This window comes from Atractosteus spatula, chromosome 1 (genome assembly GCF_055471065.1).
Source record: "Atractosteus spatula isolate fAtrSpa1 chromosome 1, fAtrSpa1.hap1, whole genome shotgun sequence".
Lineage (NCBI taxonomy): Eukaryota > Metazoa > Chordata > Actinopteri > Semionotiformes > Lepisosteidae > Atractosteus > Atractosteus spatula.
This window is the reverse complement of record NC_142706.1, coordinates 49,891,078-49,961,843: the sequence shown is the minus strand read 5'-3', so window position 1 is coordinate 49,961,843 and position 70,766 is coordinate 49,891,078. Positions and strand designations below refer to the sequence as shown.

Sequence of the window (70,766 nt, the reverse complement as noted above, 5' to 3'; positions counted from 1 at the left end):
TGCTGAGTTCACACAGGACTTGAAAGCACTTTGGTCTGTGTTGCTGCAGAAGTGCTCTAATTTTCAATGATGTTTCCTAACTGTGGTTTCACTTTGCAGTGGTACAGTACCTATCGTTCTTCCCACCTAACTATCAAGAAAAGGAAGTGCAGAGAAGAAGAGCAGGATAAGCAATCTCCAAACAGAGCTACACCAGATCAAGTCACTGTACTAATTCATTTGGTTTTCAGTCTATCTGATCCATGTAACTAGCAAATGGTAGACAAGTCATTTTTTGTAGCTAGACACATAGACTACTTGAGGTGTTTTACTAGAGGTTAACAGATTCACATTTCATGTTATTACTTTCAATGTTAAAATAAGTTTGGGGTGAGCCTAGGGGCCCCAGAAAATAAGGGCCAGCCCTGCCCTTACAACAGGAGTCCCATATTTCCATAGTTTCCAGTGTCTCTATTCAGCTCCTTAGCATAGAATGTATTGCTCCTGTATGGCTGGAGAAAATGTGATCTCAGAATGGGACCAGTTATTTGTATGTTATGTTTCGATGTTCAATCTGGGGTGCTGTCTGCATGGAATTTGCATGTTCTCCCTTTGCTCATAAGGGTTTCCTCCATGTGCCCCAGTTTCCTCCCATGGTCAAAAAATACTGGTAAACTCATTTGCTACTGGGAACATTGGCCCTAACTGTGAGTGTTTTTATGCCTCTGTGTGCCTTGCAATGGACTGGCATCCAGTCCAGGGTGTACCCTGCCTTGTGTGCGTTGTTTGCTGGGATAGACTCCGGCTCCCCTGCAACTCTGAATTAGAAGAAGTGGTTAGACGATGGATGGATACAACAGTCTACTCTCGAGAGCAGGCCATTCTGTCATTCTAGCTCATTTGGTAACTAATTGAATCAATGATCTCATCCAGCTGTTTCTTCAAAGAAGCCAGGGCCTCTGCTTCAACAACATGGCTGGGTAACTTGTTCCACACTCCCACAATCCAGGATGGCAATTCCAGTACTTCAAAGTAGATCCCAGTAGGTAAAGCTACTGTACCATCCATGGATTCTTTCACATGCTGCCGGTGGAGATTTCGGATTCAGTCAAACCAGAGGTCGACTGTATACCATTCTCTGGATTCTAGTCTTTCTAACATTCTGATACTCAGGCTGGTGATCTAAAAGTCAGCACTTCATGTTATATTTTCAGCCCAAATATACAGCTTATTCCTGCCCATTCTGTCAGTTTCAGACAGCACTATGGCACAGACAGAGCAACAGCACTCCATTTCCAGATCACCTGTCACTCAGGACAATACTGGGACATCCAGTGTGAGAATATGAGTCTATAACCAAGGTAAATATCCAGGAAACAGTTTTCATTGTGTCAGAGCTGTTATTCCCTGGCAGTTCTGAGAAGTATTAGAGTGATCCCATAAATCCACCCACATGTTTACTGAGTGTCTTTGCTATTAGCATATAGATGTGCTCAGCCCTTATAAGCCCCCATTTCACTGGCACTGTAAATAATGCAGTACTTGATAAGCAATTCCGTTGGGAGCATCTCTGCTTCAATCAGAGTCAACATTTCCAGTTTCCACTAATTTCAGGAAAAAGCAGCAGTTTTATGGCAATTAATTACCTTTGCCTGGACATGCACAGAATGCTAATGTCTCTGCTATTGTTAATGATTCATAATAATTCATCCCCACCTACAGGCAGAACTAGGAATCTCCACAGTAAGTTTATAGAGCAGGTGCAATCAAAATCTGATATTCTACAGACTAGCCCCTCACAGCACCTCCCTCTCCTGTCCTGAAGGGGGCAGTGCTCAGACAGGGAGGGGTGAAGTCATGCTCTCCATCGGGGATATCCAGCCCTAGTCACGGGGTGGAGATAATCAATCAAATTCATCTTATAGATCACATGCTTTTAAAGATCAGGCATACTTGCAAGCTCAAGTTCAAGATAGACACATATCCATTTTGCCAATTGCTCTTTCAGCAGTTCAGTTAGAACCTAATAAATGCAAGAATTAAGACATGCAGAATATATTTGGCGTAGTTCGTCTGGTTGAGGGAATTTGGCAGCCTCAATGAATGGATGTGACTACCCAGACCCCCCCTCGGTAGTGCCAGGATTGAGCCAGCGGGTTGGCTGCAGGGGTGTTGATGGAGGAGGAGAGGGGACGAGAGACAGCATGAGGCTGCCCAGACCCCTGAAAAGAATCCTGAAAAACACTAATGCAGAGTTAAAAACATTGAGCTAAGAGCAAGTCAGTTCAGCTGTGGAGTTTTTGGAACTGAGATGATTTTTAACTGAAATAAGTGTGTATGACAAATGGCCAAACCAGTAAGACACACAGTAGGTGAGTTTGGATGCGGAGAAGCACCAGAACATGTGTCAGTGAACAGGTGGAATAGGAATCACTGGCTGATGTGTGCCGGTGAGCAGGATGTTATTTTCTTGGTTTTTCAGTTTCCAGCTGTGCTGTATGAGTAAGTGACGACAATGTCATAATAGAGTTTGTTCCGGTTGCCATGGGGACTAGGTGAAGAGGAAGTGGTGAGCAGCAGAAGGCACTGGGTATCAGAAGAGTAGCTAGATGGGCAGAAGGAGGTTAGCCGGTTACAGGTTAGCAGGTAGCTGTTTGAGCTACTATAGTTTGAGATTGGAAATCTGTTTTGGCAGCAGAAGGTGCTGTCAACAGTGTGGCACTACACAGGGGAGCGTGTTCAGATGGAGGCTGAGCCCCGGATGAAGGCCAACGCATTGCCTTTGTAACAGCTGTACTGACTGTATAAGGAAGAGCTACAGCCATGAGGGCTCTTTAAAGACACACTGAACACCACCCCAGAGGGACACGCAGGGCACCCCTGGAAGGGGAGAAACTTCTACCGGTAGTCCCAGAGGGGAGTATAAGGCCGTTCTTCTTATTATTATTTTCTTTTTGCCTATCCCATCGTGCATCTCTACTGGGAAAGAAAGACTGACCCTGTTTAACTTGTTGAGTTTTTTTTAGTTTGGCCTTGCGCTCCCTGCCTGCTCTCCCAGACCGGACCCTATTAAATAGGGTTAATCCTCTCTAGTCCCCGCGTTACACAGCAGCTCATTTTTCTATTCTTCTTTTTGTTTGATTTTGGGGGGGGGGGGTTTCGCTAACTTCACACTGGTGCCCTCACAGATGGGACATCGACTTTTACCGGTGCTCAACACGGCTCCTCCCACTCCCACACTGCCACAACAGAAAGAGATACTGGAAGTGTAGTCTGACACTGAAGATGGAAGAGAACTGCTGCTTGTAGAATTTATCTGAATTACAGCAAATTGTGAGCTGTATCCTACAAAAGGCTACATACATTATGAGGCTGGAGGCTTGGGAGGGGAAGAGGCGAAGGCCTGTATCAACCACCAGTTGGACACCAGAGAAGGAAAGGTGAATGATGGAGGGAAGCCATTTCTGTAGGTGCCTAGGCCCAGGTGCTGGGTGTGAGGCGAGAGGGACTCTGCTCCTGGATGAATGTGATAAAAGTATGGTCCTGAGAATGTCGAATGCAAGACAGGCCTGTGTTCAACAAAGCGAGATGCAGAATTCTGAGCAGAGGTGCTCCATATGAGAGAGCTGGACTACAGGAAGTCCCAGGTGCGAGATACATACTGTATACTGTACACAGGTGGGCAGAAGTGTGCAGGTTTAGGATCTACCCAATCTTGCACACTTCCGACCATCTCCTCCCAATCTTCCTCCCAAATTTCTATTATAATTTTGATAGAATTCCATTACGGAAACAAGTGATGTTATCTGCTCAACCTGTTTAGGTTGTTTACAAAATACAGTTATAACAGACTCTCAAGAGAGGGTTTAACAGCCAATGACTGGAGAATAATGTAGCTCCACCAGTACAGTTGCATGGCACTAAGCACTGCTGACAATCCCTTATAGACAGGATTTTATTCCTTCCGTAACAGGCAGGTTAAGCCAATATAGCAACTAATCTGTATCACACCTGGACAGATCCTTATCGTTCATTTATGTCACAGGATGTGGGCCATTGAGGCAGTCGCAGGCGGGGATTGATTGGGTTATGTTCATTAGTGTTGCAGGATGTGGGCCATTGAGGCAGTAAAAGGCTGGGAGTGATTAGGTTATGTTGATTTCCAGGGTGGTGTCAATGTTGCCTCTCACTCAAGGGGGGCGACTGCAGTTGTCCCAATGAATACCGTCTAGTAGGAACTGTTAGGTATCGAGACTTGGAGGTGTGAGGAGTCGCTGAGCCAGTTTTAGCCAGACCAGGGAGGGAGGAGGGGAGGAAGAGGGAGAGCCGGAGAGTGAACAATGAACTGATAAGGTCCCATGACACCTAGCTCGGCACCCCCACAGTCCTCAAACAACACAAGTTTCCTCCTGGAAAAATACTGGGCAAGCCCAATTCTGACAGGGATAGTGGAAAATCCCCTGAAAGGGATTGGCAAAGGAGTGGGATAAAAAGACCTGAGACAGAACAGAGGGGGCTCCCGATTCCCACTGGACCCTGGAGACGACACAGGCAGCACAAGGGAAGCTGCAGAGTGCGAGACCACAGAGGAACTGTGCAGAGACTTCTAATACCTGGAGACAAGGAACTACAGTACTAGTTCAGTAACTGACGACAACGGGAGACATTAGCATTGGAACAGAGGTTCTGCACCGAGACTTTTAACACCTGAAGGCGAGGAACAAGAAAACTGGCACAGCTAGCCGATTCAAACTGAGGGGAATGTAATACAGCCCACAGAGGAATTCTATTGTTACCTGAATGGAGACTGGGGAAATAGGACTGGGTGATACCCCTCTCCTTCAAGTGGGCCATCAGAGACTACAGTTACTAAATAAAAACGCTCGAGTGGCCCTCTTCAGTATTTTACAGGGAAGACTGCTGCCCCTCTGTATTCATTATGACCCTGGGAAGGACCTTTTGCTGCTGCGAATGCTGTTTTTTGTTGTGCTTTTGGGTGATAGTGAATGTAAACGTAGTTGGAAAATAAAAAGGGCAATTATACAATACAAATGCTTGTCGCTGGCCTGTGTGTGCATTGGTGATTCTGGGAGATAAACAGAACCTGTGGTAATTTAGAGGGGCCCTAGCACCCCGTTTGTATTGCTAGGTGGCGTAGACGTACACAAGGCAGGAACATTCCTCGCCCATAAGGTTCACCTTATGTGACATTTACAAACTCTGTTTAAAGGGGAACTGCAAAGCTATTTTAAAGTTTTAGGGTTAGAAGGAATCAGCACTGATGAGTGCATTTCAAACCACAATAAAAGTAAAATACTGTATACACAGTTACTTGTAAAACCTCCAATTTACATCACAAAATAGAAGAAATTTCCAGCTATGCACAGCACCATATTCTGCAATTCAGAACAAGGTAACAAAACTTACAATGACATGAGCTGTGACATTGTAAACAAACAGGCTTTTGGATACATTTCCTTTAATCCAATCGAAATATTGCTCTCGATTTCAAGATGGTTTTGACAACAAATGCTGCTCACTTGTTAACTCTGCATGCAGGTCACATTAGAATATTTCTGGGGTGAAACGCATAACCTGCATTTATTCGCTCGTACTGTACATCACATTACATTACTCATTACAGTGACTAGTGAGCAGGAAGGGCCGCTTCACGTCACAATCCGTGGGAACTCTCTCTCGCCCGTGGCGAGACCAGGGGTTTATAATAATAATAATAATAATAAACTTTATTTTATATAGCACCTTTAAAGGTGGCTTCTCAAAGCGTTTGCGACAACACGGCAACCATACAGTACAGTACTTTCACAAGTAACTTTTTTCTATAACATTAATAAATGTATTTTGTTACTGAGATTTAATAACCAGTCTGAGAAATTGGGACTGCAGTTACCCTTTAATTAACACCTTCATCTTCTGTGAGCTCCTTTTTGCCTAGTATTAATGCTCTGCAGTTTAATTATTGCAAGGTCTAGACAGTCTTTGTCTTTCAAAGTCTTTTCACAAAATGATAATGTAAAAATGTGTAAAGAATCAACCCAATGACCTGAATAATTACTGTAGATTAATTAAATACTCCAGCTGGAATTAAAAAAAATATACTGTTAACACTCCCACAGCCCAGACTTTGAATAGTAGCTTTGAATCTGGAGCAAAGATCTGGCAATCTCTCTTCGGATTTTGAACACTCGACTCAATTATCTTAGAACAAAAAGATGAGCTGTGCTTTACATTCTCGATTTGTGTTACATTTGTGTTGAATTCTAATCTACCTAAAGATTGATCTATTTATTGTGCTACATGAGCAGCACCTGCGCTATCTCAGGCAAGGGAGGAAATGCAGTACAACCATTTATCCACAAGAGGTCACTGTTGTTTAGATTTAGTTTCTGCTCCAAGCAGAAGAGAGCAGGGACTTGTCCAGACACTCCTGTTCTCTCTCATCTCATGTCTGCCTTCACTCCTGAATGCAGCAATTGTTCGCCATCAGGATGAGCTTCCTTGTTTTTAATTCTTTGTCTATTCAAAGAGCTTTTCAAAGTAGTGACACTGATTAGGTTCCTAAGGAAGTCCTTGAATGTCTATGTACCCCATGGTTCAACTACAGACATGGTTCTGGGGCATAAACCAGTGTTGCTTTTGAATGTTAACCTCTGGCCTCAATCAGGCTGCAGTGCACACAGGCTTCTGTCATTCAGTACCCTAGCACCTGGAACTGGGAAACAGAACTCCATTTTTGTAAGACCTAAGATCTCTACAACCAAAGAATGACAATAGACCAGTAGTTGACCTATTTAACTCCTTCAGGAGCGCATGGATATGCACTTCATACACAGACTGCAGCTCTGAGTTAGGGTTAGGTGTGTTTTTGAAAGCAGTATTTTCAAGAGTTTCATTCAGCTAGTCTGCAGTCTTACTGATATGTTCTAGTCTTCGTCACAGTATTAACTATTTTCCAGTGTGTACTGCCTACAGTGGACCATGAAGCTCATCAGAAATAAGCAGCCTTCTGATCTTGGACCTGAGTATATTACCATTTGATGTAAAGCGCTTTGAGTGGAGTGTCCAGAAAAGCGCTATATAAGTGTAAGCAATTATTATTATTATTATTTCTCACCAGCAGAGTGCACTGTGGGCTCTCCCTCAGGAGGGTGAAAACATAACATGACTCATAATCCTAATTTTAATTTTACATAACATTTCAAATAAAAATCCTATATTTCAAATATCTGAGCCTTTAAAGAGTGTAAAACCACATAGGTCGCATCTTCACCAGTCTGAGAGCTTGAAATAATTCTAGCCCAAGACATCTGATTTGAAACTATGAAATGCACCATATATTTTAATAGATATCAATATGTTTTAAAAGGCACCAAGAGAGCATGAAATTGGCTGCAAGAAACTGCTCTTTGAAGAGTCATTGAAAATGGCCAATGTGCAGAGTGACTCACTAATGGCCTTTAATCGCTCTTGCCTGAGGGAGGCAAATGGATATTGAAGAGGGAAAATAGGCAGAGAAAGAAGGGAAACTGGGACAATTTCAGAACAGATGAGTGAGCTGGACCATCTCAAATGTTTTTTTACTTGTTTCCCAATACAGAACAAGAATCCTGAGGCATACGGAGCGTGGGGTGACGAGCTGCCTGGACCCAGCTGCTGCTCCAGTGCCCCAGCCCACACTGGTTGTGGTTCTTTACAGCGCTTCATCTGCACCCTCGAATATAGCCCATCAAATGTGTACCATGTGGGAATAAGAACACTAAAATAGTTACTAATGAGATTAGGCCATTTGGTCCATCTTCTGTAGCCCATTAGGTAGTTCAAAGTTAATTGAACCAGGAATCTCATTCAGCTGTTTCTTGAAAGAAGCCAGTACATCAGTTTCAATAACATGGCTGGGCAGCTTGTCCCACACTCCCACAACCCTTAGTGTAAAGCTACACCTTCCATTCTCAGTTTGGAAGGTACTTCCACAAGTTGTTTCTACTGGTGTCCTCTGGATCATGTTCTGCATTCAGAAGAAATTTGTAGAGCTGACTTTGTGAGTGCTGTTAATGATTTTAAATACTTGTATCACGTCCTCTTGTTATCTTTTCTGTTCCTGAATAAAAAGCTGCAGGTCCTCCAGCCTGTCAATGTGGGACATTCCTTTAAAATAAGAATGTATCTGGATGCTGTTCTCTGGTCTCATGCCAGAAATTATGTCCAGAAGTCTATGTGTATGGTTTAGTACCTCTGTTGACTGATGTCTCATGTCGGGACTCTAAACAGCTTCGATTAAAGGCACACCCACAAGAGGCCTGCTTTCAAAGGAATACATGTTCACACAGCTGACTGTACACACAGTGTACTGAACAGTTTACTGCACAGCTGAAGTAAAGTTACCTTCACAGTTTACTGTATAGGTATAGTATTACTGTATAAAACTGCACAGTTGAAGATTAAGCTACATTATAGTTTACTGCACAATTTCCTACACAGCTACAGTACAGTTTACTGCACAGCTACATTAGAGTTTACTACACTGATTACTAACAGCTAGAGTTTACTTCACAATACACAACAGTTAATTTATAATTTACTGCACAGCTACAGTAGATTTTACTGCTCTTTACTTCACAACTATGATATAGTTTACTCCACAGTTAACTACGCAGCTACAGTACAGTTTGCTGCCCATTTTTTCTGCACAGTTATAGTACAATTTAATAATTTCAATAATTTCAATATACTGTAGTTCGGATATACTGTAGTTATTATTATGAGGAACAGTAGGAGAAAAACACCGTCGGTAACGCTTTTTTGATAACGATGGTCGTGTTTTGACAGCGAAACCTTTATTTGAAGCGTTTCCGAACTATCAGATCTGATTCTCATTTAAACAGCCTCTCGCACGCACGTTTCTCCCTCCCTCACTTTTATCTTTTTCTCCGGCTCTGCTTGACTTTCTCCATTCGCCCTCATTTCCTCTCTTTTCCCAAATGTTCTTTGTTCCTGTGTGTCTCATGGAGAGCAAGCTGGGGTATGCGAAAAGACAAATTCCAAATGCAAGAAATGGTATATGGCCAATAAAGTGATCTTATCTTATCTTAAATCTTTCTGTCCTTTTTTCCTGTTCCTTTTGCAGTGGACACACTGGGCGCTGTCTGCCGGGGCTTGGTGCTGAAACACGCCAGAAGGACTCCCCAAAGAACAGGCAGCGATCTGCATAACACAGTGTATTAGTAAATACGGCACACATATAAAGTTTTTATATTCCTCGCTATCAACTAACTTTTCAAAAAGGAAAAAGCGCGTAGACGAGTCGAGCTGTGGCTAATTTTATAACACTCGGTGCAGAGAATCCGCAGGCAGCCCGCAGTTCCCGCCTGTGGCAGTGATGTCACTCCCTCGGGGCGGCTCTGGCCCCGGGGGCTCGCTATAAGAATCCCAGGAAGCCCCTCTGCCGCAGACGGAGAGAGCAGCTCAGCATGCTGTCCGCCAGCTCCAGCCTCTCTCTGCGCACCGCGCTCGACAATGTGCTCACCTGGACCAACCTCAAGCCCAGCAAGAGCTCCACCCAGGACAGACCGCTGGCCCGCAATAGAGACATCTTCAGCGTCATGGTCACGCCGGACCGCATCCCCCAGTTCTTCATCCCTTCGCTGGAGGTGGATCACATCTTTGTACACGTTAATCCCGGGGATGGAGGGCAGCCCGGGTGCGCGCAGGAACTGCAGGTCACCTGTGGCGCTAAACCCAGCTGTGCCTCGCCTGAGCCCTGCAGCAGCCGGAGAGAGGCAGTGGCCCGCAGAGAAGCTCTGTGCAAGAAAGCCTTCCTCCCGTCTACTGACGGGTCTCTCTTCACACAGGATCTGGAAAGAGCTGCCGACCACTCCGACCCGGCCACCCGCGCCGCCCTCTCTCTACCGCACCTCGCCAAGATCACCACCCCCTACGGCTTCCTAGCTCTGGGTGAGAGCCCGAACATCCGCAGAAAGGAGTCCCTCTTCTTCGAACAAGATCCCCAGGACATCCGCTCGCTGCTGTCCCACCGAAAAAAGAGCAACTCGCTTTCCCGGAGCCGCTCCTCTCCTGTTGGCGTCTCTGAGCAGCCTCCAACCGGGCAGCAGGAACCCACTTTACAACCCATTCGGTCCAGCCGCTCGGTGTCCTGGGACGCCATCTGCAAAGCCACTTCTTCCCCCCCTCCAGATCCCTCTAACTCTCTTTCGCTCACTCCTTGTAACAAGCCGGAGAAAACACGATTCCAAAGCCTGATAAAGAAGCACCTCGCCAGTATCAAGCGCATGCGGTCGGGTAGTTCCACTGGCGAAAAAGCGCCCGCTTCGTTTCGACGGACACGGAGCCAGACTGTGCTGTGAGGCGCTTCCTGCCGCACGGACTGAGACGCACAAAGGGACAAGAACATCACCGACACAGAGAGCAACGAACGCTGCAGTGAAATAGGCCAGAGACTATACTTCAGCACCGGTCTTTCCCTCCCTGAGGCGGTAAGGGATTTAACCGCGCGCGGCGTGCCCCTCTCACTCACTCACAACATTTCTACCGCTGCTATTTTAAATTATGTACAGTGAAAATATCTTTCTAAGCTATTTGTTCCAGTGAAACTGTTCTCCACACTTTTTTAAAATTATTGTAAAAGTTTAAAGCAGAAATTGGGCTTAGTGTAGTCTCTAATGTTGCTGGTGTGGTAGGTGTAACATATTGCTCCATTAAAAAAGCAACCACACACTTTTTTCACATCTGTGATATCTCTTACTGGATTCATACCTTCAGACTTTTAGAATTACTTTCACAAAAAAGCAACTTGTGCTATGAAAGAAAAGCTTTAAAAGTCTCCATAGGACTAACACTAACTCTAATACGTATTAATGAATCAAAAATGTTTTGCATTCAAATGCTTAGTAATTTAAGCCACCCATTCTAAGCCATTTTAGACCAAGAATGTTGGGACATTATGAAGCATGATGACAAAGCTGGTGAAGACTGTCATGGAAACAGAAGAAGACCTTCCCTCTGCCCATGTGTCAGTGTGTGCTGTGTTCTGTTACTGCGCAGGTGCTGCAGGAATCCCAGATTCTCCACGGTCGGGCAGGGCTGGCCCAGGGACTCCACCTTTCCTCTGCTCCAGGAGAGCCTTTGACTGCTTCCCAGACACCTGCTGCACCTGTTTGTCTTGTGATAAACACTTTATTAAAGAAACGCCAACATCCTGCCCCCTTGTCGGTTTCTGTGACAATGTGGTGCGAGGACGTGTTTGCTTGGTTGCGGAGAGCGAGTGTGAGTGCCACAGGTTCCTCAGAAACAGGCGAGCAGCCGCAGACGTTTACAGGGCTGCGCTTCTCAGTAAGAGTACACAGGCTGTGTTTCATTGTAAGCATTGTAACCAGGAGAACAGCAATGCAATACAATTCAGTCTGATTCTGATAGTAAACATTCCCCTGGCAAAGCCTGTTCAGTTAAAAACACTCCATATTCAGTCATTACAAAGCTTTCCAACGTGAACGTGTTTTGCATTCAACTTTCCAGGCTTTCAAATACAGTATAAAGTTAAAAAACAGTCCTCTTACACACCGCACCACATTGCAAAAATAATTAGCAGTGTATAATGGCGTAAAAAAACATATGAACACAAAAAGCTTCAACATTTGTAACTGCTGGAAACATTAGAATAAACTGTTGCCCCACACTGAGTGACAGCCCTGGGCTCGGTGACACAGCTCCTACAGCTTTTAGCAATAAACAATAAATTATGGCTACATACACACTGTATGTAGTGTGTAAGGTGTAAGTCCCAGGTTTGAATTGGGGAATCATTTAACAATGGCCTCAAAGGCCTGAGCCATACAATGCACTGCTAGAGAAAGTCACACAGAGCAGCTGAAGAAACCTGCTAAGATCCGTGGTCTCCTAATTATACTGGAGGAGGTTGAGGCTTCCAGCAGCTCACAGAGGCACAGTCCCTGAAATGGTGTGCAGGGGGTTAAAAGTGACAGCTGTACATACTGTGACTGAGGAGAAGGGTGTTGACAGCTGTGCACACTGTGAATGAGGAGAAGAGTGTTGACAGCTGTGATGGAGGAGAAGGGTGTTGACAGCTGTGCACACTGTGACTGAGGAGAAGGGTGTTGACAGCTGTGATGGAGGAGAAGAGTGTTGACAGCTGTGCACACTGTGACTGAGGAGAAGGGTGTCGACAGCTGTGCACACTGTGAATGAGGAGAAGGGTGTTGACAGCTGTGATGGAGGAGAAGAGTGTTGACAGCTGTGCACACTGTGACTGAGGAGAAGGGTGTTGACAGCTGTGATGGAGGAGAAGAGTGTTGACAGCTGTGCACACTGTGAATGAGGAGAAGGGTGTTGACAGCTGTGATGGAGGAGAAGAGTGTTGACAGCTGTGCACACTGTGAATGAGGAGAAGAGTGTTGACAGCTGTGCACACTGTGACTGAGGAGAAGGGTGTTGACAGCTGTGATGGAGGAGAAGGGTGTTGACAGCTGTGCACACTGTGACTGAGGAGAAGGGTGTTGACAGCTGTGATGGAGGAGAAGAGTGTTGACAGCTGTGCACACTGTGACTGAGGAGAAGGGTGTTGACAGCTGTGCACACTGTGAATGAGGAGAAGGGTGTTGACAGCTGTGATGGAGGAGAAGAGTGTTGACAGCTGTGCACACTGTGACTGAGAAGAAGGGTGTTGACAGCTGTGATGGAGGAGAAGAGTGTTGACAGCTGTGCACACTGTGACTGAGGAGAAGGGTGTTGACAGCTGTGCACACTGTGACTGAAGAGAAGGGTGTTGACAGCTGTGATGGAGGAGAAGAGTGTTGACAGCTGTGCACACTGTGAATGAGGAGAAGGGTGTTGACAGCTGTGATGGAGGAGAAGAGTGTTGACAGCTGTGCACACTGTGACTGAGGAGAAGGGTGTTGACAGCTGTGCACACTGTGAATGAGGAGAAGGGTGTTGACAGCTGTGATGGAGGAGAAGAGTGTTGACAGCTGTGCACACTGTGAATGAGGAGAAGGGTGTTGACAGCTGTGCACACTGTGACTGAGGAGAAGAGTGTTGACAGCTGTGCACACTGTGAATGAGGAGAAGGGTGTTGACAGCTGTGCACACTGTGACTGAGGAGAAGGGTGTTGACAGCTGTGATGGAGGAGAAGAGTGTTGACAGCTGTGCACACTGTGACTGAGGAGAAGGGTGTTGACTGCTGTGATGGAGGAGAAGAGTGTTGACAGCTGTGCACACTGTGAATGAAGAGAAGGGTGTTGACAGCTGTGATGGAGGAGAAGAGTGTTGACAGCTGTGCACACTGTGACTGAGGAGAAGGGTGTTGACAGCTGTGCACACTGTGACTGAGGAGAAGGGTGTTGACAGCTGTGCACACTGTGAATGAAGAGAAGGGTGTTGACAGCTGTGATGGAGGAGAAGAGTGTTGACAGCTGTGCACACTGTGAATGAGGAGAAGGGTGTTGACAGCTGTGCACACTGTGACTGAGGAGAAGAGTGTTGACAGCTGTGCACACTGTGAATGAGGAGAAGGGTGTTGACAGCTGTGCACACTGTGACTGAGGAGAAGGGTGTCGACAGCTGTGCACACTGTGACTGAGGAGAAGGGTGTTGACAGCTGTGATGGAGGAGAAGAGTGTTGACAGCTGTGCACACTGTGACTGAGGAGAAGGGTGTTGACAGCTGTGCACACTGTGAATGAGGAGAAGGGTGTTGACAGCTGTGATGGAGGAGAAGAGTGTTGACAGCTGTGCGCACTGTGACTGAGGAGAAGGGTGTTGACAGCTGTGCACACTGTGAATGAGGAGAAGGGTGTTGACAGCTGTGATGGAGGAGAAGAGTGTTGACAGCTGTGCACACTGTGACTGAGGAGAAGGGTGTTGACAGCTGTGCACACTGTGACTGAGGAGAAGGGTGTTGACAGCTGTGATGGAGGAGAAGAGTGTTGACAGCTGTGCACACTGTGACTGAGGAGAAGGGTGTTGACTGCTGTGATGGAGGAGAAGAGTGTTGACAGCTGTGCACACTGTGAATGAGGAGAAGGGTGTTGACAGCTGTGATGGAGGAGAAGAGTGTTGACAGCTGTGCACACTGTGACTGAGGAGAAGGGTGTTGACAGCTGTGATGGAGGAGAAGAGTGTTGACAGCTGTGCACACTGTGACTGAGGAGAAGGGTGTTGACAGCTGTGATGGAGGAGAAGAGTGTTGACAGCTGTGCACACTGTGACTGAGGAGAAGGGTGTTGACAGCTGTGCACACTGTGACTGAGGAGAAGGGTGTTGACAGCTGTGATGGAGGAGAAGAGTGTTGACAGCTGTGCACACTGTGACTGAGGAGAAGGGTGTTGACAGCTGTACACACTGTGAATGAGGAGAAGGGTGTTGACAGCTGTGATGGAGGAGAAGAGTGTTGACAGCTGTGCACACTGTGAATGAGGAGAAGGGTGTTGACAGCTGTGCACACTGTGACTGAGGAGAAGAGTGTTGACAGCTGTGCACACTGTGAATGAGGAGAAGGGTGTTGACAGCTGTGCACACTGTGACTGAGGAGAAGGGTGTTGACAGCTGTGCACACTGTGACTGAGGAGAAGGGTGTTGACAGCTGTGATGGAGGAGAAGAGTGTTGAAAGCTGTGCACACTGTGACTGAGGAGAAGGGTTTGTTGTTTCTGTGCTTATGGACAGCCGTTGCTCCAGGTGTGTCTTTCTTCTGCTTATCTCAGCCTTTGAGACTTTCTCTGTGTTACATTTTAGTGGCTAGGCTTTATTTTCTATAAAGTGGAGAAGTGGGCAATATAGCATAAATAACTGAACTCTTGAAATACAAATATTAAACACCTTGTAGAACATAGTTAGAAGGAAATTGACAGCAAAGAAGAAAACATGTCATGAGGTATGTGAGTAACAAGTTCAGGGACACTGAAAGACCAGAGTAGGGTGTTCCCCCAGCAGCCTTATTTACTGCTGTCCTCTCCTTTCCTGGAGCATCTGCTATGCCCTCAGCTGGGGCTGCCCTCTTGTTCTGGGCAATCATTTTACCCCCGGTGTACACCACTGTTCTGAAATGATCCATTGCCTTTCTCCACTTCATCACAATCAGACAAAAACACAAGCACTGGCTGGTGCACAAGGATGCATTAAAATGGGAATACTTGTATCTGTACAACAAATCTTTTACTGTACTGCAACTGATCAAACAATGAAGATCATACCAAATACCAAAAAGCTTAATAGTCACCTAACTGGTCACAATTTCACTGCTCAAAATCAATTTAAAAAGCAGGTTACAAAGTGAATTTCTTGTGTTTGTACTACTAAGCAATAAAGAGTGACCCACTACAATGGAATGTTCTGTCTTGATCTTGTCCTTGTAAAGTCCTAGGTAACTTTCTCAGAAAGTCCTTTTCTTTGGATTTGAATGCCGGGCAGCTCCTGGGGACCTTCACTTAATTCCTTTTGAGCCCCTAGGAGAGAATGACTGTTCTTCAGAGATGTGAGTGTACATGAAAGAAGAGTTCACATGCAAACCTTTGGAAACATGCAAATCACAGGGTCATGTAAAATGAGATGAAGGTAGTTAACACTTGTCTTTTTCTTTTTCTGTGTGACTCTACAGCTCAGTGTGTTGTGCTGATGATCCCCACAAACCGCGAGACCAGGACTTTTTGTTAACTTCGGAGTCAGTGAATGTTTTGTTTTTGTTGTTGTTTTGTTGTTTCACATGGATCCATAAAATCATCTCAGTATAGAAAACACATTTGGACTAATTCCACTTTATTTCTTTACTCTGCAATGATATTATGGGTGGATTGTGATGGTATTGACTGTTAGGGTTCTTGTAGTGAAGTGTGTTTGTTGTATATTGCCTGTTCTGTGGGGACAGAATGTTTCTTTCAGCAGCAGAGAGAGAGATGGCAGATGAGCACTGAACTAATGGACTCGGTTGATTCTGGAACTATTAAGACTCTCTGCCCTGCCTGTGACGTGGGTTGTGACTGAAGCAGCTGCTTCTTGGCACCTCTGCACTCAGAACACATTCATTAGAGCTGCTATGGCTTATTAAGCCCTAATTCCTTCCAGCAGCCCAATTAGATATAGCCTTTATATAGCCTCACAAAGCCTGGCATCATGGTGTACTGCACCATGTGGGTACGCTGCTCACAAATGACTTCAATTAAGTTGGAAGCATTTGTATAAGCTTAATGGACTGTTTTCTCATTCGTCTTGCCTTTGAAACATTCTCCCTGCAGGGCTACATGATATTATGTCAGATCTGTGTTTATGTACAGAGACAATCAGCATCTCTGCAGTGTGTGATTTCTATGTATGTCCATCTAGGGGTGTTTACTGTATTCCAGCCGTTCCACCTGGCTAAAGAAAGAAGGCCTGTCCAGCTCTTCACAGCACACACAGCAGCTCTGTGCATGTTGCAGAAGAGCGCAGAGTTACAAAGTAAGTGACAGCAAACAAGCTTGAAAGGTCAAATGTTATTAACTATGAGGTCTCAGTGAGGCAGCCTGACAGCCCCATTCCTCCTCATGAGAGACTGTCCTGGAGCTGTGTGTCTCTGTGGATGGACAGAGACAGAGACAGAGGTGAAGGATTGTCCTGGAACTGTTGGTCAGCATACTGGTAAGTTAATTGGCTAGTGGGAAAATTGGCCCTGGGGTGAGTGGTGAGTGTGTTTTTGTTCCAGGTGTGCCCTGTGTATGCCCTGCCATGGGCTGGCATTACATCCAGGGTGTATCCTGCCTTGAACCTGTTACTTGACGGAACAGGCTGTGGCTCCTCTGTGGCCCTGAATTGGAAGAAACAGTTATGAAATGGATGGCTGGATGAATATGAACTTTATATAGATTGTGACCAAGTTGGAGAAGTTGAGAAGAGAGAAAAAAAATCTTCATGGTTCCTTACAAGAAACAGCTGGATAAGAAGCAGCCTGTCTTTGGTAAATGTTCTTAATGGTTTTCAAACGAGAGGAGGACATTCAGCCTGTCCAGCCTGTAATGTTGCTCTGTCACAGGGACTGAAGTGAAACAGTGGACTGTCACTCAATACTGTGCACTGACACACTGTGCTGTTTAGACACCCTTTCCAGAGGTTTACTAATCACTGGGGCTCCTGTGGTCTGTGGAGCCAGTCCAGACTTGATAGCAGGCCACTGCTAAAAATGGGGCAGTGGGCTGAAAAAATTCACAGAGAGATGAACGTTTCGCAATCAGGGCATGTCCTTTTCACCTGGAAAAAGAGAAGTATTCATGAAACACACACAGCTCCATCTGAGATAAAAAGCCCGTGGGCTCATGTCTCAACCTGTGGGTCTTTGATGTGCTTTGTGTGCAGGCCTCAAGGAGCCTGAATGAGTGGAGAGCCTGCAGCCCAAACAAGGATTTCCAGAAATGACGTGCTGAGCGAGATGTGTACTGACTCCGTGCACTGGTGATCCTCTCAGAAGAAGGGAGCACTTGGATCATCACGACCGGAAAGCAGACGCCCCCAGTTATAACACAGGTGTACCAGAAATGGCGTGTAAAAAATGATCAGGACCACTGTCCGCGATGTTTGCTTCTGTTCAAAAAGGGCTACATTTGTAGTACTAAATTATTTCCAATTTTCCAAAATTGTGGAAAAGGGAAAGAAAATGGGGCAAAAGAGAATCATTCTTCACTTACATGTGCTGTCACTATAGATTTCAAACTGGATAGAAGACAGAGAGTAGAAATAAAAACAGAATGATTACAACCACTCAGCCCTTCTAGTCATCTATGTAGTCAAAGCTAATACTTTGGTTTCCTTTAAAAAAACAGCTGCATGAGATCCTTAGTTCATTTAACTACTAAATTCCAAATTAGTCACATGCACTGATGTCCCCCTGTCATTTCTAACTTTTCTTATGTTTTTATGCATTGGAGTAAGATTAAGAAGTATAATTTTTCAGTGTTAGACAGCACAGACGCTGTTTGACTTGAGGTCATATTCATCAGGAAAGCTCTATTAAACAGAAACTGCATGTTTGTAGCTTTTTTGTGACTCACAAGCACACAGCCGCCTTCTTGGTTCTCAGGCACACCCTCCCTTCCAACAGGCTAATGAAACAGGAATCACATTAGCAAAAATAGGAGAAGCAAAGTGCAATGGAGCTACAAAAAGACATCTTTGAACTCCCACAAGGATCCTTGAATTATCATCTAGGAACATATATCAAACTCAAATGGCTTCACTGGGCTGATGTACTATTAGTTGCAAACACTGGAATAAGAATAGTGGGAAATGTTTTCTGAATGAGTCCTGAGTGGCCTGCATACACTCACCTTTGCAATTCAGATTGACAGCTTTTGTTTGTTTATAAGTAAACAGTGGTGTGACTCACATTTGGGATGAATATGATTAAATGAGGGTTTGAGCGAAGACCCAGTGGTGACAGCTCTCGAGAGTGTGGTGAGAGAGCTGTGACGTAGCTGTGACAGGTAAGGGCTGAACAGCTGGGCTCTGGGAGCTGTGCCCACCCTGAGAGACGGGGAGGTCAGCACAGGGAACAAACACAGACACCTCATAGCAAATACACAGTGCAACGTGGCAAACATACACCGACTCCTGGTGAAAGGAGTATTCTCCCAGGGATCCCCTCTTCCTTTGTCCCTACATGAGGAGAGTGTCCAAGTGGGCTTGAATGTTTGTCTCGCCTGCGGGACCAGGCAGTTCTGTTGCCTCAGAGAAATGGAGATGACCTGGGTGAAGAGACTGAGGTATGAAAGAACATCTCAGCCTCAGAGAGATGGAGACTAAGTGAGGAGTCAGAGGTGGTACAGAGTGTCTGAGTCACAGAGATGGTGGTGAACCTGAGAGAGGAGTCAGAAGGGGTGGAAAGAAGGTTTCTGCTTAAGGTTTGAATTATGTCCAAGAGAGCTTTGATGTGCCTTGAGGATGTGTGCTGTCCTGCTGAAGATGGGTCCGTGAGGTGATAGTTTGTGAACTGAAAACTGAAAAGGGATCTTGATAGAGCTTTGGTGGGGTGCAGTGTGAGCTCAAACATCTTAATGTCCAGCTGGAAAGGCCCTTAAACTCCATGATTCAGAGATGCGGTAATCATGAGACGTATTGAGGTACCATCAGTGGAACAGGAGCACAGGCCATCGAAACAACACTACATGTGCTGCATTTACACGGATCTCAGAGCACTTTACACACCACAGAGGAACTCAATACATCCATCACTGAAGTGCAGCACACACCTTGGCGAGAAGTAGTATCCGTTCTACAGCAGCTTACTGCTCAGCAGATCGCGTGGAAAAGTATTTATTTCACCATTTAAATTACAGAAAAGAGATTGAAAAGACCAGATTGCCAGACAGGATTTTAGCCAGGATATCCCAAATTTTCTGACCAGTTTCATGGGGTCTTTAATGACCACAGATTAACCAGACCATCATCAGAAGGATGATACCCCCTACAATACCATAGTGAGCCATGGTTTTGAAAATCCTAGTCCAAAGAAGACAGTACCTCTTACTGGTCTAGCGCGACCTATAGCAGCATTATCTTTCTTGTAAGATGGTGACCAAAACTGAACACAATACATACTGTGTATAGAATACACTGGATACTGAAAAATTCTACATTATAAGCTGTATAGTCAAGCATTATTCTGGCCATGTTTATTACTCCCATGTAGTAACTGAGGTAATTGAACTTCTAGATCTGGTGTATTGTTTCTTTGAGATCAGAATGATCCATCTGACATCTGAAATGCAAGATCTTGCTTCCTGTATATAAGCCCTGTGCTTATCAATTTGCAAGGTGTCCACCTTCTCAGATTTTAACTCCTTTTGTATTGCTTGTACTGTTGTTATGCTATTTGTACAGTAGTTCCACATGTTTTTGCATAATCTGTCAGTTTGATTGGTATTCTCTTTGCCGGTATCTACGTTCATCAATGATAGACTGTGGATGAGCAAGGTCAACAGTTATAGAACTGTGTTAGCCCACTACTGTCCTCAGTGTTACTTCAGTTCCCTTACCAGTACCCTCTGTTTACTGTTCTTCAGTTTATTTTTCACCATTTTTCACATCGACTTAAATTGGTCTGTCATTTTCCAGCTCAGTCTGGCACCCGGTATCTTATTACAAGCTTTCTAGAAGTCTCAGTATATCATGTCAATGATGTCATATGACTAAAGATATACAGTATATCACTTCTAGTTATTTGGATATCTATTTTCTCCAAGAAATGTAATCGTTAGGCATGACCCACCTCTTCTTAATCCGTGCTGTGAAAAGAGTTTTCATTTATATGTTCTCCTGATTGGAATATTAGAATTGATTCTATAATGGTATAAGTAATTGAGGTGAGGGAAATTGGTCTGTAATTCTCTTGTTCTGTTTAATCCGCTTTGGAGGAATAGACATTTCCAATTTTCCCATCAGCAATTTGAAAGTTCTCAGATTGACTTCTAACACCTCAGTCTGTGATATGTTAAAATGGTTTAGAACTAAGCTTGATGATCATTTGACCTGTAATAAATCATGAATTTCCTCCTTTGCGAACACCTATGGAATCATTGAAAATGTCCACTATTACCTGCTGGTCTTCCAAAAATCTTCATTTTGTTTTACTTATGAATCTTTTGCGGTTATGAAATTCTACGCTGAATGTTCTGTAAGAAAGCAGATGATCATCAATTTCTATTTAAACATTCATACTTCCGATCAACTAGGTCTAGCCCTTATGAAGAAGATTGAAATCCCCGAGGAATATATTCTCACCCTTGCAGCATGCGAGTGAATGAATGAATGCAAATGTGCAAGAAAAAAACTTCAGCCTCTTCACAGACATGTGCCTCAAATGTAGCCACCAGTAATATCACCTATGGTTTAGAATAAAAGGCTCCATTAGCGAGAGTGGGCTAGGTTTTGCTTTAGAGAAGATGGCCAGGATTACTGTTTTGTGAATAAAGAAGAGGTGTTGTTGGTGTCTAGACTGCATTTACTCAAGGCTGGTGAATAAGACTGGCCAGAGAGGATGCATGTATCCTGCAAATCCTCTTAAGACTTGAACTGGCACTGAACCCAGAGCCTGGATTAGTCTTGAGCCCACTGTCTGGGGGCTGCATTGGAAAATTCCTCCCCGGGCTTTCCAGTCCCAGCACCCAGATTGTGTTACAGTGGGTCAGGCGGAGGAGTGCCTCCAATTTACAGAAGAGACAAGGAGAAAAGGAAATCAAGAGATTGAATGTCCTGTGTTTTCCATCTGAATGCATCAACAGAGAAAAGGTGATCATATATTAATTATATATTAATCCACTATTATTTGGATCTTGATACTTTTGTAAAGCATATGTGTAAAAATATAAATGCAGAGCCAGTCAGATGTTGTGAACTGATAAACCAAGCCCCCAGAACTCCAGTATGATACCAGTTACAGTACGTGAGTATCATACACCCCAGTCTCTGGAACCAGTGCAGTGTGTCTGACACAGAGCAGCAGCCATGCCAGCAGCTGACCAGGGTGAAACACAAGACAAGTAAGGTTACGAACAAGAGGACGCCCTTCTGCCAGTCTAGCAGGGGCTCCATACTGCTTTTCCTCCACCGTTTCAATGTGCAGTCCATGCTCATACTGGACTGGGGCTCCCTGGTGTGATCACTGCCTTCCTGCAACTGTGGGAGTCTGGAAAGAAATTAAAAATCTAGAATACTTTGATTACATGGGTTTTCATCCTTATAATTTACCGAAACGGACATCATTGGAAGGGAAAGAATAACAAGGAATTGAAGAGAGAGATTTTAATGTTTAAATAGACATTTACATTTCAAAAATGTTCTGTAGGCTTTTGTAGGTTGGGTCTGTAATTGCCACTCGAGACCTGAAGACATTCTATCCCAGAACAAATGGATTGACTCACTCTCACTTTTTATTAATCCTCTCTTCCGCCTCTGAAATGTCAAGAGGATAAACAAACACACATAGCCTCCACCTAAGATTTTAACTCATCAGAGGCAGGAGATCCCTTTCCTTCAAACACAACACAAACCACTCTACTACCCCCACATTCTCTGAGCCCCACATGTACCCCACTCTCCCTGAGACATCTGTTACGTTACAGTCACCACAGATCCCCAGTCCCCCCCATTCTCTGACTCTCACACCTACCCCATTCACCCTGAGACCTCCCCACTCTCACACGTACCACACATCATATGGTCAGATCCTGGAAAGACAGCCACTGCTGGTAAATTGACAACAGTCTTGAATTTTCTCCAATTGTAGATCATCTTTCTTGTCATGGAATGATGAACTTTGGAATGATGTTTCGAAATGGCTTTGTAAACCTTCCCCGACAAATAAACAGCAGCAATTCTTCCTCTAGGACTGTCACAGATTTCCGTTTGATCTGGGCATGATGTGTTACAGCAAACCTTAGTGCTTAAGACCGAACTGACGAGGTTTCTGATTTTACATACAGGTGGAATCACTTCCTGATGATCAACTAATCATTTGCATTTGTTTAGTGCACCTGATACTACATACTGTATACTCTTAACTGAGATGATAGAAGACAGAGAAAATTAATAGTGGCGGATTTCCCAAATAATGAAAAAGTTGAATTTGGGCGTTATTTATCAAATGAGTTTAGTTTTATCTACTATCAGGACTTGGTGAGTAGGTGAATATCAAATATGTCAAAATGTGTTGAACATTAAAATCCTAAGAGGATATACTTTTTCCTACACTGCACGTTTTTAACTACAGTATTTATCCTACACTCTGTTTCACTTTCTATTGGTTTCCCCCATTGTCTAGTAGATAAAAAATATGCATCTATATAAAATCCTGAGTCTTTTTCATGAGTATCTTAAGTTCAGTGTTTCCTATGCATTTTGTATCTTTATACAGTACATTACCTGCATATAGTAATAATACTATTAATAGTAAAATAATAACAGTAATAACAGTTACTTGTGTCTCAATCTGTCAGGTGTAGGTTCATTCCCTGAATGTTGTCTAGGTTTTGGATGTTCTTTGCAGCTTCTCCAATGTTTTTTTTTTAAAACTTTTTTTAAAATTTTTATTTATGTTTAACAAAAGAACAAACATTACAATACAAACAAGAGTACATATAACAATTCCAAACAAAAATATCGTCACGGGTACATACTACTACATCAATTCAAGTTATGAAAAAAGATTAAACAAATTAAATAAAAATAATGTCCGCACCACTTTCATATTTTTGCATTTCGAAATAGTCTGCAAATACCCCTTTACTTCCATTTTAAAATGCTCAAACACAGGGTACCTCCCAGACCACTTCATTTTATGTATGTGATAACGTGCCAATATAATAATTAAATTTATTACAAAAGAAATTTTTATATTGTTTTCACTTGGGCTGAAACAACATAATATCTTTTTCAACAAAACAAATATCAATATTCGTCTCTTCTTTTATATAATTCTGCAATTTAGTCCAGAACATTTTTACCCTGGGACATAACCAAAACAAATGCTGAATAGTTTCAGGGCTATTGTCACAAAAAACACATTTGTCATCTATATTAATTTTAAATCGTTGGGTAACAAGAGTTTTAACTGGGTAAATTCGATGAATTATTTTGTATGAAACCTCCTTAATTTTATTGGTTATACAATATTTATTGGGCATCATCCAAATTTTTCTCCAATCAATGCGCTTTCCAAATGCGGAATTCCAATGTATTGTAGTCGCAAGTAAATTATCATTTTTTAACAGGGATCTCAAAAATTGGTTGTTACATCCACAACTCACAATATCCTTTCCTTGTAGTTCGCTTCTCCAATGTTTGCTAATAGCATTTTGTTACCATCTGTAAAACTGTCTACTACAGTATATACAACAGTTTAGCTCATTGATCTCAGTAAGAATTATTGACTAGTGCTCTTAATATCGATTCTAACAAGTCTTGCAAGGAACACAACATTTATTTTCCTTTCTCTTGCTGCCACAGGTTGTCTACAAGATGTCAATATTAAAATCTTTCTCATAAGTAGCCTCTGCCATCTCAGTTGTCCCTATTTTGTATTTGTAGTTTGTTTCTACTCTACATATGACACTCTACACTTGTCTATATTATACTGCCAGGTGCGTGCTCAGTCTTGAATTTTATCTAAATCTTTTTTTAATTTTATTGACTGTTTTTACAGTCTTGGACTGGTCTGACAGGAGTGTTGGATGCTTAAAAACAGACCAGAAGGAAACGTCTGAGGAAATAAAACAGCAGTGTTTTTAAAAGTATGTTTAATAAATAGCAGCGATGGAAACCCACAGAGCGTGCAGTATGGCAAATCTGAATTTCTGGAACAATTTTGCTACAGTTCCACATGAAAGATTAATTTTCACTCTGCAGCCAAAGGCTCCTGTTGTAGCCAGAGGAAAAGCCTAAAAGTGTGTGGTCAACACAAGAAGAAAAAAGCTCAGGAGCCAGTGCAGGTGCCAGAACTGCTACTCTTCCCAGGACAGTGAGCGTGTTCATTCACAGACAATGCACAAGCAGCAAGAAGGTATTTTAAGATGCTGATGCTATTTAGGACTTGGCAGAAACCAGACAAAGAACATTTAAGCCTAGACAACAGTTGTAAAGTAATGCATGCAGGAAGCAGCAGTGCACATTATAAATATCAAATCTGTCTGGAATAAACAAGACTACTTGATTAAACAACATGAGAAGGAGATATCAGTTAGGGAATGAGAAAGATTAACAAAATTCTGGGATGTATAGTGAATCACCAGTCATTTAAAAATAAAGAAATAGTTAAAATTAGACAAAAACTACCACAAATTCCTTTACCATGTTACAACACAGTATATCCCTGGAGAAAGGATTGACTTCAGAATAATCCTTCACCATCTGAGCCCCTTTTCTCTTCTCCTGAAAACGTTGAGCAAATTTCGCAAAGGTGTTCAAATTCCTGAAAGATATTTGCCAAGTCTACCTAAATGTGCTAATGAAACTAGGAAATAAGACATAAGTGAACAATTGTGAGCAGATTTATAGGGCTGGGAAGAAGAGGTTTTTCTTTATATTAAAAGTGGAAAGGCTTAGCAACAGAAAAGGCAAGTATGCTGGTGTCTATCTTCCTCAAGAAATGGCTCGATGAGATTCTATAACCAATGAGTTACGTACTTACAGTACTATGAGCAGGAACCAATCCGTGCAACCTTTCATTTAACAATTCTTAAAACCTCTAAACTTGCATACAGACAAAATAGTCACAGAGAGACACACAAACGTGCATAGGCTCAGACGCACAGCCAGGCTGACACACACAGATGTAGAGGCATTTATCATCACTCTGCAGACACCTTACTCTGTTCGGACCAGTGGTGTGTTTGTGTGTTTGCTCCGGTGATCCTGACAGACAGAAGAGCTGGATTCACAAACAAGCAAACCCACTGTAGCTCCTGCCTGTGCACTCAGACTCGGTCACCATGGAGACAGCTGGCATCCTGGCAAGTGAAAAACATGCTCTAAGGCTGTGAGGCATCTTTCACAGCTGTTTACCTGCTCCTCGGCACGAAGCTGCAAGGCTTGTTGCTACAGAAGAATAAGGCGAAGTTCGAAATGGGAATTTTGTAAGGTGTTGCCATTTGGTGAGTTTCCCCTCACACTCTGCATCCACTATACTCCACGTCCCCCTTGAATCCCTTCACAGGTAAACCCCACTCATGCCCCACTTGCAGTCACATCCCCGTCCTGACGCATACCACAGCCATGTGCAAAGAATGAGAGAACTTGCTACTACAATGCTCTCCTACAATGTAGCATAAGGGAACAGCTTTCAGGTAATTGCAGGAAGCAGAATCATTTGTACTGCTCTGCTGATACTTGTAGGTGCTGTTCTGTGCTAGTAAGGTTTCATTTAGAATATTGTGTACAGTTCAATTCACCTTGTGACACAAAAGATATTGCTACTCTGGAATCGATGAAGAGAAGACCCATGAGATGCATTCTGGGCCTTAAGGGAATGCCTTACACTCACAGGCTGAAGGAAGTGAGCCTTTTTAGTCCTGAACAGAGAAGACTCTGAGGGAACCTGATCGGAAAAACTACATATCTCAAGGGCAAAGCCAACCCAGCAGAGGTCCTAGAATGAGCAGAGACACTTGAACCAAAAGGGCTGTGAAAGTCTGCAAGACGCAACCATGTGGTTGAAGCCTATCCCACTTAAAGAAATGGCTGAATGAGATCCTGACATCAATGAAATTCTAACAACCAAATAGGCTCGATAGACTGAATACCTCTTCTTTATGTTCTAGGAGTCGTATGTTCTGTAGCTTCATCTCACTGGAACCGAAACTTGCCTGAAGTGGCACTTCTCTCATTTTGGTCAATTTCTGTCCTGGAGAGTCATTCAGAAACATTTTTGCAGGTTTGCTGTGGATGTTTTGATCTGTCCTTTGCCATTTTTGCACGTGATTACTTGTTTTTTCCTTGCGACAGAAAGGCATTCCAGTTATCATCCAGCGAGCATGGTGATTGTAACCTGGTAAGAGTGATGACGCACAGAAAGCCGATCTATGAGTTGATACACCCTGCAGACACACAGCCCCACCAGGACTGCTGCTCATAACACTCCTGAGCTCCTGCCACTCTGCTGGTAACTCTCATAAAGCGAGTCTGTGTTCGAGTCCATGAGAGACTCGTAACCTTTCACCTCTGGCTTGCCAACACCCATACCACCATGACATCCTGCCACCCTAGGGTGCTCCGACCCACGCAGGCTGGCAGTATGAAGAGCTCATCTGCACTCCAGGTATACAAACCAGATAGCTGGTGTTGAATAAAACAAACTCAGCATTTGGGGTAAAAACATTTTTGGCAGAGAGGGCCTCAGGTTTTGCACCAGTTACAGACAGTGTTTGAATTCATCAGGACCCAATAAAGAGAGAGATCCCATGGGCACCACCTGAGCTACCACAGCTCATTAACCCTTTCCTGGTAAAAGTGCTTATGTGAGAGGGATGGAACAGCAATTGTTCAAGACTGTGAGGTCAATTCTTTTTGGGATCAGCCTTTTAAAAGTCACCTCTAAGCCATGTATCGGTATTTTTTTTTAACTTTAAAAACAGCTTGGAGAGTGCTCGTAATTGAGTACTGGATGGCTAAGACAGGCCTTTGAGACAGCTTTTATACAGGGACACATGCCACATTAAAAACTAACATTACTACATAATTATTATCAGAGTGGTTACTGTCTGCTCTGTAGTTTCCCATCACACCAAAATTTCAAAAATCAGGAATGTTTCTTCCCATAAACCTTTTTAAAAAGCTTTCCTGGAAATTAAGAGCGGAGTTGTTGTAAATTCTACGCAGTGACTCCATCTGCCCACGTGTCATCAGCTTCTCTGAGGCTCTGAATGAGGGCTGGCCTCTGAGTGGACTGCTTCATTAATGACAGCCATTCACAAATTATAACACCACAGTTACCAGCAGTAATAAGAGGCACATTTCCCAGAAGGAGGCATAAATACTATAGATGAGCCCTATTATCACACAGAGGCAGAGCAGAGCATTTCCTCAGCCACATTTCAGCTCATTAGGGGAGTTAACCCCCAGCCTGCTGGGCTAGTCTCGCTTGGACCTCAGTGTCTGGAGTTAATAAATGCAAAAGAACTGTTGAGAAGCAAAAAACAAGGAATCTGAAGCGTAAAGAAGAGAAAATAACAATCAGTCACACAGCACAGAAATCAGGCATACAGTTCCAACAACCACAACGTGGGATATACTGAAGAACAAAGACACCCAGGTAAATTTCCAAGCAGACAAGACCACCATCTCGAGAATGCAAGAATATCATCTCGACCAAACATTATTGGAGATTTCAAGGTAAACCTTAAATTAAGTTTTATCACCAATCACCTCTGGAGTGCAGGAGTAAGAGTAAAAAAATATACAACTTGCAGAACACAGAGACATCAGAATTACAAAGATTAGAGATTAAAAAAAAGAACAGAAAAGTCTGATTAGAGTTTGCTTGTAAATACAAAGACGAGGTAAGAGAGTTTAGGAACAAGGTTTTCTGGAAGAAAGGGACTGCAGATGCTCCTAAGATCATCACCTCATCTGTGAAGCCTGGTGGAGGTAATGTCATGCACAGCTCAGATTTACATGCAACTAAGCAAGGATTTTACAAACTGAAGAAAACATTGAAGTTGGTTAGGCAAGACAGTGTGGCTGCAGCAAAACTTTGGCGAAGCATGTTGATGATCACAAAGTTGTGTGAGCTCAGCTCAGTGGATGGCAGACATCATTCAGTTAAAGGCTCAAAGAAATAAGAAACCAATTGTTTCTACACACTGAAATCTAAATGAATGTGTACCAATAGTCACTTGAAATCATGGGTTGAACACAAAGCATGTTTTTGTTCTATTATGATCAGATGAATGCATGGAAAGCTTCAAAATAAAATGCATACTCATCTAATGATTATAAATGCAAATGACTTGACAGTAAACATGTATAGCAGTTTAGAGTTTGCTGTCCCAGTGTATCCTCATGCTGTTAACATACAACAGCCCTGTACCACTCCAGAAGGGACGGAGAAGATGAGCACTATACTTTCCTTGTGAAACATGCACTGTACAGGACCATCCTCCACTTTTCACACGAAGTCATACAAAGCTGCTATTAGCATCACTAGCAGAAGTGACTGGCTCTGACTGCCATTAGTGGTCAGGGCTTTGGAGTTGTATCTGGAAGATTGTGTTCAAATCCCATTTGGAGCATTGCTGCTCTACTCTGGAGCAGGATACTTCATGGCAGGTATATTCCCAGCTGTGAAAATGGGTGCAAAAGTCAATTGCACTGATGTGATGGTGCAATGGGTAAAGAGGTGGTCAAATAAATATATGATAAGTCAAAACGGTCACTGCACAGTATTGTGAGGGATTGCAAGGCTAACTCATGTCACTAGTCAGCTATAATAGTGCTATAGAAACGCAGCATTACCCCATCTACAAACCACAAACATCTGGACGATCAGGCTTGACCACACTGTCCGTTCTCTTTCAGATTCTTGATAGTTTCAGATTTGAGAATTGATATCCAACTGATTATCTCAGGGCTAACTGTGGCGCTGAGCCTTGAATCAGGAGGTCGAGTCAACGAGAGGCCGAGGCCCCAGGAGGTCGGGGAGGCTGCGAGTCTGAGCGAGGGCGAGGCCCCAGGAGGTCAGGGAGGCTGCGAGACGGCAAGAGGCCGAGGCTCCAGGAGGTCGGGGAGGCTGCGAGTCTGAGCGAGGGCGAGGCCCCAGGAGGTCGGGGAGGCTGCGAGTCTGAGCGAGGGCGAGGCCCCAGGAGGTCGGGGAGGCTGCGAGACGGCAAGAGGCCGAGGCTCCAGGAGGTCGGGGAGGTCGGGGAGGCTGCGAGTCTGAGCGAGGGCGAGGCCCCAGGAGGTCGGGGATGCTGCGAGTCTGAGCGAGGGCGAGGCCCCAGGAGGTCGGGGAGGCTGCGAGACGGCAAGAGGCCGAGGCCCCAGGAGGTCGGGGAGGCTGCGAGACGGCAAGAGGCCGAGGCCCCAGGAGGTCGGGGAGGCTGCGAGACGGCAAGAGGCCGAGGCCCCAGGAGGTCGGGGAGGCTGCGAGTGGGAGAAAAGCCGAGGCCCCAGGAGGTTGGGGGGGCTGCGAGACAGCGAGAGGCCGAGACCCCAGGAGGTCGGGGAGGCTGCAAGACGGCAAGAGGCCGAGGCCCCAGGAGGTCAGGGAGGCTGCGAGTGGGAGAAAAGCCGAGGCCCCAGGAGGTCGGGGAGGCTGCGAGACGGCAAGAGGCCGAGGCCCCAGGAGGTCGGGGAGGCTGCGAGTGGGAGAAAAGCCGAGGCCCCAGGAGGTCGGGGGGGCTGCGAGACAGCGAGAGGCCGAGACCCCAGGAGGTCGGGGAGGCTGCGAGTCGGCGAGAGGCCGAGGCCCCAGGAGGTCAGGGAGGCTGCGAGTCGGCGAGAGGCCGAGGCCCCAGGAGGTTGGGGAGGCTGCGAGTCGGCGAGAGGCCGAGGCCCCAGGAGGTCGGGGAGGCTGCGAGTCGGCGCAAGCGCAAGGCCTCAGGAGACTGAAGAAGGAACGCAGTTGAACATGCTGCTCGCACCAGCAAGGAACTTCATTTAACTTTTTTTTAACTTCAGTGCGACAACTGAAGTGGACAAATTTCCTGAAAACATCTGGCACTGAAACATCATGAAGGTATTCATTCATTTTTATTTGCTTGGAAAGCTCTGGATTGATATACAACACTTCACATATTACCTGCCAGATTATCTAAAAACATAATGTCTACAAACACACACATAAAAAAACTTCAACCACTCCATAACCCACACTGTACAGCAGAACTGGAAACAGCAGAGTTCACCTAAAACTTCAAGTGTTCATTTACAGTCATAAAACCATAGAGAGTACCCAATGTAGCTCATCCACATCGCTGTGAGGGGTTTCCTCAGGGCTGGAGGGGAGATATTAACACAGCCTCACCCTGTGGTGCACAGTGTGTGACTTTATAATCATCCAGGTTCCTGACACTTCCAGTGATCTGAATAAAAACATGCCGTCTTGGAGTCAGTGACTATGGACAAGGTGCACTGGGATTTAGGATTGTGCATCACTCATTCTGCAGCCACACCTGGCTTAGTGCTCACAGGGCTGGTGCCAGCAGTCTCTCTGAGAACAGCAGTCAGGTGATCACTGGGCATGCAGCCTGCTCTTGCACTGTCAGGGGCAGAAGCTGGTTGTGCCTGTGAGACACGGACAGCTACTGACACAGAGCTTGACTCCAGCCCTTGCGCACAGAGTCATCAACCACACCATACACAGGGAGAGCAGAGAGCAAAAGCAGGGAGAGGATGACTGACAAGGAGAGGAGATCTGAAAGGAGCTTGTGAGTGAGCAGAGAGAAGGACAGAAAGAGATCAAGAGAGGTAGACCGATGAGCTCTGTGAGGGAGCAGAGAGGTCGAAAAAAGATCAGCAGAGGTAGACTGATGAGCCCTGTGAGGGAGCAGAGAGGACAAAGAGATCAGGAGAGGTGGACTGATGAGCTCTGAGAAGTAATGCTGGCAGAGGTAGAGAGACAGAGGGCCATGGGGGTGTCCAGATATGTCACTGTGCCATACTGTGGCTCTACCCCTTGCTGGTTCATGGGTCCTGCTCACTGGCCCTCTGACACTGGACAACTTGTGCTGTGTCAATAACAGTCTCAGGAGAGAAAGCTTGTGTGCGTGGGACAGCCTGTATGGCCTCGCTCTCTGTCCTGGCTGCAGGCTCTGCAGCGTCCTGGCCAGCTGCCTGGCTCTCAGAGTCCCTGGGCTGGCCCGCTCTCTGGTCCAGGGCCAGCTGCATGGCCCAGATGCTGAGAGGCCGCATGTAGGCAAGCGAGCGGAAGATGCCCTTCTCACAGTAGGCCTCTGGCGTCTGAAACGCCATGCCCAGGCGCTCCCACACTGTGCGGTAACATCCCTCTGCTGTCTTCAGCCCCTCCTCCAACATCCCCTGAGACAGAGGAACAGGGAAGAGGGAGTCAGGAGACTATTACACACCCTAGCCACCATGAACAGAACAGATAGCCTAAAGAACACGAACCTTTGCACCCACAGGGAAAAAACAAAAGATAAATGTGAAAGCAAAATGTTTTTACAAATATCCTTAAACTATTAAGACATTTCAAAATGGATAATGTACAGAAATGCAGTGAAGGACACTTTCACATATATGTAAACCTCTGTGAATCTGTAATCAAAGACCCGGATATTTTAGAGACTATCCGGCTATCCTATGATGTGATGTGATTTCCACCTTTAGTTGTGCATCATCCCCCTCTAGTGGTGCAAATAATAATACAAACTCTGCAAAAGCTCTGTGAAGTTGGCTCTCTTATAAACAGCACAAATGATTAAACCCACCGCGTTACAGCGCCTTATTTCTTTGACATCTTTGACATCACTCAGCCCCCCTACACAAAGAAGAATCGAACCCGTCTCATTTGTTTGAGCTGCCTTTGGAATACAATCCTGGCGTTCTGTATGTGGAGTTTGCATGTTCTCCCCATGTACACGTGTGTGGTTTTCCTCCATGTTTTCCTGTCTCCTCCCACAGTCCAAAAAATCATACTGGTAGGTTCACTGGCTTCTGGGAAAATGGGCCCTGGTGTGAGTGTGTGCATGTCTGTGTATGTCAGAAGAGTTGAATCTTTAAATACTTTGAAAAGCCTATTAACGATGATGCCTATTTATTTAAAAAGGACTCTTGAGAAACATTCTTCTGCTGCTTCTTCAGTTTTACAAAATACTGACACAGCTACAAAGTATTATGACATGGCAGCTAAACCCTTGATAAAGAAAATGCAACTGTTTATGTTTTTGCTTTTTAAGGCAGACACTCTTGTGATTACAGTACGATATTGGACACACATTTAATTTTACTGTTCACACAAACACACAGAAAATACAAGTATTAAATGCAAAATCTCCACCCTGCCCCCAAGACAAACAGAAAAACAAAACTTCAAACACAGGAAACTTATACTCACAGGAAGTTATTCAGTGCCTGAACTGCCCAGACTGTGCTACTTCTGGTCAAGTTCACTGTACATAGTGACCCGAAAATTATGGTGCTGTATCTCGGAAACAAAAGCAGCTCAGAAGTTGCTTTCAATAGGACAAATGCAGCACTAACGATTCTGCCCGGTTCAGTTCTCCTGTGCTGTTGTAGAGGGGCTGAGTGACGATACACCACAAAACAGAACAAGCTCTATCTCAGGAAGGAAAGCAGCACAAACGCTACTTTCAACAGCACAAACCGGCACAAAGGCAGCAGTAACGATTCACACCAGTTTGGTTCACCTGCGGTTGTAGGGACATAGAGTGATGTCACATCCCACAAAAAATAAGGTACTAAGAAAATAAAAGCAGTACAAACTCTCCTTTCAATGGCACACACCAGCACAAATAAAGCACTAAGGAATGTGATGGGTTTAATCATTCGTGCTGTTTGGAAGGCGGCCATCTTCACAGCTCTTTGCAATGTGCACAAGTGCCTAAGACTAACCAGTCATTCCTGCACTTTTCGCATTGTGCACCAGCACCTTCAAATCTGTCACCCTCACAGCAGCAGCATTTTAATAGATGGGCAAACTTATCAAATGCTCTCTTCTGAGAAACCTTTCAGCCTGCTGATAAGCACGCGATCAGTGCTGTGCTTGTAGTCCGACTCGATCTCTAGCCCAGCCCTCTAGCTGTGTCAGTTCTCTTATTTCTCACAGGGAGTCATTTGCCGGCCTTCTTACCTCATGGATCATGGTAGCCGCCAGCCCGTAGACTACGCCCACCCACACCTCGTCCGACTGGACACTGGAGCTGTCTGGCACGCCCTCTGGGCGCATCCCATTGACGGCTCCCATCTGCCCCCCGGCGAACTGCATCACGTTCAGCTTATAGATGGTCTTCAAAGCCCGGCGCACCTTCTCCACGGGAAACGCCTGGACATGCAGGGAGAACAAACCTGAGCTCACACAAAAAAACTGAGCAATCACGAGGAAAGAAGGAGGAAGGAAGGTGAGAGGGTTGGGCTTGTTTGATATCCATTTATTAATGTCAATCTCATTTACTTTACATTCTTGAATGGCATGCCAGTGGTTCACTGTATTTGTTCTGGCAGCCTTTCAGGTGCTCAGGCATCACTGGATCAACTGCCCTGGACCAAGAGGCCCCCAACCCAGAGGCCCTGGAGGAGTAAGAGGGTCGGCGATGGAGAGGGAAAGGTGGCACAGCGCCGGAGGAATGAGACTTGCAAAGCCAGGGAAGAACATGCCAGGGGTGAGGCATCGCGAGGGACTGACTGACCTGGAACTCATCTTCACCCAGTCCAGATGCCCGCAGGAACCACTGTCCTGCGCACTGATCTGACATCACGCTGTTGGAGAACACCCGGCCACCGCTGTCATAGTTATAGTACTGACCTACAGGGTGAGAAACAGGGAAAGAGTGTCATCCTGGCAACTAATCTATTCCTAGCCTGTCCCCTCCCTGATACTGCCCCACTGCTCAGTCTGCTCCACCTTCCTCCTAACCAGACCTAACTAACCCAGTAAGAACCACACTAGAAACTCACAACCCTAACTCAGGAACCAGCACACTAGCCAACTAGTCACCCAAACTTATCTGGTGACCACAAAACTAGCCAGAGTGTCCGAACAAACTCACTAACCACAACACTAAAAACTAGCCACCCTAACTAACAAGTGACCACCACACAAGTCACTAACCAGCTAGTCACAAAAGCTAACTCACTAACCATCACACTAGTCACTCACACTGACCTAGTAACCACACAACCGCACTTCCTGTACATATTGCATACACCACACATAGCAGCTCTACTCATATTAAGTTTTATTCCGTTTCTACTACATCTATTATTATGTAACCTTATTTTCATAACCTCAATTTTGTGATTTTTGTGTTTTTGTGATTCTTGTGATTCTTGTGATTCTTGTGATTTTTGTGATTTTTGTGAGCTCGCAGAAAAGACATTTCATTGCCAGCAACTACTGTTGCACGCTGTATTGTTGTGCATTTGATAAATAAACTTTGATTTGATTTGAAAGCTGAATGTAGTAGCACCAGTATAACTGTGTATAAGAATGCTCTTGTATAGATGTCTCTTGAGCTTCCCTGAGGTCTTTCTGTTGGTCTATATATTGCACAGTCCGCACTGCCGTTTTAAGTTTCAGTCTTACTGTTGTCCGTAGCAAGATGGCCTAAGTAGCTAATGTAACTCTGTCACCTTCAGGTGTAAGTCCCAAGGAGGAGGTCTGAGATTGGACTGATCAAGTAGCCTCAGAGCATCTTCAGAATTGCACCCACTTAACTACCTACTTGGCCACTCCCTAACCAAAAAGCCTCCTATTCATTTATCAGCCAAAGTGGCTAATTACACTTATTTACAATTACCCCAAATACCCACCCCTGTCCTCACTGCCCCCTTACCATTCCACAGCAGTCTGTCAAAGGCGGAGCTGCCCCTGTCCAGCAGGTCTCTGTAGCGATTGTACACCGGCTCATTGTCCAGCAGCCTGGCCATCTTATACATCACACACACTGATGCCAGCCACAGGCCCCCACAGTACGCACTGCAAGAAAGAAAGAGTTAATACACCACACTACAGCCCCCGCAGTACACACAGAAAGAGCTTTAACACACTACCACCCCCACAGTACAAACAGAGAGAGCTTTAACACACTACTGCCCCCGCTGTACACACAGAGAGAGCTCTAACACACTACTGCCACCCCAGTACACACAGAGAGAGCTTTAACAAATTTTACTACTCTAGTGTCCCCACAGTACTCACAGAGAGACCGAATGCTTTCTTTTAACAAATCTTGAGCATCACAGAATCACAGAGCCTGTCTCATAATATTTTTTATGTGATATCCATAAATAATTTGTTTTTTTATAAATGTTCTGTTAATTGTTTCTGCTTACTCAAAACTGTAATTCAATGGTCATGCCAAAAAGCTCTAGAGTCCCCAGAGCTAACTCACCCCTGTCCTCCTCACCTGGGTCCCCCAGTTAAACCCTGCACAGCCCCCAGAATACCTCACGCCCTGTCCTCTTCACCTGGGTCCCCCAGTTAAACACTGCATAGCCCCCAGAATACCTCATGCCCTGTCCGTCTCACCTGGGTCCAGTTGCAGTCCAGCCATCGTAAGTCTGGTCAGCGTAGCCCGAGTTTTCGATGAGACCGTCAGAATCCTTGTCAAAGCGCATCATTGACTCCATCACAGCCTGAGTAAGTTAATTAGCAAAATAAAATACCACATCATGAAAGATACAGCATACAGACACTATATACTGATCTCCGATGGGGGAGAAATACCACATCATGAGAGATACAGCACACAGACACAGTACACTGATCTCAGACAGGGCTGAAACACCACATCATGAGAGATACAACACGGACACTGAGCTTAGACTGGGCAAAATATCACATCAGAAACAATACGGCACAGATGAACCACACACTGAGCTCAGACAGGGCCCAAATACCACAGCAGCAATGGTAAAGCACAGAGACAGGAGCTCTGCCATGTCTCCCAGCTCACAGAAGTATTGAGTCACCATTTCTGCCATTTTTTGTTGTGCTGATTTGACCCTGACACTTCCATCCTCACTGCTATTAGATGGAAAAAGCTTGTTAGATAGCTAAGATAGCCTTTTCAACAAGCTATCTGTGCACGATACCTCTGTCTTTTAAAGTATCTTGTGGAGGTGGCAGGGTCAGGTGAGGGGGCGTTAGTTACTGCTGCATTCCCACCATTGCTAGTTTACTCTCATTTACTTTTACTCTCTCCACCTTGACGTGACTTTACTGGCAGTGAAAGAGCGATGTGGGGGGCTGAGGCGACCAGCGAGCAGAGCTGACCTGGCAGATGGGCCACATGTCCTGCAGGTACTGCTGGTCCTGAGTAAGATGGAAGTCTCTGTAGACGTGGAGCACAAACTTCAGGTTGAGGTCTTTCCAGTCCGCTGTGTCGTGGATCAGATAGGCATTGACCCGCTGCCAGGGCTCATCATCTGAGGAGCAACCAAGACAGCTACATTAACACAGGTGCGTGCTGCCTCCAACGAAACACTCCCCAGAGACAACTACAAATTGAAACTGAAAACACAAACTCAAGATGTAATTAGAAAGGAAACCAAACAAGACGGTGAAGTAAGAGAAGTCAAGATGGAGCAGCGCTGTTCTTGCATCCTGTTTCAAATACACAAGAGAAGACACACTTTTCAAATTCCTCCAGAGAGATGGTTCAGTGTTGAAACTTTTTTGACTCTAACTGGCAAACCTGGTGGGAGTAGAAAAGCAGACAGCTGTACAATTGGGTAGATACTACATGAGCACCAGTCAGCACCATCACCATGGAACTGGCCTGCACTGGCTTGCAGGAACTACAGTTTACTGAAAAAGTCCACATGGTTCTCAAATGGTATAAAGGGGAAGTATTTGTAATATTAATTTTAAACCGTAACAAAATAAAGGTCACAGATTAGAAGATGCGAGTTCAATTTCAAGCACATCTTGCAGCTCTGGTTATTCCACTTGTTTCTTGAAAGGATTCTAGGATGTCAGCTTCAACACACTGTGTGAATGAGAACACTAAGGCATCCAAAAAAAACCCTCACTTCATTTCATAAGCCACATCCTCCAGATCAATTTTCTATCTTTGTATTTAAGATATACAACTGTAGTATTTCTGCATGTTCCTACATTAAATATCATGTCTGCACAAGCCCAGATGATGGATTTATTTTATCTCTGCCACCCTCCTTTTCAAAAGATTCCACAAGTGTGCTTATTAAATTAGAATTAAGATCAGTTCTGGAAGAATAGAAGATCTTGATATTCAAAACTAAAGAGGTGTTTCTTCAGCTCACATTTAGAAGGGGAGGTTGAAATGTTAGATATCAATCATGTAAATGGTTGATAAAGTGGTGGTCATGAAAGTGGTGACCACTGCTGGAGACAGAGAGGTCCAAGAACATTTGTGGAGACCAAGACAGGCAAAGAGAAGGAGTCAGAGACAGAGACTAAAAGTGGTGAGGGAGCAACAGAGGGACAGGGTCACCCTGACCTGGGTCTCCAATATCATGTGGGACGACATTCCTGGTCTTGGCAGGAGAGACAAGTCCGCTCATCAGGTGCAGCCTCTGAGTGCTGTCCTCCTGAACCACCCAGCCCGCTGGAGACAGGGAGAGATGGAAACAAACTCACTACACAACTCACTGACACACAACACATGGATACACAACAGCCTCCACACCGAGTACTGTCCCTCACCAGCCACTATCTCCACACAACTGTACACAACAAACACCCTCCCGAGCACTCTGTGAGCCTGCTTGGCCCAGACTCACCCATGTCGTACTGCAGACTGAGGGCCAGTTTGGGCCACAGCATGATGAGTGCGAAGGAAGCGTAGAAGTGAACATCATATGTGTTGTACATCCGGTACTCCTGACCTGCACAGCACAGCAAACACATGGTCTGCTCAGCACAGAACACACTGTACACAACGACACACAGACTACTCGTTACCTGCTCCTGCAAGAGATGTGAGCTGTGTAGTTCTTTACAGTGCCCTACTGAATGCCTGAAATAGCCTAGAGCCTGAAGAGAAAGTATTTAAGTCTATCTTAATGAAGGATATTGGTTCTGCTGCAGAAGAGGAGGAATTCTGCCCTCCCTGACTGGAACCATTTAACACTGGATTAATGTACACATATAATACACATTCTGCCCTTTTAAAACTACCATAGCCACCTGGAAATAAAGGCCGAGTTCATAAAGGATCTAAAGGCTTCTCCCTTTAAACAGATGCTCACTAACAGGCAGAGTTTTATCCCCAGTGTTTTTTCAGGTTGTGCCCTTGGAGGAGGGGAGTTCCTGGGGTATTTTCAGAGGAAGAGGGGGCAGAAAACGAAAGCGCAGATACACATGACCCTCCTGTACTGAAGCCCCACACTTACAGGCCTTACAGACACACTCCAACCATTTACTGACAGCATAACAAATCTCTGCTAGGTCCGTCCCGACCCACCCTTTCTGAAAAAGGTAAATCATCATATACTGTATGAACTCAGATTAGCTTTCTGAAAAAAAAAATATTTTTTATATTTTTATTTATTAGAATGTTATTTTAATTATGCTGTCGTCTCATTACATGAAAACGAATGGTGACTCAGTTTAGTTGAGAATGTGGGGTGGTATAATAGATCATTTGACAGGCAGCCCCAGTGTCTCTGGAACAGTGTCGGAAGACAGCAGGCAGCCCCCCCGGTGACAGATTCTGCTTGAGAATCCCTTAGGGTGACACAGAAGCCAAGACGCCACACAAACAGAACCATCGACCCCAAGGGGTTAGTGGAGATTTTCACAGGTTCCTGAAAGTATGATTGCAAGAGCTGTAACACAACACATGGTTTGCTGGCCTCACCCTCCAGGTAGGCGAAGCGCCCGTACTCTTGGATGATGTTCGGCTGTGCAGGCAGCCCCCCCTCTTCGCTGCGCAGCCCCCCGCTAATGTCACAGTCTGGGCGCAGCTCCACCCACACTGTGCCCCCATCAGCCAAGAAGTACAGCTCATTGAACAGAGCGGACTTATACCAGCTGGGCAGGGACCTGGAGAGTGCAGGACACAGAGAGAGGTGTACTTAGACAAGCATGGGCCTGTGTGTGAATTGCAAACTCAAATCGAGGGAAAAGACATGGAGAGCCGATGAGAAAAAAACCTTTTTTTGGGTTAGATGGGTCAACATAGACCTGTTCAGTTTGGCTAATCCAATCTAAACCTTGCCATTCAATCTCCCAGTTTAATCTTGCCTAATGACAGAAAGCAGCCCAGTCTTGCTCAAAATGTCCAGTTCAGTAATCTGTGGTACCTGTCCTGTAGGATGGGTCTCTGCCAGTCCTCAATGCGCCTCTCCCAGTCTCGGTACCGGGTCAGAGCATATAGGCTGAGTGCCGGTGCTGCGTCTCCACTACCGCCAAAAAAACGTGTGTACCGCCTGGAATGCAGAACATTACAGGCTAAGACACCCACTGTCACCGGCTACAAGCCCATGTAAGAACAAAACTGCATCACAGTCAAGTAGGCACATCAGAGATCACCCGTTTACTTTAAAATGAGCTGTTCCGCTGTCTCATTTCTGCCTCTGTACCTGAGGTGATCTCTCCAATTCAAATTTCAAATTTAGAGAGCAGTATTTGCCTGCCCGATGATTTACAGTGTTGCCAAAGCCATAACGATTAGCAAAACATCTACATTTAGAACAATAGCATCATTTGACAGGCTCACTCTTAGACTGTGACTGGAGATCACATACTGGACTGCCAGTTCTATTTAGTTTCTTCAACTCAGTATGGGATTGGAAGCTGTTTGGATTCCGGCAAGTGTGGGTATTCTGGGATTTTGTTTATTCTGAGATTCCATAGTTCCATTTTGTGGGTGTACCAGTGGGTAAGGTAGTGCTGTCTGGCTTGTGTTGTAATTTGTTTCACTTTTGTTTGTGCTGTTTCAGCTGTGCTGTCCCAAAATTGGTTGACGGCAGTAAAGTTTTAAGTGGAGCCAATATTTTAATTATTTTCTGCATAATGATTAGCAGCACATACCAGAGTTGGACTCGGGCAGAGGCCTAGTCTCAACCCACACTTCTGAGCAAAAAACGATTAAAGGTATCAGCAAAAAATTTTGAATTTGCTATCAAATCTATGCTTCTCTCTGTACCTGAGGTGCTCTCTCTCTCCAGCGCCGAAGGTCACCTTGGGCATGTCCCAGGCAAGACTGAACTCCAGGCTGTTTTGCCCCATTGCAGCCACCGTACACCGAGCCGCTAGAGCTGCCGCCACCTTTTCTCCTTTCTGAGTGGGAGGACTAGGGCCTGAGAGGTGCAGAGACATGGAAAGCAAGAGAAAAGTTGTCAAGACAGATTTGGACAGAATGTAGTAAAGAACTACAGTGTAAGTACAGCCTGGGTACCAAGACACTGTGCAGACCATCCACAGAAATGCCAAGACACTTTTCTTTCTGACCTCATTAATCAAAATGCTCTACACTGTAGTACCTGTTGCTCCACAATGTCACCGATTTCTAACATACAGCAGCTTTACAATTATCATGTCGATTTAATTTTTCCAGTTGGAGAGATCGCTGGTGAAAGTAATGGCATAACAAAGTGGTCTGACAGCAATAAACATCTAGGAGCTCCTATTCAAGGAGACTCCTCAGAGACTCCCATTTCCCCATTTAGACATTTCCTCTAGCCATTGTCGCATCATGCAAAGCGCTATTTGAAGTTTAACGTCTAGTGTGTGACCTCATCACACATGACCAATCCTTCCTTAGATGAAGCAAACTACTAATGAAGCATCACTTTCGTACCTCTGATAAATTTATCATGTTTCTGTGTATTATTGGATTCTGACTGCTAACCATAAGCTTAACACCAGCTGTGAGAGGATCTAGGGGGTACTTGCTTACTGTGATGTATTGCTCGAATGTTCTCAGGTGTGCAGTCTGACAGGCTCAGAACTCACAAGCTACTGACACCTGCCCCACTCTGCCTCCTGAGACCTGTATAGAAGCACTGAGCTGTCTGTAAGTGTTACGACCCCAAGTGTCTAGGGGTAAACACTGGGGCAAGGTAATGGCAAAACAAGGATGAACACACAAACAAACGAAAGTACAAAGAAACTAACAAAAAAAACAACAAAACAACAAAGCCGAAGCTATACGAAAATACACACACACAAAGCAAAACAAACCAACAAACGAAGCCGAAGCAATAACAAGAAGCGAAGCGAATCGATAACCAAAACCAAACGGGACCGAAGTCAAATGAAAGGCCTCTCCTTGCTGAAAACCTCCATGTTATATGCTGAATAAGATGTGTTCTGATTGGCTGAGAGCTAATTGATGATGACGTCATACTGAAGGTGTGGTGTAATGGTGGGCCAATGGGGAAGGGAGAACAATAAAGGGTCAGCAGTGTGGACATAACAGAAAAAAACACACACAGAACACACACTGGGACGTAACAGCAAGACCCAGCTGGAGCAGAACCAGCAGAAAGACATGTTTTAGAAGGACAGAGGGCAGTGCTGTACCAGCAGGGGAGCCCAGCTGCCCGTCAGTGATGAGGTCACTCCACAGCGCACGGCACGTCCCCTGAGGACTGAAGGACGTCTGGTAGCTGATCTCTCTGCCCGGCTGGGGACAGACAAGGAGAATTAGTTGGAGAATTGGACAGGGAACATTAGTGGATGATAATAACACGGTGAGGCTATGGCACTACTGTGTTGAGCCAAACAATAACAACATAAACCTGGACAGCAACCATACAGGAACTGACTATTAATTTAGAGCAAATAGCAAATGAAATTTAATCTACCATATAGGAAGGGAAGTGTGCAACAGCACTATAATGTAGTTATTATTAATGTCCCAAGTACTTTCAGGGTGATAATGTTGCCATGGTTACTTGCCGTCATAGGCAGTACTGCTACAGTGCCTAAGTCGCCCTGTTGTCATGGCAACTTTCCTGCCCTATTGACCCTGTGGAGAATGACTTTCCCATCATTGCCATGAGAACACACCTTTTCCACCCTTGTTCTGTCCAGGGCTATGGTTTCCCACCCACCCAACAGTGGCTATGGCCACTGCTGTCATGGTCCTCTACCTGCTCTCGTGCTGCGATGGCCAGGGTATAGGGGTTCACAGGGGTGCAGTGGTGAAGCAGGACCCCAGACACAGCCTCCCCATCCTTTTCCAGGTGGAACGGCTCATTCCAGTGGCCCCCTATCTTGTCATCCTTGTGGCCTGTCCCGTTGGTCATGGTGAACATGATGGTGACCTCCAGGGCAAAGTCGTTCCTGTTCTCCACATCCCAAACCAGCACAGCAGCTGGGAGACTTGAGTCCTGAGGGAGAGATTAATGGGAGAATAAACCCACCATCACTGCGAGCACATGGCAGCGCCAGTATCCTACGTCATTTGTTTGCTTTGTCCCATTTCGGATTGCAATTCTGAGCTTTTCAAAAACAAACCTGGTGATATCCAAGAGTGGCATCACTCTCTGTATGTCGCTGGTCATGTTCTCCATAGAGTTGATATTTAGTTCTGTGATAAAATGCTCAGTGACTCAGCAACAAACAAATATATACTGACGGGAAAAAGAAACGCAACATTTTCTGGAATAAGAATACTATAATTATAGATTATGTACTTTCACAAAAAGTTGTCAATTTGTTTTAAGCCCTCTGGCCACCAATACAGCTTGTGTAGTGAGGCATTGCAACTTTCCAATCACACGAAAGCTCATTAGGTGCACTTTTACCCAACGAGGTCCAGGTGGAACAATGCCTGATCAGGTCACCTTTAAAAAGGCCATAATTCAAAGCTTAGGTCACTGCAAGAAAAAAGGCCACACTTAGTCAGTTTTCTGTGCATTTCTGTGAATGACTCGAATGTCACCAGAAGCAAGGGAGAGGGTCATTGGCATGCTGCAGTCAGGCATGTCATGTGTCAGCGCTGCCAGACACCATGGAGTAAGCTGCTCCACTGTGTCCCGACTGTAGAGAAGGTTTCAGCAGACTGGCAGGACAGACGACCGTCCAAGATCTGGTCGCCCTCAAGTAACCACACCAGAGAAGGACCGACGCAACAGACTGGTCCATCTGAGAGATCGTTTCCGTACTGAAACTGCCGGCAGACACAATGCCCGCACCAGTGACAGGATAGTGAGGCTCTATGCTGCTGGCCTTAGAGCAAGGCGACCTTTCAGAGGCCCTCTGCTCACGCCTCCTAGACGTCACACCCGACTGGCTTGGGCCAGACAGAGGCTGTGATGGACTCATCAGCAGTGCCATCAGGTCCTCTTCACGGATGAGTCACTCTTCAGCCTGTTCCACACAAACGGGAGGGCCAGAGTGTGGAGGAGGAGGAGTTGCATTTCTTTTTTCCCCATCAGTATATATACACAGAGAGAAACTAAAGTTCAATAAAGGGGCAGAAAAACAGCAGATAAGGCATTCAACCCATCTTGCTCTTTTGACAGTTTAGCTGAGTGAAAATAAAATGTCATCCAGCTGTTTCTTAATGCCCAAGAGCTTTGACCTCAACCTGACTAGGAGGCCCGTCCCATTTACCCACTACTCCTTGCAGAAAGAGGCATGGATTATTTTCCGTCTTAAATTAATCAGTTTGGGACCCTGTGTCCTTATTTCCCTAATAAGGGTAAAATAGTCCTCTGGGCAGACCCTGTCTGTACCCTTAAAATCTTCTAGTATTTACCTTATATACAAATTTCTTCTCAATCTCTGTTCTCAACTGAAGAGATTTATCTCCCTTAATCTGCATGTACAGTACATTTCTGAGACCAGATATCAGTCTTGCAAATTCTAATTTCTAGTTCCCCCAAGACTTCCCTGATGAGGATAGAGAAAAATTTATGAAAAAAACATCCACATCCCTTTCATGTGTTCACGAAGCTCAGGATCATACATGTGATGTGTATAGTGTGTTCCATCTTCTTCACTTATCAATGTTAAATTTCATTAGACAAGTGTCTGCCCCACCCATCTGCTTTTCTGTATTTCCTTTGCCACCTTTTCCTTGTATGATCAATAAGTTTAACTAGTTTGTCAGCAACATCAGAATCTAAATTGTTGATATAGATCAACAATTTACTGAGGGCAAGAAGAGCAATGGGCCTAAAACAGATCTCTGTGGTACACCACTACTTATATCTACGCAGATAGAAGCTGTCCCTTAAGATGACACACTGTCAGCTTTCAAGCAGTTAACGATCCAGGAGCTATATTACCTTTCCCAGTTAAATTTTTTGAGTAAAATTTGAAAATATTAATTTAAAAAATATTATATAATTTAAAATATAATTCTGGAAATATACTGTGTGGATGGGATCTAGTGCTATTATCAACTCATCTTGCTTCTTCTTCCATGAAGTCTAGCAAAATTAATGAACACTTTCTCTAAATGACTGTTGGCCACGCCCTTAAAGGGGAACTGCAGTCCCGACTACTTATTATGTCTCGGTAACAAAATACATTGACAGTATTGTGAAATTTTAGAAATTCCAAATTAAGTACAAAATCGTGAACTTTGTGAAAGTACTGGATAGTAGCCTTGTTGTCAAAAACCCCTGGTCTCGCCACAGAGGAGAGCAAGAGTTTGTGAGAATTGTGACGTAAAGCAGCCCTTTCTGCTCACTAGTCACTGTAATGACTTATGTAATGGACGAGCGAATAAGTACAGGATGTGCAGCAGACATTTTACTGCATGTTCCAACGTGATCTGCATGCAGAGTTAACAAGTTGTATTTGTCTGAAAATATTTCTATTGGATTAAAAGAGATGAATTCACAAGCCTGCTTATTAACAATGTAATAAGGCTGCTTCACATCACTGGAAATTTTGTTGCCTCAACCTAAATCGCAGAATATGGCGCTGCACAAACCTGGAAATTACCTCTATTTTATTATGTAAATTGGAGGTTTTACAAGTTAAAATTCAAGGTTCAAGATTTCTTTATTTGCTATATACAACAAGTGTATTGGAATGCTTACTCGTTCAGCTGTACCCAGTAACATTTGAGAAAAAAAAACAGGAACAAATGACAAACGGACATGGACAATAAATTCAGACAACAGACATTAGAATACAGCCAAGACAGGACATAGTGCAAACAGTGCAGTACCTTAAAGTGCAGGTGCTAATGTGTGCAGGTGCTAATTAATTTGAGCTGTTTAAGATGCGGACTGCTTGGGGGAAGAAACTGTTTTTGAACCTATTTGTCAATGTTCTGATACTGCGATACCTCCTACCAGAACCCAGGGGTGAAATCAGATCATGGCCAGGGTGAATTGGGTCCCGAAGTATAGCTTGAGCCCGGTTGTGGCAGCGGTTGAGATATATCCGGTCGATGGAGGGTAGCTCGGTCCCAGTGATTTTCTACGCGGACCTCCCAACCCTTTGTATGGCTTTCCTGTCCTGTACCTTGGCTGCACCATAACGCACTGTAATACCACTGGTCAGGACACTCTCAATCGTATTACTGTAAAAATTGGTGAGTGTTGTCTTGCTCATCCCCCACTTCCTTAACTGTCTCAGGAAGTGAAGGTCACTGACCGACACTGTTACTGTGACAGACGCTGTTACCGTGTACATTTTACTTTCATTGTGGTTCAAAATGCACTCATCATTGCCAATTCTTTCTAACCCCAAAACATAAAGATAGGCTTGCAGTTCCCCTTTAAAATGCCAAGTTTTTAGTATTTAGCTCTATAGCTTCTAGAACTTTACCTGTAAGAGATGTAAAACTGATTGGTTGGTAGTTTCCTGGTTCTGTATTGTGCCAACTTTTAGGAATTAGTGCTACAATACAGTTCTCCACTTGGTGGGTACAGCCCCAGTCTAAGCGAGAGGTAAAGCTTCCTAGCTGTCAACAGCCAGAGGACCTCCTCTCATTTGCCATCGCCTGCTTGTGTGACAGAGTGCGGATACCTGGTAGTCGTGTGGTATGACAGGAGACACCTGCCGGCAGGTGAGCGTGACGTTCTGCCCCGGCAGGTCGTAGACAGTCCAGGCACGGGGATACAGGGCGTGGTAGAAGGCGTAGCTGCCACAGTACCCCCAGTTCCAACCCTGCAGCGTGGGGGGGCGCTCTACCGACAGCACCTGCTGGTACACTGTCTGTCCTCCGCGCCGCAAGCACACTGTGAACTGAGATGGAGACAGGATGGAGGACAGTGAGGAACCGCCTGAGACCCTCCCGCCTTCCCCCCCAACGCGCCACAAAAGCAAAAACGGCCCTCCTGAGGGCAGGCCTGTATCCCAATACCCTCATCAAACCACTGTTCAGCTCCTGTTAACGTCAACCCCTGTGCAGATTACAATAAAACAACGAAACAAGAGTCGGTGTGATGCAGCATCCTCACATTACACCCCAAGTATCATTCTTGTTAAGGTCCTCACCTTCTACACTTGATTCTTTATCCTTCCCCTCTGCTTAAGGCCAGCTCCAATGGCAGTAGTACAGAGAGCAGATGACTGCACTATTTTATAAATGGCACTGTCATGGCAACCACTTTATAATCAGACTAAGACACAGCAAAACTACACAGCTGCTAAAATATTGATAAGAGTTGAATAATTGAACATGCCCCCTTTGCTTAGACTCCCTTACTCTGTCTCCAACATGCCTCCCAACATCACCTGGCAGTGAGGGGAGAATGCAGCCTTCCTGAGCCCCTCCACTCCCCACGCTCTCAGACATACCTGGTTAGCAATAACTGTTTTGTAGTGGTACATTCCAGGGTTCAGCTGCCACCTGCAGAACTCCCCCCTCCAACCTCGAGTGATGGTACCTCCTCCAAACCCTCCCATAGGGGCACCTGCAAGACCAAGAACTATGTGCTGAGAAACAAAACATTCATCAAAACTGCACCTCATAACTTTGAACACTGTGATGGAGTAGAGCTCATACCATAGATCTGTCTGAGGGGGAGGGCGTTAAACATGTCAATGAAAGGAGCCTTCTTCTCCACTTGAGTCTTCCTGTACCACCACCTCAGGTACCTGTAGGCAAGCAGAGACTTAACATCATGGCTCCTGTCAGCCTCTGGCCACAGTCAGTCAGTTACAAGCCCTCTGTCTGTGTCAGCATCGTGACTGCAACCACTGTCACACGATCGCCGTCATCTGACCACTTCACATTTCTCCACAGCTCAGAGGTCCATTGCCACTCCCACTCCATGAAAGTTCTCAGCAGACGGCTTTTAATGAAAATGGATAGATGCACTCCAGGTTATAATTTGCAGTCAAATGATCTGCGGTTGCGTTTTGAATCGCACTTCAAAATAATACACAGATATCACGATTCTGGAATACGTGTTTCTGCTTAATAATGCCCTTTGCTGATGATATCTTTAATTCACATTTCAATGTCGGCACCACTTTAGACACCACTGCTTGTGACACATAAAATCATAAAACTTTTAAAATCATTAGGAGATTCCATTCCCTTAGCCTGTCCTAGTATGCCATCCTCCTAGCCTTCCCTTCCCTCAGACTGGAGGGAGTCTAGCTGGCTCTCCTTTACTGTGGCTCTGGAGCAGCACTTCATTGTAAAATGGCGACCAAAATTGAACACAATATTCCAAAGTGAGGTCTAACTATTTTCTTGAATGCTTTTAACATGACTTCTTTGGTATAGTCTAGTGTTTATGTACATACTGTTCGTTATGCACTCAGATGTATATAAACATTTGTTGGCCTTTTTGTTGCATTCCTGCAGTATTTAGTGTGGGGCTGAGTCAATGTAAACTCCTAGATTTTCTTCCCACATTCTTCCTTTCTGCTCCATACCACCCTTCTGATACTGGCATTTCCTCTCCCTGCTCCCCGTGTCTATAGCTTTACATTTAATCCACTTCAAATTTCATTTGCCAGGCCTTGTCCATTCCTGTGTTTTGTCAGTCTCCTGATACGGCTCGCACTGTTGCTAGACTGTTTGCACCTAGTTTCACAGCACCTGTGGATCTGACCTTTACTCCCTTTTTCAGAGTCCAGATGAGGGAAATAGATCGGCAAGAGCAGCATTCTCACGACTAAGCCCTGTGTTACTTCACCGAAGACCTCAGTCTGAGGGAACAGCTATTATTACTACTCCCCTCTATTTTATGTTTTTGAATTATTTTTTTGTATCCATGCGTACTTTGGTTTACATTGCAATCTTGGAACTGTAAGCTCGCAGACAGGGCTTCATGTGGTATCAATCAAAATCTTTCTGAAAGTATACTATATTGTGCCTGACTCCCGAAAGCTGTCTAGTGCACTAGATTCTTGCTAAAGTAACCCGCTAGATTTCTTTAGGTACAACCTACCTCTTATAAACCAATGCCTATTATCTCTTAGAAAACATTTTCATTTCAATACTCTTCTTATCTTATTCCCCCCCATAACTGCAGGAACACTAATGCTTCCTAGACCAGTTTTATTGCCCTAGCTCTGGAACTGCTAATCTCCCTGTCACTCATTAATCCACACTGACAAAACTCCCACACATGTGCTGTGGATGTTGCCCGGACAACCACAGCACTCTGCCCTCTCACACAGCAGACTTGACCTGCAGAAGATGAGGCTGGTTCTGTTTTCAATGGTTCTTCCGAGAAATGCTCTTACACTGAGAGCAAGTTCACAACACAAATACACAGACCACTCTTCACACAGAGCAGAGACACACAGGTGCACACCTGTGCCCAGAACACACACACCTTCACACCCCTCTCTGTACACACAACACACATTTTCACTCTTAACTTCACACACCACCACACAAACACACAACCCACAACCCACAACTTCTCTCTTCAAGGTGCAGCTGCTGTACACGGAGATCTTCCTGAACACACCACTTCTGCACACCACCCACAGGCTGCCTGTTTGTCATTGTCTCAGTCACATAATTTCATTTCTAGAACAAGCCTCTGCTTTAAATTAGCAGAGTATATTTCATCTATCCGCATGTGAGTGAAGCTCGGCAGTCCCACTGTGTGGCAGACCAGGAGCAGAAGTCAGATAGTGTTTCACCAATTACATTTATAACACATATTTCTGTGTCTGGAGATATATGAAATAATAATCAAGTGTCAAAGAGCATATTTAATTGTGCCGCAGGCCTGCAGGCCACTGAACTGAGAGGAATGCAAGTTTTACCGAAAGGTATTTTAACCCGTCTTTCTTGTGGTTCTCTGCATTCAAAGCCTCACTGAGCTTCAGCCACTGGCAAGGCAGCCTGTACCAGAGTCCCCAACACTCCTGCACAAAGGAGTGCCTTGTCAGACCGGAATGCACTAATTTCCTAATCAGTTCATCCTAATCTTTGGGTTGCTGGCCTCACCCTGTGTCTTCAGTCAGGTGACTCTGCCCAGGCCACCCTGGGTCCACACCTCTCCCCCGAACACACCAGGCTGACGGTCGTCAGCTCGTCCACCAGCTCCGGTTCCACAGCACATGTGCTCTCAATTACTCTGTGTAACCAGTTTCTGAAGCAGACCATTTAACACTGTTGCCTGGCAGAGTCAACGGATACATCACTTTTACTCCTGTTGACTGTTCATGCAGATTTAATCAGAATAGCAGCCAGCACCTGTGGAGCAGCAAGGCCCTGGCACCTGCTGTGCAGACAGACGGAGAGAAGAACAGTGACAGACGGACGAGCCCTCTCACCTGACCCCCAGCCCCAGGTGCTCCACTATGTTGGCCAGCGACACGTCTCTCGCCTGGAAGGGCTTCCTCTTCTCCTTGAACTCGTGCGCCAGGCAGATCCGCCAGCCTTCCTCCGGCACCCCGGTCCCCCGGGCCGAGCCCTGGTACCGGCTCATGAGCCCGGCCGTGGAGCCGCTGTCCCCCGCCTCCATCACTGCGGAACGCGCTCGAAACCAGCCGCCGAACAGGCAATGGATACGGCAGTGGGAATTCCCGTAAACCGCAGGCGCTCACTGTGTAAACAACTCTCTGTCCCTCTCTATTCCCACTGTCACACGCCTCTCCCGGGCGAACAGCGACAGAGCCCAGCAGTTTAGCTATACGGGACCGCAGCGCCTTCAGCCACAGGCGTGGTGACACGTCCGTGATGCATAGCAGCTACCGATAACAAGGAAACTAAACTATTACTACAACGAAACCTTGAACCTCGGCTGTACGCGCCGGTTTTATGTAGCGAGGCCTCCGTGTCGATTGTCCTGCTGCATCCAGAGAGAGCGACACACTGCGCACTTCATCACAACCGGTGGCGACTGCGCAAATCCGAATTCATGATCATTGATCATCGATAAAGCCGACAGTGCACTGCCGGACGGCAACAGAGGAGCCCAGCTCACTCCTGCGCCTAACAACTGCTGCTCTAATTAAGAGTCAGCCAGCACTGGTCAGACCTGTTGTCGTTGTGTACAGTGGGCGTGGATCAGGCACACGCCTGCAGCACTAGCACATGCAGTCAGTTCCCGTGTCACTCTCTCCAAGTAAATTGAAATATCATGACATGAAAAGGTCCTGTATTTGCATGGCCGCACTGGGCAGCACCGCCACGGCAATTTCAAGCTCAACACATCATGTGACGCAATGCAACACAGCGTTGTCCATCCTCTCCGCCTCGGTCCCGGCTCGACACTGCGGCGACGGCCGCGGGAGACCCCGCACTGCAGCTCTGGCTGAGCTGTTGTTGTTTCAGCCGCTTCTCTGGCGCCGAGCGCTGTCAGCTCAAAGGCCCGGACGCTGCAGTCTGTGGGTGCCTGTGTCCCTGGCTCTGCGTCCACGGCTGCGTTTCATTACTGTTTAAAATTAAATTCAACTTAGCTTTAATATCCCCAGCCGTATTGCTCAGGCTGAAGACAATGCCCTCTGCGCCAAGCCCTCCGGCAAGCCGTGAGTCTTCCCGCAGGAACAGCTGTCTCTCGGGTCAAGCTAAACTGCAGGGATCGCGGCATTGGCTATCCCAGATAATTGGGGAGGACGTGGAGGAGCATAAAGGCCTGACCCACAGTCTCCGACAGCGCCACACACCGAATTTCATGGTTACTAATCTTAGTAGCGGTAATCGAGTGTGTGTGACCACGTAAACCCGTTCTGTTTAGGATGTCGGTGTTATTAAGCCAGGCTGAACCGGCGGCCACCCCTCAGTCCCGCGGCTCTGTCTGCTCGTCCTACCTGTATGGAAGAGCGCAACTCACCTAGAACGCAGGGGTATTATGTTAACAGTATATTTTATCTCATTTAATTATGTTTTTTATTTATAATTAATTCATCAGTTCATGGAAATTTACCGTCGATTGTGCTTATACTTAAACCGTAACTCTAGTACTTCTTGTGCTCTTAGCACCCCCTGTAACGTGAAGTTGATTTTCACAGCCCATGACGTTAAGATGCCACGGAGCCATGTCTGTTGGCCGACTGGAGAGTTTCCCTGAGAATGGACGCGATCATCCGTGTGACAGGATAAAGCATATAATTAGCCTTGCTACTGTCTCTCTCTCCAGCAGCAGATCTCAGATCCGAGGGTATCAGAACTGCGATAAACAAATTCAAATAGTTATATTGCGGTACTACCAAAGCATTAGCAATCAGTAAAACACATTAATAGACATTTACAATACAAAACGGCTTAGCTTATTAGAAACCCTTGTGACTGTGACAGAAACTGAGAAACCGTTATTTCTTAATGCAAGTACAATATGTTTTAGATGTGCACACACAAAATTGGTCAATTCATTCAGTACTCTTAATTTACGTATATACATTATCCCTGCCTTACTCACTTTGCAATGTTCGGAAATGGTGGATTCTTAATTTTTGTTTTGTAACTGTTTCTCTGCTTTGGTGACATGAGGACTGAAAAAATCCAGGGAAGGTTTGTGGTAGTTCAGCAGAGTGGAGCTGTTGTTATTGTCTGCACAGGGTGTATGTCGTCCGGTTGGACCTGGAGCCCAAAATGGCAAAGAACTACTTCGAACTGTAGTGACATCGGACTGGACCGAACCAGCAAAGTGAAACAGACTGAGCTGGACACTGCGGGGTGACGACCAGACCACTGTGACGCTGATTGCTAAGGTACCGCGGTACTCATTCCGCTGATGAATTGTGAATTGTAGGCTCAGATAAAGGGGTAGGATTAAGACAACGGCAGGGATGAGACTTGGTTGTGTAAGATACATTCCGCAAGCTGTCTACAATGTGTGTGTGTGGTGCAGTGTCTTTGGTACGTATAACAAAATGTCACGTTTGTTGGCACAGTGTTGTTGTGTCTAAGTACAAGTTGTTATTGTATTTGCAGCGTCGATACAGAGTTGTGTTTATTTACAGTGCACAATATTCAGACTCTTCCTACGGTGTTTCGTTTTTACAAAATGATGCATACCAGTTTTTAACTTAAGTGGTTTTTATTCAAAAACTGAACTAGTGCTGAAAATTTCTAAGAGTAGGATGCGTTACAGTAAATATCAACGCAAACTAAAGAGAAACAAATGAAATATGTTGATTGCATAAATATTCAGACCCATACTCGATATTTTGTAGAAGCACCTTTGACTGCAGTTAAAGCCACAGGTCTTTCTGTGTCTTCTCAGATTTGGTCAAACTGTCTCAGGTTGCTTAAGGATTGTTTATGGACAGCAGTTTGCAAATCTTTCCATAGATTCTCAGAATTCAACACTTTGACTGTGCCACTCATTTCTCTGAGTGAAAAAGCACTAGAGCATTCACTTTCTTATCCTTAAAATACTCTAGTGTAGCTCTGGCCTTTTGCTTTGGAGTGTTGTCCTCCTCAGAGGTGAATTTTCATCCCAATTTTAAATATCTTTAAAACCTGTTTAATTAATTAAAAAAGTAATTGAGCTCTGTAGCTTTTTCCATCTCTGTTGGCCTCACAGTGACATCCTTAACCAGCTTCCCCCTTGCTCCTGATCTGTGCATTTCCACAACTTTATCCCTGGGTTTTTTTTAAAGCTCCTTAGTTTTTATGTTTGAATGTTTACATGAAATTCACTGCCTGGCTAAAGGACATTACAAAGACAGGTGTATTTATTCTGAAATCATGTGATCCACTGTAATAGCACACAGAGAAAGGCCACTCAGTTAATTGTGTGTTTCATAGTAATTTTATGCACCAAAATTAATTTATGCTGGTCATGGCCAATCTTATGCAATCATGCGTTTTCCATGATAATTTTTTCTTTTATGTTATCCATTTGCTGCTTTTGTTTTTCGCTGTGAATGTGTGGCATTGGGTTGTGTATAACAAAATATTAATTGCTACTTGAAGGAATCATGGCTGCAAGCTTTAAAGCAACAGTGTGAAAGCTGTGCAAGAGCCTGAGTACATGCCCAGTGCTGTCCGGCGTTGCTGTGTGTCACTGGCTCACAGTCCTGTTGTGTTTCAGATGATTGAAGTGGTGGCTTCTCTGTCCCGGGGGCCAGTCTTCCTGGCTGGAGAGATGCTGGAGTGTCTGATCACCTTCACCAACCCCTTGTCTCACTTGTCTACCTCGGCCAGCAGGTAACCTCCCTCCTCGTTTTCTTCTGCTCTTCAGCTCTTTCTTTCTCTAGAACTCACAAGGGTCTTATCAGCATCGGCTAGATCACACCTGTTTCTCACTTCATTTGCAGTGACGACCTGTGTCCATTGACACATTGAAGAATGCAGTGGAGTATTATTTTGTACAACTCATCTGGAGAGCAAAACTCTTAACCTCCTGTCCCACCTCTTGCCATCCTTTCCTCTACACTTCCCTCTGTCTGTTTCTCTGGGTGTGGTGATTGTATTTGCCATCTTCAGGAGAAACTGTGTTTCTGCTCCAGCACAGATCCGTGAGCTTCTTTGATGCGCTCTGAGTGGTGTCCTAGCAGCAGGGCTTTCCAGAATGCCGCTGCCCATAGGGAAGGAGGCAGGAGTGGCTGAACTGCAGGGGGGGGTTCGGAGAGGAAGGGGAGTGGTGCCCAGAACTGAGTTGCTCTAGTTTCTTTATTCTCCTCGAATCTCTTCCCTTCTCTCGTCCTCTCAGTGAGATGCTGGCATGGGCCAGTGCCCAGATCCACTGTCAGTTTCATGCCAGTGAGAGCCGGGTGGCACTCCCCAGCCAGGGCGCCAAGCAGGATGTGCAGGCAGAGAGCGACACTGTGCTCATCTCCAGCCGAGGTGAGAGGACAGAGAGTTGCTGTTTGCATTGGCTGTAAGGAAGTGGTCTGTGATTATAAATCTCTGTGCGAAAAAGAGCTTCCCGTTATTTCCATTAGTTTCATTTTTTTTCCAGCATTAGAGCCCCTGCCACGTGCAGTATCATACCAACATCACTCTAATTTACAATCATAGACCAAACATCACCTTCACTCTCTGCTGATGATATTCTCCTGCTTTCTCTTAGGTAACACACCCAAGTCTTATTACCAAGTTAATCTTAGTTAATTTGCTATCTTTAATAATCTCTGTGTATATTAAATGATATGTTTATAATAGGTCCCTATGCCTTTGAGTACTATTGCTAAGAAATCTGTTTCACCCTTATATACCTAATCAGCAGCAGTTCTCAGGTGTTATTAAGATATTTAGTTCTCCCTTGTCTTTCTGCATGTTTGTAAGGATGTCTTGAATGAACCTGAAGCAGATTTGACTTGATGGTGTTCTCTACAGGCCACACTGTGTGATAGGATTTTTATTATAAAGATGAATATGCAGGATAAAGAGAAGCCGTCATTGAAGCAGACTTTGTTTTTAAGGAATGAATGTATAGTTAGGCTGTATGTCACTACTGTAGAAACTCTGTCATTGTGATCAGAAAATTTCCTACTTCCCATCTTTCAGGCTAGTCGAGAATCAGAAATTCCTGATTAGATCCCGTTACCTTCTTCCTTTCTTGAGAAATCCTGTTTTTAGCTTTTCATTGTTTTATTCTCTTTTTTTTAATTGAACATACATGTTCATTGCCTTTTTTGTGCGTGATGAACTTGGTTTCTCTATTGATAACTCGTAGCACTCTTACTGAGCAGCTAAAGTGCAAAGACAACATTTCCTTTCTTATCTCTGTCGCGTTCCCTCTCAGGTGAGCGGGGGCAGTGCATGCTGGACACTCCCCCAAAGATTCTGTTCTGTGACCTGCGACTGGACCCAGGGGAGTCCAAAACATGTGAGTCACAAATCTGTGTGTCTGCCTCTCTATATTCGGTCCAGTTAAAAAAAGTGCTTTTTGGGTGTGATTGAGCCAAAAAGTACAGCAAATACTGAACATGCTTATTTTCTTATTATCTGTGATTGTGATTTCAACTGAAGTTTGTACAAAGAAAAGCATCAGTTTTATATCACATTATTATATCAATATATATATATATCAGTGTTGTATTATATTGTACATAAATTGAAAAGAAAACTCTTCCAAACTATGCAAATGATCAGAGCAGAGAAGAGAAGATGGAACTCTGTCCTGTCCACCTGTCTGTAGAAACCAGACATAAATAAACACTCCCTAATTAAAGAGTTCCAGTTTACTCTGGAGCCTCACACAGTCCTGCCAGACCTGCAATGGGCTCAATCCAGTCTGTAATGGGAGTCCCTGGCAGATATTTGGATAGTTGAGGATAGCCCACAGCTGCTCCATGCAGTTATTATCCTCTCTCGAAATGAATTTCAGAAAAAGCTTTATTGGCATGACCGATGAATTACAGTGTTACCAAAGCAGAATCAATTAACAGATCATTTACAGACTTCTAGAATAAAGACACGTTTCCTGTCTCAGACTCGTACTGTGAGACCGTGCCAGTGGATGGACCCCCGACCTTCAGAGGTCAGTCAGTGAAGTATGTCTACAAGCTGACCATCGGCTGCCAGCGTGTCAACTCTCCCATCAAACTGCTGAGGGTGCCCTTCAGAGTGCTGGTGCTGCACGGTCCGTACTTCCATACTACCTGCTGCCTGTCACCTCCTGTCTGTCTGACTGTGTGTGTGTCTGTTCTTCAGTATGTCCTGTTGTCTTCTGTGTGTCTGCCGCTCGTCTCTCACTCTGGTGTGATTTGATGAAGATGGGGTGAGATATCTCCAGTGTTGTGCGCACAGGGCGTGTTAGTGATGGAGCATGTGAATGTCAAATAAGCTGTACCCTCCACTTCAGGTATTCCTGAGCCCCCGTTCCCACAAGATGAGGAGGTGGCCCCTTCAAACCCCTTCTTGGAGGAGGAGGAGTCGGGGCGTCGTGACTCTCGGCTGTTGGAAAGAGCCATGGACCTGCTGATGAACAACACCTCCCGCCGCTCTCCCCGTAAATCAGTTTCACTGGCTACCTGGGTATCTGTGCGACTCTGTCTGACCACCAGAACAGCTCTCTGTCTGACTATCTAACTGTCCGTCTGACCATCAGGCTGGCCGACTTCCTGTCCATCTGACCATCAGACTGGCTGACATTCTGTCTAACTGTTTGATCATCAGATTTAATGGCTCTCTGTCTAACTAACTGTCTTTTTGGTCATTAGACTGGCCATTTCTCTGTCCCACTGTCTGTCCATCAGTCTGACTGTCGCTGTGTTTGACTGTCAGAATGTCCGCTCTTTCTGACTGTGTTTCTGTCTGATTGTCTGTCTGTTGACTGGTCTTCCTGTGTTGGGCTGTCTGTGTGTACCTCTGACCCTGCCTTGTGCCACCCAGACCTATTCAACATCACTAATGCCCGGGGGAAAGTGGGCAAGTTCTGCATCTTCAAGACAGTGTACCGACTGGGAGAGGACATCATTGGCACCTTCACCTTCTCTGAGGGGGACATTCCCTGTCTGCAGGTGAGTCGCAGTCTGTCCATCAGTGCAAGGTACTCATTTATCAGACACAATACAAAACCGGTTCAGTTACTCAGTAACGGTTATTTCAGCAGCGCTTATTGTTTGAGAAACACATGCGAGCAAAACGTATCATTGTTTTTTTTCCCCTAAGGGTGTCAACGTTTTTTTCGGTGTCAAGGAGTACCTCCTGTTCCCAGTTTTAAATGCACTTGCACATAGTTTCCACTTGTGTTCTTGTGTGTCACTGTTGATTCAGAAGTAGTCCACTGGGTTCACGTCAGTCCTTTCAGCATTTTCAATACTTGTCGCGGGTCCCCTGATTCCCCTGTTCCAGACTACAAAGGTTCAGTTCCTTCAGTTTGTCAGTGTATGCAATTCTTATTAGTCCCGGAATATATCTGGTTGCTCTTTTCTGGACTGATTTCAGAGCAACAATATCTTTTCCATAATGTGATAACTGCAATTGTAAACAACATTCTAAATGAGTCCTTACAAGTTCATTATACAATTTTAGCCTAAATTTAAATTCTGCATTTTAACTGCATTGCCTAACATTTTGTTTGTGTTTTTGATTGCTTTCCCACAAATTCTCCAGTATACGTATCCCTGCACAGTGTGATGTCAGAAGCAGAACAAGTAGATGTCAGTGAGGTCACCTGTGTTTGTGGTGGAGCACAAGGGTGCACGTGTGTAGAGAAAGTGACAGCGTCTGTGTGTGTGTTTCAGTACTCCGTGACCCTGCAGAGCGAGGAGGAGGTACAGCCTCAGTACCAGCGCCGGCCCGGCCAGCCGGCCAGTGTGACCGGACACGCTCGGCACCAGGAGGCCTGTCTGCACACCGCGGCCAGCCACTTCTCCCTGCCCGTCCCACTCAATGCCACCCCAGGCTTCAGCACAGACATCGGTCAGCCGATTCATATTTAATTATGCTGAGCAGGTCTGAAACAAATACTTGCATCCCTAGAGCTGTGGACAACTGATTTAGGAATACCCATTTTGCGAAATACTATCAAGTTTTCACTATAAAAAACAAAATACACATCAGTGCAAAGCATCCTCTGTCGTTTACTCCCGTTTACTGATTGTCACCTTTCTGGTGAGTGTTCATTTTCAGCCTTCTTTAATCAGACCTTGATTTTAGCGCTTAAAAGCTCCGGGGCTTTAATTTATTCTTTAATTTTAACTTATTTTTTTGCATTGATAATAAAGGTTTTATTAAAGAAAGCTGTTGCATGTATTGCTTGTTCAGTAAGTTGTTTACTACTTTAAATACCAAAACTACTGTACAATGTACACATCATTTAACAATATGGAAAGTGCTCTGTTAGGTTACTTGTAACTCGGCTTTAACACTCAGTTATCAACAAAAAAGTCATTTAAAAAAGTGATGGTTTAACTACACATAAATAAGTTTGAAAATTTGTGATTTTTCTGGGATTCGAGAATCAGTCTGAAGGACTTACATATAATCGTATGGGAATTAATTTTTTATTTGTGAATTTTTGCCTTAGGAATTAAGGAACTAATGGCATTCGTAAATCGAGGAATATCTGTAGAGTAGAAATTGAAGTTAAAATACTGGCATACAACACAGAAACAATTCAAGAGCTAAACCTTCATGAGCAAGCAGCTTGCAGCCCAGTTCTCCTTCCTTCTGCACCCTTGCTCTCTCTCTCTCTGAGACAGACTGCTACACGATGCACAGCCCAAGCCTCTGCACTCGCTCCACAGTGGCTATAAGCTTTCAACGCTCTTGTGTTTTTCTTCCGACAGTCTCTCTGCGCTGGCGTCTGCACTTCGAGTTCGTCACGGCCCGCGAGCCCGTGGAGCCGGCCATCGTGCTGCAGAACCAGTCGGAGGTCACCGTGTGGACGGGGGCTGAGCACGTGGATGTGGACACCTTTAGCTGGGACCTGCCCATCAAGGTGCTGCCGACCAATCCCGTGCTGGCGTCCTACGTGTCCCAGTTCTCAGGGAAGAACAGCATCAGTATCTGAGCGGGGATCTGCTGGGCTTGGGAAGTCAAAGCAGCTGCCTTAGCTGGACTGGGTCCTTTTACCCTGAGAGACACAGAATTTCTCTTCTGGCTTCCTGTACTTCTGCCTGAGCCTCGGTTACTTCATCTTATCTGAAATTCCTCTGAGCTGACAGACTTTTGCTCCAGAGTTTTGATCGGTTTCTGAGGTAAAGAAGGCTGTGAAGCCTATAAGACTGTGGCCCGCGAGGATGGGTTTAGAGAGAGGTGGTGGTTATCACAGGTATGGAGTGGTAAAGACAAGGGGTTGGTTTAGCATACCACAAGGTGTACCACAAGGAGAAAAGATGAATGTGAATGAGGATAAGTTAGTGTGACAGGGGAGATATGGTGCACAGGAGTGGCAGGCTAACAGGGTGATGCAGTGAGGTAGAGCCGACAGCAGCAAGACCTGCCTTGACAGCATTTCTTTGTGCCAACCAGACACAATCCCCTGTCCCTCTGCCTCTTTCTTTTAAAGAGAGCTTCGTTTCCTTATAATAAGTCTTTCTATTCTGTAATGCAGTGTTTGTTTGGAATAAACTATCATTTCTGTAGTCACTGTGCTGTAAATCTGTGCTTCTCACCACACATCGTGTTGGTATTTCTGCAGGGCTCCAGAGCCAAGTTCTGTGGGCAGAACTCTCCACGTGAACCCCCTGCAACTGTAGTGCCTAGAAATACCACATTTTCCAGTCGTGCATAATGAACAAAAATGCTGAAAATAAGGTCCTTGCAAAACTTCAGTTCTCTGAGTTTAGTGGGTGTGCAGTCAATGATTTAGGATCACAAATAATGTTAAGTAATGATGGAGATGAACGTCTCAGTTAATTGAGAGCTGTATGACAGTGAGAATGTGGGGAGACTGGTTCTCTGGGACCAGACTGGGAACCCTGCACTGTGGGGGCTCACCTGTTCTGATCACCAGAGTCCCTTTGTCTTCTGGGTTCACTGTAACAATTCTGAATTTTCTGGGGCTAAGCCTTTTTAATTATGAGGAAATCTTCAAATTTTGTGGGTATCTTGTAGTTTACCTTAACCACAACACTCCATATATAGACAGTGAAAATAAAAAAAAAGATTTAAAAGATAAGGAAAAGGCATTCACCTTTACACATCCTGGTAACAGCTCTTTCAGTGATAATGCCAAATTAAGGGAGTAAGCAATTGCAAGTTAGTTTGGACTCAAATGCAAGACCTCATGGCTTACCCATGAGTATGGTACATTAGATTTAGTGACCCATGCTGTGACTGTAGTATCAAGACTGTGAAGTCATCACTGTATTCTTCTGGGTGGGCTGGGCTGGGCTGGGCTGGGCCACACTGAGTCAGGTTGTTGCTCTAGTGGGTATTGTCCTGGGTGATTGTGAGCAGTGTACTTGTTTCCAGAACTCACCTTCCGTTGAAGATACAGACATCACTGCTAACCCTTAGTATTTTGGTCTCTCTTTGATGCTCATTATCTTTTTTTTCTAGTAGTGTAAATTAAAAGAAGTCTGTTTGCTATAATAGTTACCAAAAGATTTACAAATATTATTTATGATATTATTATTAGAAGAGAATCACTCTGTTCCTCAGGCTGTGACAAGAAATCATCCCCCTTCTCCAGTAGGAAGTCTGCAATTTGATTTATGTTGGGAATGAATGTTGGCAAACCCCTGAATATTACTCACAGTGCAGCCGAAAGTGCATCTCTCAGCTTCTCCCTGCTGGCTGTGGGGACACAGCCTGTCCTCTGCCTGTCTACCTGTCACCCAGTTTCCATGTCCAGGCTGTGGTTACTGAGCCTCTGCTTCGTAAGAGTCTCTTTCTGCTTTACACAACGCTATGATCAAATAGGGCTGCTTTCCCACCTGAGCTTGCATCAGTGCAATCCCAAAGGGAGAGTGAGGAGAGAGTTCTCATCATAGCCTGGCTGACCCTGAGGGGTGTGATTCCCCACACGGGCAAGATCCTGCTTCAGGTGTGTGTGTGAACAGGCCGAGGGAGGCAGAGAGTGCAATGTGAGAAAGAGGAGGCGGGAAGAGAAAGGAGACAATCTGAAAGGAAATATTGTGTATTGAGAGTTTCACAAGGAAAAGAATAACATGTTCTTTTACTAAACCTTTACACGGTCCATGTAGACTGTTCTGTGATTGCTCACTCATCTCGGATGATTCAGTTATCTGGATGCAGAAGGAGTGATCAGAAAAATAAAGATCTCTTCAGTTATAAACTTCAACTATGCAGGTGAGTAAAACTGTAAATAAACCATTATAACTCTTTAGCAGAGAAGCACAAATAAAAAAGCAACATCCTGTCAGACCAACCTTTTAGACTTGTTTTGTGCATGCAGGAGTAGCAATGGATACCAATAAAACACAACATTTTAGGTATCTTGAAGATCTTTGATCTATAGGGATCCTGGGAAAGTCCTGTATAATAAGAAAAGGCTGGTTAACGAACAGTGTTAACCAGGTGAAACCCAAACTGACACTGATGCTATTAGTGAGGTGACATAGAGCTTTCTGTGCCATCTCTGTATGCTTTGTAAACTTCAAATAAAACTTCAGGAATGACTAAACACACTCACAAATTATTCTGGATTTACCAACTATTTTGTGTTGCATGTTGCAAGTATATTTATGGCAGTTTGTTCACTGTTTACATTGATTTTTGCTTGACCTGCAAGGTTTACTTCTGTGCAAATATTTGTAAAGATTGTACCTGCCACAGTTGCATATACTATAGAAAATGTAGAGTGAGGAATGAACGATGAAAACATTAGTTAACTGTTCGAGTCCAGGAACAAGGCTTCACTCTTACATCTTAGCCAGAGAACAGAACACTTAGCAAGGAGGCCAAGCTATTAATCTTGAATACAGTTGATGGCAGAGCCTGTTAACTTAATGGATCCTGAGGTCTCCTTCATTTTACCTGTCAATTGTGAATTTCACATGGTCTCTCCGCAGACCAGGACAGTCTCAGGAATCTTGCTGTGCTGTTGATGACCTCTTTTCAGACCCCGTTCATTGGTCATCTGGACATCTGGATCTGTAGAATCAACATTAGCACCTAGACTCCACACCTTTTCAGGACCTTGAACTATCCAACAAGTTAAGTAATGAATTGGTGAAAGACCAAAGCAGAGCCAGTGAGGTCTTTAATGGGGTTCCACAGGAATCAGGTTGAGAGCCTCTACTCCTTCTACTTTGTGTTAGGAATTGGCACTCTGGTATAATAGCAGATAAATGGGCCAGCACAGTTCTGTGTTCATTTTTTGTTTCCTCCAATGGGTAAGGGTCTGAGTACTCACAACCCCAGACAGTTCCACACCCTGCATGTCTCTCAATTGAAGGTCCATAACCCAACAGCTTTCTTTACAGTCATCAATTCAGATTGTACCGCTCCCTACTGTGTTACCTGGAGTTACAAAAGAGTACACCAACACTGTCAATAGCTCAGTGGGTGTACAGTACGAATGTGTACAGAGCTCTGATGCTGTTCCTTATTCCTGCTGTGTCAGTCTGTCAATAGATCAGGGATGTGTATACAGTATATCAATAGTGTCCATATACAGTAGAGTCCTACAGTAGCTGAGCAGGTTTGGAAATGTGTTTATAAAGCACTGACACTGGCCATCAGTCCTGCCGTGTTAGTCTGTCAATAAGTCAGTGGGTCAGGGAATGTGTATATAGAGCCCTGATGCTGTCTCTCAGTCTTGTTGTGTCAGTCTGTCAATAGGTCAGTGCTTGTGGGAATGTGTATAAAGAGCCCTGATGCTGTCCCTCAGTCCTGCTGTGTCAGCCTGTTAATAGCTGAGTGGTTCGGGGAACATTTTATAATGTCCTAACGCTGTTCCTCAGTAATACTGTCCACATGTCAGTGGCCGAGTGGTTCATGAAATGTGTAAAGTGCCTATAGAAAATCTATAATCCAGGACAGACACTGTCCCTCAGTCCTCTGCGCTACTGTACAGTATGTGCTTTGTTCCCCAGGCTGTGTGGCACTCAGCCAGCTTATGTTTTTCCAGTCACTGCCTTTAATGAATGTATGTCAGCAGTTTATTTATTTGTTTTTTTCTCTACCAAAATATTTCCAGTTAGAAAGAAAATAAAAATCCCCTTTGTCTAGATCAGGCTTGTCTGTCTTTGTTCAGCGATGCGCAGTGAAAGAGTCCACAGAGCTGAGAGCTGCTATTGAATTAGAATGGAGCATAATTATTATTAGCAGTAGTAGTATTAGTATTATTAGTATTGACTGAGATTAAGACATGGAGTACTGACAGATGTAGGCATGGAGTCACTGAACAGAAGTGTGTGACAATGTGAAAATGGCGTCAAATGAGAAGAAGCCATTCAGTTCATGTAGTCCAGACCTTTTTTGAAGGGAGCCAGGGTATACTGTACATTAACGACATAGGCGGCCATCGTGTTCTAGACCCACACAATCCTTTGTGTCAAGAAGTTTGAAACAAACTCCTCTGACACATGGCAACTACAGTAATCCTATCTAGTTGTGTTTTGAAAGATTTCCCGAATCAGGTTCAATGACATTTTGAGACCCTCTACTCTCTGTGCGAGGTCAAGCCTTCTGCTTTCCACATGAAGGAGACAAGGAGTTCATCATTTTGATTTTCTGAATTTTGTAACAATTTTCAATTCTCAAAATCAACATTTCTTACAATTTCTTTTATTCCTCCCCAGAGAGCTATCCTCTATCGCCAGTCATTGAACTGCATTCCAGGCATTGGGTTGTTCTTCATCCAAGTCTTCCTAGGGAGGTAATGTCCTCTTTTTATAATCTGCTGACCAAATCTGATCAGATTTCTAAATACAGCTTTACAATCTATATAATTCTGTAATATAAATTTGTGATTATTTCACTTGATTTCCATCTGTTTGGCAGAATATTCGAGCTTTCTGCATTTGTTTCTTTAAATTCAATGCAAGCAGTCTGATATTCATGGTGCATTTGGCGGTTTGTCAATAGCCATTTAGCAGATTTTGCTTTTGAAAGTAACTTCTAGAGGCTTGGCAATAAATCTCTTACAATAAGGCTTCAGTCTTACATCTTAGCCAGAGAACAGAACACTTAGCAAGGAGGCCAAGCTATTAATCTTGAATACAGTTGATGGCAGAGCCTGTTAACTTAATGGATCCTGAGGTCTCCTTCATTTTACCTGTCAATTGTGAATTTCACATGGTCTCTCCGCAGAGCAGGACAGTCTCAGGAATCTTGCTGTGCTGTTGATGACCTCTTTTCAGACCCCGTTCATTGGTCATCTGGACATCTGGATCTGTAGAATCAACATTAGCACCTAGACTCCACACCTTTTCAGGACCTTGAACTATCCAACAAGTTAAGTAATGAATTGATTCTTAATTTCTTACTTAATCACGGCTCTAATTAAGGATTAGCTGGACCAAGATTTGGAAAGGCATTTAGGTTTAAAAATGAAAGAGCTGTGGTCCTAACACAGACCCCTGTGGTACCCTACCAGTAGCCCAAGCTATGTTAAAAGGGATTCCCCTTATCAGTGCTTTCTGTATTCTCCACATTGATCAGCTCAAAGTCCACATGCACACATTATTTTAGGATACTTACAGCTTCCAAATTGACAGTTACCCTTTATGGCACACCTAGGGGAGGGGTGCCATGCCACAACAGGATCTTGTTGTAGATCAGAACAGAACAGGTAGATCGCAGGAAAAACAGACACGCGTGCATTGTAAATTAGAAACAGTCCTTATTTATTTTACAGTGCAGAACAAAACACAAGACTTGTTCTGAGCTCTAACCACACTTCTCGGATTTTTTAACTGATTTCCGAGTTAAACAGCTTGCCAGCATAAACATATAAGTCTCTCTGAAACTCTTCCAAAAAATCACAATAACATCCATGGATCCTTCCTAATAAAAACTCCGGTCAGCTGCTACTCACTCCATAGCAAATGTTAACAGTCAATCTCTAAGCATCAACTTCCAGGTTTTAAATGTCACCTGACCAATTGCCTTCCACCCACTGGGCAGGTGACTGAGGATGCTTTCTACGGCATGTGGTTCAGATGAGAATCACCCTGGCCTTTCACAGGGTACCGCATCACAAAATTCCTGGAAAATATACAAACCAGCTCAACAGTATGTGTTAAATCAAGAAGCCTGCTTTACGGAGATGCTTTGGTTGAAAATGAACACATTTATAGTTAGGTATTCCAAAAACAAAATTGTGCTTTCGGAGGATGGTATTGGTTTGCCACTTCCCTGGGAGGCGGGCAGGAGGCACTCCAGTGCTGAAAGAGCATGAAAGGATAGCTGAGGGACAAGAGCAGCTACTTCAAGAAAATCAGTAAGAACTTTGTTTCTATTTCAATTTTCTATTTCCTGTTTCTGTATATTCATTTTTATCATGCTCTTAATATTTAATCTTATCTCTGCACCTCTGTACCCAAAACACAGGAGGACTGTATGTTCACTAAACAATATTATCGTCCTGAAGTAAGTCTTAATTAGCATTAAATGGAAGCTTTGCCTGTAAATACTTTTCCAGTGTGTTTCTGTGCACTTTCTCTACTGTATTAACTCATCCAGCTTCTAATACTGTTCAACCGCCCTTTGCTTTCGTAAGACAGCTATCCACCCCACTGGGCTTTCAACTGTATTTCACTTGAATCCATTATTGCCTCTTCAAAGACAGCTAACAAGGCAGAAATGCAGTATCTGGCCTTTTCCAGACCATGCAAACTGTCTCTTAGAATACTGCTGCAGTATGCAGTAGATAATCTTGATGACATACTGTAAGAGACTTCTTAGTTCTGAGTGCTCTTTAGCTATCTTGACAGTGTTACAGTTCTCATGCTGCAGGCTTTTTCTGCCTTGTACTGAGTTGCAGTGTTCTGCACTGAATCCGTGGTCTTTGTGGAGTGCAGGTGAAAGGCTGTGCAGTCTAGGTGCTCGCTGTGGGCTCCTGCCCCACAGGTGGAGGTACTCCTGTTACTGTAACTGGGTGGGAAGTAAGGATGCCCTGTGGGCTTTGGGGAAACAGAGATTCCAGTAATAACAGGTGAGAAGGAGGGGACTTCTGGGCTGGGTGTGCTGGCTCAGCTACCAGAGTTTGGGAGCCAAGCCAGCAGTGCAGCACAGCCTCTGTGAACACATACACTCAGAGATGTGTAGCCCAGCGCTGTACATACAGATTCTGTCTGTGGTGACCATGTGCAGTCTACAGTAATGCATTCTCATTAGAGTAACTAGGTACAGAGAGAGGAGCATTCACCCTCTTACACACACTGCACAAAATAAGCAATCTCTTAGAAACAAAAACCACCCAGGTCACCTTAATAAATTAAAGTCCTCTTTGTCCTCTGGGGTTCTCATGAGGAATCAAGCTTGAACTAGTATACAGAGTACACAAATTCACAGACACAAGCAAGCATAGTTCACTTTGCACAGTATCCATATAATCAGTAGGGAAGCACTACTGTAAGAGTGTGAGGTAAGACATTAAAAGCGTTCTCTTATGGAGGAATGTGGTTAAAGTTCATTTCCAGTGACCTAGTGTCACTGTTGCTCTCTGCCCTGGCAGGGGGATCAGACAGACCAGATGAGAAGAGGCTGTGCTGAGGCGGAGTTTGTCAGGAAGCTTTTGGAAGGAGAGAAGTGGTGCGTGTCTTTACTCAAAATGAAACTTCTTGGCAGTATTTAAAGAGCAGCTGCCGGAGACGAGGGACAAAGACCTCGCAGTGGAAGAGCAGAAGAGCACGGACATCCTGCAGCACTGTGGACAGCGACTCCTCTCTGGCGCCATGGCAACACTGCGGGCCGCTCTGCTGGCGGGACTGCTGCTGGGCTGTGCACGAGGTACTGAGTTTATACTGAGTTCACACAGCTGGGTGCCCACCTAACTGCTCATCTTTCCACAGCAGGGTTAAAGTACAGATCAGTGTGTGTAGAGCAGCATACATATGAATAACGTCTCGAACAACATCGGTGACTCAAATATGATTATTAATTTTGTTGCACTCTAACAAACAAAAGGCAAAATGAGAAACAATAGTGCACTGCAGGGACTTTATTTTTTGTGCAAAAGGAATTTTCCAAAGGAGATTTCTAAACAGTAGAGACACTGAAAACAAAATGTGGCTATGCGGGGGCTCATAGAGTCCTTTTCTCCCAGCACAGTCTGAGAGTCAGGCAGAACGGCCCCACACCAGCACAGGAAAACAGGTGCTGTACAGGGCAAAGACATTGTAATTCACCAAGGCAAGAACTGGATGCATGGTTTTGGGACAGTCAGTATTGGTCTATAATCATTTTTGCATGTCTAGCTGGAAGAGCACTGGCCAGTGAAGTATTAGTAGGGAACTGGATTTCTGGCAGCTGTGTGGCACAGGAGGTGTACTGTAGGAGAAGATTTCTCCATGAGAGGAGCATGGGGAACCAGGTGCTGCTCGTGCTGGGGTGCTTGTTGAGGAGTGTAGACGGCAAAGACCATCAGGGGGCACTCTGCAGCCTTCTGGAAGCCCTAAGGACTTCTGTTGATTGGCAGCCTCTACTACTTTTGTTGCCAAACTGCATTTTATAGAATATGAAATACAAGAACAGATATGTTTGAAATTAATTTCAGAAACAGTGGCTGAGGTAACTAGATCAACCTTTTGAGACTTTTACCAATTTGGATATAAAAAAGATATAAAGCACTGTGCTCTGAAGGCCGGGAGTGGGATTGTCTGTATCGTGCCTCTCTCTCTGTGCAGGTAACGACATGGGCTCGCTGGACTGCTGCCTCAGCACCAGCAGCATTCCCATCCCCCGCTCCATCGTGAAAGACTATCAGGTGCAGAACCCAGACCAGGGCTGCCGGATCCCCGCCGTGGTGTGAGTGAAGAGCATGTCTCCTGTCTCCTTCCTCCTTCTCCTCCTCTTCCTCGTCACACTGACCATCCCGATGCCTCCCAATCCCCTCCTCTCTCCTTCCTCCTCTTCCTCACACTGACCATCCTGATCCCTAACAACCCCCTCCTGTCACCTTCCTCCTCCTCTTCCTCACACTGACCATCCAGATCCCTCCCAACCCCCTCCTGTCTCCTTCAACCTCTTCTTTCTCACACTGACCATCCTGATCCCTAACAACCCCCTCCTCCCTCCTCTATCCTCCTTTCCTCTCTCATCTTCTTAAGTGGAAAAAGCAAGACTGCAAAATTTCTGTTCCTCCAGGTCACATTTTAAAAATGTCTCCTATTTAACTGGACTTTCTGCCTCACACATCTCTTCCTCCACTTTGTGCCCTCAGTAGTTCAAAGTACTTATTTGGAGCGACAGAGAAATCACAGATTTTACAAAGCATGTCTCAAATAACAGAAAACAATTACATTTCATTGTAAAAAATGTGATTACACTTTTGACTTACAAAAGTGAAACACTTTTAATTTTATAGTTTTTTTTATAGATAAATTCATGGTCTTGTTATTAGAAATGCATTCATACCATTTCAACAGCAGTGATGAAAGTCAATTGACATTTCTTAAGAAAAATACAGCTATGCCAAAAGCTGTCGATTATGTAATAACATGACAACATCAACTGCAATATAACAAATAATAAAGGACAGACTTCCCTCTGTGCCTGACCAGAGTCATTCATTCTGTGGAAGGCCGTTGTGCCTGAGCTGCTCGTAATGGACACCTTGTCTTTGTGTCCAAGAAAACGGGGAACATTTCAAATTGGCCATGTTAGGAAGTTCCTGGACTTGTAAAAAAGACATCTCTGTCTGTCCGGGACTCTGACTCTCTCCCTGTGTCCTGCAGGTTTATCACCAAGCGTGACAAGAAGCTGTGCGCCCCCCAAAACCTGCTGTGGGTGGAGGCTATAAAGACATGGCTTAACCAGCAGGGCAAGCAGAGGAGCCCACACTGGTGAGCAGGGGGCAGGATGTCTGGGGTGGGAGTAGAGGCTGGCTGTGGGAGTTAGGGCAGACACCCCTGTCTGAGTATCCCATCCTGCCAGCATAGCCATCTGTACTGAGAAATTAACACAGTAAAGGCTCTTATTTGATACATTTGTAAAGACTTCAAAGTACAAGTTGTGACTGTTCACTCTAACACTCCAATACTTGTCCTTCCTCTAGGGGGCACCATTGAGATGGGGAGCAGGCTGAAGGCCTGGACTGTGTGAGTCCTATTGGCAGGACAGCTTATACTCCTGGCCCGCACAGTATTGCCCTCCTTCAGCAGGACATACCATATATTTGACAATCAGATTTCAAATTTCTGAAACTCCATCTGTTACCTGACCAATACTGTAACCCTTGTATACGCCTGTGCTACACTGAATGTTTTCTTACCTGCATTTAAAAAAATATGTATCAGAATTTGTATAATAAAGTTGATAAAAAAGACTTGTGTGGTAAAATACGTGCTGTTTTCTCATATTATTCTGCACATGCTGAAAGTGTGATGCTGAGGTAGGGATTAGAGTCATGTCCTCCCAGAGACTAAAGTCATCCTCTCAGTCTTCAGAATTAGGAGCCCACAGAATGTAGAGCACAGCACCACCTAGCAGCAGGGTGAGGCAGTGCAGGTAGAGGTAGGTGTGGTCAAGGGCAGTGCCCAGCTCCCTGCTCAGACTCAGCCTGTCCTGCTGTTTCCGAAGGGTCTCCAGCTCCCTGCGCACCCGGCTCAGCTCCTGCTTCAGCCTGGCCAGGCTCTGAGGCCACACTCCCCCTCCCACACTGGCCTCCACCCCCTCCACACTGCCATCTCCCACGATCAGCTCCTCTGACAGCGCTGCAGACACACAAACAGGGGTCAGGGGTCAGCGGTCATGAACAAGATGACCTTGTTCCATGGCACAGATCATTTAACACTTTATTCCGAAAAGGAGCAAGACAGAAGACTCATCACTTTGCCAAACAAAGCCTTTATCTCTCTGTGATTTCAGATTAGTTGAAATACACTAAACAATTACTTCATGCAGGTGTTTACTGAAGAAGACACTAATAGCTGAAGAGTGGTTATCAGAGGAGAAGGGGTCTCACAGGAGCCTACTGTAGATGTGAGTTACAGGGACAGACACACCACAGTCACCAAAAAGACCAATGAGTCCAACTGAATACTTATTAATTGTGTAATAGGATTGTACCCAGTTTGGCAGCAGGTGATGAGCCACGAGCTTTCCAGTGCCAAACATTGGCCTGCTTGCTTGGTGTTGTCTGTCTTACTACACGTCAATCAGAGGTGTTATCCTCTCCAGTCTGTCATGTAAAGATTTTTAGAGATTCACTAATGATAAAAAATACCTTTGCTATAAATTGTTGCAAACATAAATTTGTAACTAACTGGTAATCAAAAATAAATTTAACATGCAAAAAGAACAAAGGGAATCAGTTAGATTAAAACTTAGCTCCAGTACTTCTATCACCCTTCACACACCAGCCAATGGAGGTGAGGTACTTGCCTTTAATCACTGGATCCTCCCATTTTCCCTTCCCCACCAGCTGTGATAGTGGGGGGAAGATGTATTTTGCCACCCATGCACTTCTGTCATTGGACAGCTGGAAAATAAGTGCCGTTTCCATGGCACTACAGGCAAGCAGCCCAAGGGATCCAATCAAGTACACCTCTGGGGAGAAGGGGTTAACACCGAGTTTAATTGAGTGTAGTCCTACAGCAGTCTGCCCTGGGGCAGTTTACCTACAGTTTACTGTCTCTGAGCCCTGGCACGCACCTTGTCAATAAGCACTGTTTACACATCAGCAATCCAGAATTTATAACACACCTTATGATACAGTGAGTGTTTTTGTCTGTATTTTATCCCTCATCTTAACATCTCACCTCCCTTTTCATTGACTGCCCCGACA

At 44.9% G+C, this 70,766-nt stretch overlaps 3 protein-coding genes across 6 annotated transcripts; 2 read left to right on the top strand and 1 right to left on the bottom strand.

The window, feature by feature from the left end:
• Window positions 1-30,211: 30,211 nt before the first annotated feature.
• On the bottom strand, window positions 30,212-51,269 carry gba2 (glucosidase, beta (bile acid) 2). 2 transcript variants are annotated; one of them, XM_088909236.1, is made up of 17 exons: window positions 49,834-51,269; window positions 47,090-47,181; window positions 46,882-46,997; window positions 46,108-46,326; window positions 42,264-42,503; window positions 41,692-41,794; window positions 40,313-40,466; window positions 39,468-39,593; window positions 39,023-39,207; window positions 37,944-38,048; window positions 37,661-37,768; window positions 36,454-36,605; window positions 35,707-35,813; window positions 35,012-35,154; window positions 33,866-33,981; window positions 33,310-33,501; window positions 30,212-31,517 (listed from the first exon to the last, which is right to left on the bottom strand). In XM_088909236.1, exons 1-17 carry the CDS (start codon window positions 50,022-50,024, stop codon window positions 31,164-31,166), a joined length of 2,703 nt encoding a protein of 900 aa, XP_088765362.1. In that variant the 5' UTR covers window positions 50,025-51,269; the 3' UTR covers window positions 30,212-31,163. The 2 variants fall into 2 exon arrangements, with proteins under 2 accessions (XP_088765362.1, XP_088765371.1); XM_088909245.1 differs by lacking the exon at window positions 39,468-39,593 and having other exon boundaries at window positions 49,834-51,267.
• Window positions 51,270-52,027: 758 nt separating this feature from the next.
• On the top strand, window positions 52,028-59,490 carry rgp1 (GP1 homolog, RAB6A GEF complex partner 1). The gene is made up of 9 exons (XM_088921716.1): window positions 52,028-52,212; window positions 53,541-53,656; window positions 54,162-54,295; window positions 55,197-55,280; window positions 55,887-56,036; window positions 56,259-56,405; window positions 56,789-56,916; window positions 57,643-57,820; window positions 58,690-59,490. The coding sequence occupies exons 2-9, from the start codon at window positions 53,541-53,543 to the stop codon at window positions 58,911-58,913; spliced, it is 1,161 nt and encodes a 386-aa protein (XP_088777842.1). The 5' UTR covers window positions 52,028-52,212; the 3' UTR covers window positions 58,914-59,490.
• A 3,619-nt stretch (window positions 59,491-63,109) lies between these two features.
• Window positions 63,110-69,262, top strand: LOC148841208 (C-C motif chemokine 19-like). 3 transcript variants are annotated; one of them, XM_088917919.1, is made up of 7 exons: window positions 63,110-63,692; window positions 64,127-64,270; window positions 64,943-65,258; window positions 66,608-66,769; window positions 67,666-67,786; window positions 68,716-68,823; window positions 69,036-69,262. In XM_088917919.1, exons 4-7 carry the CDS (start codon window positions 66,715-66,717, stop codon window positions 69,046-69,048), a joined length of 297 nt encoding a protein of 98 aa, XP_088774045.1. In that variant the 5' UTR covers window positions 63,110-63,692; window positions 64,127-64,270; window positions 64,943-65,258; window positions 66,608-66,714; the 3' UTR covers window positions 69,049-69,262. The 3 variants fall into 3 exon arrangements, with proteins under 3 accessions (XP_088774045.1, XP_088774036.1, XP_088774054.1); XM_088917910.1 differs by having other exon boundaries at window positions 64,127-65,258; XM_088917928.1 differs by lacking the exons at window positions 63,110-63,692; window positions 64,127-64,270; window positions 64,943-65,258 and having other exon boundaries at window positions 65,736-66,769.
• The last annotated feature ends 1,504 nt before the right edge of the window (window positions 69,263-70,766 follow it).

What these genes read in the sequence shown, in the direction of transcription:
- rgp1 (XM_088921716.1), top strand. Translation starts at nt 53,541, where the DNA reads ATGATTGAAGTGGTGGCTTCTCTGTCCCGGGGGCCAGTCTTCCTGGCT. An exon ending in TGTGCTCATCTCCAGCCGAG is followed by an intron (nt 54,296 to 55,196) that starts GTGAGAGGACAG and finishes GTTCCCTCTCAG; the next exon opens with GTGAGCGGGGGCAGTGCATG. An exon ending in CAGAGTGCTGGTGCTGCACG is followed by an intron (nt 56,037 to 56,258) that starts GTCCGTACTTCC and finishes CCTCCACTTCAG; the next exon opens with GTATTCCTGAGCCCCCGTTC.
- gba2 (XM_088909236.1), bottom strand. Translation starts at nt 50,024, where the DNA reads ATGGAGGCGGGGGACAGCGGCTCCACGGCCGGGCTCATGAGCCGGTAC. An exon ending in CACCTGGGGCTGGGGGTCAG is followed by an intron (nt 47,182 to 49,833) that starts GTGAGAGGGCTC and finishes GCTTGCCTACAG; the next exon opens with GTACCTGAGGTGGTGGTACA. An exon ending in TCATACCACACGACTACCAG is followed by an intron (nt 42,504 to 46,107) that starts GTATCCGCACTC and finishes TCTCTCCCTCAG; the next exon opens with GACTCAAGTCTCCCAGCTGC.
- LOC148841208 (XM_088917919.1), top strand. Translation starts at nt 66,715, where the DNA reads ATGGCAACACTGCGGGCCGCTCTGCTGGCGGGACTGCTGCTGGGCTGT. An exon ending in GCTGCTGGGCTGTGCACGAG is followed by an intron (nt 66,770 to 67,665) that starts GTACTGAGTTTA and finishes CTCTCTGTGCAG; the next exon opens with GTAACGACATGGGCTCGCTG. An exon ending in TGCCGGATCCCCGCCGTGGT is followed by an intron (nt 67,787 to 68,715) that starts GTGAGTGAAGAG and finishes TGTGTCCTGCAG; the next exon opens with GTTTATCACCAAGCGTGACA.